Genomic DNA, 72,089 nt, shown 5'->3' on the forward strand with positions numbered 1-72,089 from the left:
GAAGGGGAGAGGAGAGAGAACAGTTTTCATTTAAATACTATAGACTCTCACTTTTCTTACTGAATTTTTGTAGATTTTTCTTGAACAGGTGTTCGTTCTTTTACAGTATACTCTTAGAAATTACTCATGTAGTAAGTTCCAGATAATTTAAATGGTTATCTTTTAAAATTAAAAAAAACTAGAAGTTTTTACCACTGGCTTTGAGACAGCTCTTTAAATTGTCATACAAAAAGTTGATCTCATCCTTAATTATTTTTCAATAATTTTTTAACATCCATTTATAATACTAACCTGTGTCATTATTTTTCTATTCCTGGTTAAAATTATCAGTTTCTTATACTATCAATTTACTAGTTTACTTTCTTTGATAAAACAGAACTTTTTTTGCCTTGATTTTGTGTGTCTGATTGACACTATGGACTAAAAAGTTATTTTATTACTCATTGTCATTTAATCTATTATGACCTTTCTTGTTTGTAATAAATTTGTCCCAGATTGGTTAATATAAGACTCCCCAAGCTAGTAAATCTCTCCTTTGAGTTGTTATATTTTTTTGGGGGGTGGCATGTTGTACAGGGGATTAAACACAGGAGCACTCAGTCACTGAACCACATCCCCAGCCCTATTTTGTATTTTATTTAGAGAGGGGCTCACTGAGTTGCTTAGCACCTCGCTTTTGCTGAGGCTGGCTTCGAACTCATGATTCTTCTATCTCAGCCTCCCTAGCCACTGGGATTACAGGTGTGCACCACGGTGCCCAGCTGAGTTGTTCTCTTTAATTTAATACATGATAAACTGCTGCATTTTGCCTAGATGTACAAAGTTTCACCTATACTTCCACTACTGCGTATCTGGAGTCAGTTACCTTTTCACTGAACTTTTCTTTCAGTGGAACATGGCTTTTAGAAGCCATAGTGTGCATTCTAGGTATGTCCATTGACATTGAAAAAATTATTTGTTGTTAGGTTGCATTAGAAAAGTTTCAGTGAGAAGAAGGCTCTAAGGTTGTATTTGCCAAAATATCAATGAGAAATTTGAGTAAGCACCTATGAGGAAAACTGAAGTGGGAGCATTGGAGAAATATCATACTCATGATACAGCTCCATTAGTATGGAGAGAGTTAAGAAAAGTTGGGCAAAAGGGAATAATAGATTTTAAAGCAGTCCCAAGAAAGTTGGTGAAATATAGAATCTGGGCAAATTCATCCATCTGAGAAGTCTTACCTCATATCATCAAGGAATAAAATGTCTTGTATTTTTTTCCATGGGCAGAAGGTCTGGAGAACAAATATGGTGAAGGAATTAAGAATCTAGCAATTGAGGTCTCTGGGAAATCATATTCCCTACAGTTGAAGATCGGAATGACATATTTTAATGTTTACCACATGGGTCCTGGATAAATTCATAAATTTTAAATCACTCTTAATTGAGATTTTGTTACTTGAAGCCAAATACATTCATAATGGTTTTATCACTCTAAAGTGATTCATGTCATTTTATAGTCTTACTAGCAATGAATAAGTATTCCTGTTTTTCAATCCCTTGACAATTAGGGATGATCAGAACTGTTAAGTCAAAGGAAATTTATGGGTGTGTGATTAAGTATCAAATTATTAACGTTATTTTAAAAATAGAATTATTTCATAATAATTTTACATTTAAAGAAAAGGTATAAAAATAGTAGAGGGAGTTCCTGAATACCTCTCATGTAGCATATTCGTCAAGTTTCTGCAGAAGAACAGAAATAATAAAGTGTGTGTGTATTCTGTATACACATGTATGTGTACATAATAAAATACTGCATGTTCCTCTTTTACAAAAATCTAGTTTATAATTTCTAAATTATTTTGGTATCTCTTATTTTGTAATAAGAATGCCACAGCATGAATTGATGCATAATTATATCTTGAAATTATACATTAATTGTGATTATTATTTGTCACTATAACCTCATTCTACTTCATAATATCTATATGGATCTTGTTCTAGATGTGTTATAATGATAATTATGCTGTTTTTTAAATATTACTATAAGGGTCATCTTATCTTTTTAGCACTAAATGAATGTTAGACAGCCATTTTTAGACTTAAAACTTATCTATCATTTTTCTGTTAACCCTAGTTTTTGCCTTCGGGAAAGAGACATGAAATTTTCCTAAGTACTTCTTTGGCATATCTTCAGTGGGAAAGCAACTTTCATCTAATTCCATTCATCTGATAAAGATCCTTATTCAAATTTACCCCAAACATAGGGACATTACTGTATTAGCAAAACAAAACAAAATAATAATTTTTGATTGTTTTCTTAAACAAGAAAAGCATATGAACTGAAGCAGTAGGCTGTCTTTTTATTTCTTTATTTTTTCCCAAAGGATGGGTGGCGTCAGAACCTTGTTTCATACTGAAAAGTTGTTATAAATAGAAGATATAATTGTGTCCAAATTGGAAGCACAGTGATATTATTTCCAATTAGAGGTTTAATCAATAATTTTCATCTTTACTTTCCATTGTTGTTTTACTTCTTTTGTGATGTGTAGGCTCTTTGATTTTGCATTTCCTTTCACATCACATTTGTTTACTAGATTTTAAAAAGAACATTCCACCCACATTCTGTCTTTTTCAGTCACCATTTCATGTCATTTTTTTCTACTCATATTTCTTGGACAATAGTGGATATTATTACTATTGTAGGTGAAAATTGATATTCCTTCCTGACCCAATACTTTTTAACAAATGAAAGTACTCTAACTTACATACTCTTTCAAATGTGATTTCTTCTTCAATTATTAACACCAAATGGATTCTTTTTATTTATATTGCTCTCATAGCTACACAGCTATCCAGGAAGGAACCATTCTTCTTTTAACAGTCTGACTTTGACTGAAGCACTACAAAATGGTTCTTGGATGGGTTCTTTTCAGAATTTTACTGATCAGACTCTGTAATTCATCCTGAAAAGTAAAGCCTATTTCTGATTCTTAGGTTAGTTCCCTAAGGCTAAGTTATATTGATTTAGAGTTTGGAGATCTTTGCCTTTGAGGAAAGTGGCAATTGGGAGTGATATATTATACATCATATCTCTTATTGAAAAAAAAAATAGAAACAGTAAAAATATATTTTGATATAAAATTTCACTTGATAGTTTCAGTTGTATACATTTATACACACAATTATATGTGCAAGAAGCAAACTTGTTCAGATCAATAATGCCTTCTCCATTCCCCTGAGTAATCTGATTTTATCTCTTGTGCAACTTTCTCTAAAAGAGTGTGCTAATTTAAGGCTTTTTAGATTCTTTACACATAAGACTCATCAGTTTAAGAAAATAATTTTTGAGTAACTATATATGTAAGAATAATTGTTCTTTTATATCCATTGAATAAGATATAAATATTGTAACTATAGTAATATTATATACATGGCATATAGTTTATTAATCAATAGGACACCTAAGCATATTTTAAAATTATAGAATATATATATATATAAAATATCTCTGTTCTATATACAATACTTTGCACACTATAATGGTTTGTAAAACGCCCTTCAATAATACCAGAACCTTTCAGGAATCTGGTATAAAGAGACTACTAATAGAAAAAACAGTTAACTAGCAGTTATTATTAAATAGCTAATAAATCTGTGCCAAGATTTATTTTCTGTGTAATGGGACAACTTGTATCTATTCTATCAATTTCATAAAATAATGTAAGCCTCACATAAAATTATATCTGTATAAATCTATCTTTGTAATAACTTAGAAAACTTTAAAAAAATTCCTTGAAAATTCAAGCAAATATTTACACAGTTTGGATCCATCTTATAAAATATTATGCACAGTGTTATTAGAATTGTTTGATGTTGATAATAAAATATACTATCTGGAAGCATTGTGTGTGGAGTATTATCCTTTTAGAGATATTCAGAAGTGGCAAGGTTCTGTTTAATATCTTGTTTTATTGTTGTATCTGAGCCAAATGCAAAGATCCTTGTGTAAGTCAATGTGAGTTCTGAATGTAAGCCAGAGCAAGTTGAGAAAAATGAAACACAATAAAGAACTGGCCTGAAGTCAACTGTTTAAAAATGAAAGTAGAACTTTCTGACATATTCCATTAATGGTAGGTAATTATATATTATATGTTTTCAAAGTGCCTTAGTATTCATCAGTCAGGATAATTCTAACCTTTGAATGAGATTAGAATACGGAAGGACTCATATTTCATGTTCAGCTAACCTTCATGTGGATAATACAGGTACTACTGAAAGAGTTCATCCACTACTTTTATAGAATCTACATGAAAGGAAAGAGGAGCATTAATAAAAGAAAAGTATGTTCCACATTTCATTTTTTTCTTACTATTCCAAAATATGTTTTCTGATAGATATTATGGGAAAATTATCTTTTTCTTACTTTCCATTTTCCATCCTTGTGTTTGCTTCTGAAAACTTGAACATCTCATGTGAAGTTAAACACCAAAAAAGGAACTAAATTATCAAACTTTAATTATTCAACAATATTTTGTGTGTGTATTTGACACAGATAATCACCTTATTAGTAGCACAGAGCTTTTTAAAACTATTTCAAGTTTGTTATGCTTACATTTGAGGAGGCATCATATATATTAAAATTATTTTATTTTCTAATGTGTTTTCATGATGAGAGTCAAGACACTGCAAATATGCTTGGTATCCAGATTCTAAGAATATGTACAATATCAGCTCTTCTTCTTGGCTAGCACTCAGAAAGAACAGTACATATTGCTGAAGAAGCACGATACACTCTAAGAGAAAAATCTAGATCAATTAAGTGAATTACAAGAAATATTAAAGGAGAGATGAACGTATTAATATAGTACAGAAGAAGGAAGAAAAAAGAAACAATCGTAAAAGTTAGCTTTTTAATGTAATGTCAGATAGAGATTTTTATATCTGAGATTTTTATATCTGGAAAGATGGAAGATGGTAGAGTAGAGGAAAATTATTTTCCGGGCTGTCTGACTCACTACCAAAGCAGTGGCAGTGGATGGGCTGCTACTCAGCAAGGTAGCAAGGTGGGTAAAAGAGGAATTTTACTAAAATTCAATGTAGGGCATTTGAATTGGCTTGAGAACTAAGAAATTTGCATATAATAAACAATCAAGAATACATGGGAGCTGACCCAGCTGCCAGACTGGCACCTTTGGTACTGATTCACCACAGAGAGAGGAAGGGAGAACATACATTTGGTAGGGAAAAGTCTGAAATAAAATATTCTGCCTAATGATAATCATACAAAGGCTGAACTGTGCACTGGTGCTTTAAAAGCTGTGCAGAGCCGAGGCTTAGTTGTCTTGGGTTGACCGAAATGTAGCAGCAGCTCTCGGAGATGGGAGATTGGGAAACAAAACAAAACAACAAACAAAACAGCCACAATATCCCAGCAGAGGCCTATCATGTGACATAGGGTGTGCCTGGCAGAATGTGAGTGAAACAGGCCCTGAGTAAACTGTACACAAGGGAATTTGAGATGGAAGGGCAAAGTGGACGCTGACTCACTCTCCTTTGAGTCTGGTGGTTCACATTACCAGCTCCAGTGGGCTGGCAGTCTGAGAAGGTGGAGGTGAGTACACTCAGAGACTAAGTAGGCCTGGGAAGGCTGTGCTCATGGGCAGCAGTGAGTGGAGGACTGACCCATGATTGGATTTGGGAGAGTCCTGAGAACCAGATCCAAATCAAAGATCGGCTACTGTGAAGCCCTAGAGGTAGACAGATCTAACCTCTCCAAAGCAGACACCATTTAACAAAGCCCCTGGGTCTGATTAAACCTTAGGCCCACCTGCTGGAACTCTCCTCAAATCTAATTAAGTTTTACACTGGGAGTGCATCAAACTGTGTTCTAAATGGACCGAACTTCACCGACAGTACTTCCTAACCCATCCTACCTCATACTGGTGAGAAGGGAAGATGAGTCTTACTTATATCAAACAGCTTCAATCTTAGGCCACTCCAACTGGCAGCTCAGAGAGCAACACAAAACCAGGAAAGTGTTAACAACCCCCACCTCTTGCTCTTTCTCTATCACTATGTAACTCAAGAAAAATTGGAAAGAAAGACTATTGGAGGGGCTTGGGTTGTGGCTTTTTGAAATTGTAAACTCTTCTAAGATCCTAACACATTTTCTTTTCTCCTAGCTAACTGTATTTTTACCATCTTTTGGAACTATTTTTGCATAACTTGTGCCCCCACCATTAATGCTGCTGCAATAATTATTGCTGTGGAAGATATAGTTGACATCTGCTGTTTGTTGTAAAGCCAGATCTCATTCATAATCATTGTTTTTACTGTTGACAAACACTGAATCCACCATTCCTGTTTTTGCTGGTAATTAATGTTGAGAGCAATATAGTAAGAATGCTGTGTACTCTTTGTAATGGTTGCTTTGTTTATTGATTTCTCCACATTTTGTGAAGTGCTGGAAACCTACAGGGACACTAAAAGTTCACAGGTTGGAGATTCTGCTGCTGAACTAAAACCAACCCAAAGACAGCTCACTTTGCTCTACACATAAATGAATGACAACCAGTCTTCAGCTGTACTTTAATACAAAAAAGAGAAGAGAGAAAAACCCCCAAATCATGATTATGCTATGTAATTCCCATCCCATTCAAATTGGGATGATTATATAATTAATATACTAGACAACATAGTAGATACCTGCTATCAAATTCCTGATTCAGTTTGTGGGTTTTATTGTTAGTAACGTTGTTAAATGCTGACCCCCACCATTCCTATATATCTAGCAAATAGTATTCAAATGTCAAAGTAGACAGGGGACCTTTAATATAAAGTTATACATTTGTTGCTGTCAAAAGTGCCACTCCTGGCTCTCTTTCCCTCCAAGAGTGGTTAGAAAGAGATTGGGATACTTCAAGATCAGAGTAGAAAACTTGCAGCTGAGCAATACATCTTAACTAAGCAACTGTGAAGCTCACTGCACACACGTCTACTTTACCTCAGCCTTGACATTACTCCACCTCAACTCCCCCCCAAAAAAAAGGAGGAGGAAAAAAATCTTCAAACAAAGAACAAAGACCCATGGAGGAGTAACCTCAGGTCCCACCCCTTGGACATCTACTCAGACATCACAAACTGAGAGAAGTCCCAGAAGAAATAAGATAATTACACGTAAAAGGACATGCATATGAGAAAATGAGAATATGAAAAAGCAGGCAAACAAATCTCCCCCGAAAAATCCAAAATCCTCCAACAAAAATCCCACTGATAATGAGGTGTATGAAATCCTAGAGAAAGATTATAAAAACTAATTATTCACTTGATAGAGAACAAGGATTTGGGGTTATTTCACCCAACTTTGCCCTCTTTCAACAGGAAACATCTTGAAGATATTGTTGCCCCTTTTTCCATAGAAATGGAATGTAGAAATTGACAGTGGTAAAATGTTAAGAGTGGTCCAATTTATGCTCTGAGTATAACTCTTGCTGCTTTGTCACTGCAACTTATTTTTTAAAATGGACATGTTTCTTTCTCTTTCTCCCTGCTCCTCCCCAATTTCTTCCCCTCCCTAAACTCAAGGGAAACAGAATTACCCTTTTCCCCATACTAGAAGATTTTTCTGTCATGAGTACACACCCAGCATAGGAATAAAGTACTTTGGGGATGGCACCAGAAGACCTCATAAATGACTATTTTACAAATTAACAAGTGACTTACAACTCCAACAGAGAACATGTGGAACATAGCCTTTGAATCATCTCTTTAAAAGCATTATGAGTCTGCTGATGGGCAAAATAACAGCTTCTGGGAAAGAAGTCCCCTGCATTTCTCCTTTACTAGAAGGCAATAAAATGCCTTTTTCATTAAAATAAATAAATAAATGATTCAAATGTTCGATGAACTAAAAGAAGATCTAAGGAAGAAATTAAGAAAGCAAATGCACAAGATAAGACCACTTTAATAAAGAAATAGAAATAGTGAAAAGAAACCAAGCAGAACTCCTAGAAATGAAAGACAAAATTGAATTAAAAACTCATTGAAGGCATCACTAATAGATTAGAATGCATTGAAAATGGAATCTCAGTCCTTGAAGACAGAACTTCAGGCCTTGAAGAAAGAGTACATGATCTTGAGTATACGCAATGTAATAAAGGGAAAATTTAATAGAACATGACCAGAGTATACAAGGACTATGGGACAACACAGGATAACATAAAGTTAAAGGAAGATTAGTAATGTAGAAAAATGATACCAAGAGGGAGAGTGGAGGAAAGAAAATGTAGCATAAATTCTTAGACAATCATATTATGTGCATATATAAATATTTGAAAGGAAAATTCAGCTTTATACATATGTACAGAGAATCAATCAAATGTAAATTAACAGATGATCAAAGAAAACAGAGTAGAGATAGGAAAATGGAACAGGAGAGGGAGGAAAGGAGGAAAAAAGGAAGGAAAAAGGGATCATGAACTAAAATTGAATGACATCTATATTTGAATTTATTGGAATGAACCCAACTATTATATATAACTATAAATTTTAATAAAAGAAAAAGAAAAAAATAATATAAAATATAAAATGTTTTTCTTCATCTTAGAATGGATGGAAGATGCAGATAATATAATTGAATGAGAAATTCAAGGCAAAACTTGAATTTTAAATTCAAATAAACCAATCTTGAGTTTTTGAACCATTATCAGTAAAGTAAGGATAAAGTGTCACTTCTACTGTGAAGTGTCTGTTCAGCTCCTTAGCCCATTTATTGATTGGGTTATTTATTTATTTTTTTTATTTGATGTTAAGTTTTTTGAGTTCCCTTAAGAAGTATGAAATGTCCTTCTTTGTCTCTTCTAATTAACTTTGGCTTGGAGTCTTCTTTTTCTGTGATGAGGATGCAAACCCCTGCTTGTTTATGCAATCCATATGTGTGGTGTGATCCTTTAACCTTCAGCCTGTGGACCTCTTTGCCCATGAGGTGAGTCTCTTGAAGACAGCATATTGTTGGGTCTGGATGTCAACAAATATATGAAAAAGTGTTCGACATGTCTAGCAATTAGAGAAATGCAAATCAAAAATACATTAGGATTTTATCTCACTCCTCTCAGAATGACGATCATCAATAATACAGGCAACAATAATTGTTGGCAAGGATGTGGGGGAAAAGGAACACTCATATATTGCTGGTGAGACTGCAAATTGGTACAACCAATATGAAAGCAGTATGGAGATTCTTCAGAAAACTTGGAATGGAACCACTATTTGACTCAGCTATCCTACTCCTTGGTTTATAGTCAAAGGACTTAAAATCAGCATACTACAGTAATGCAGCCATGAGAATGTTTATAGCAGCTCAATTTACAATAGCTAAACTATGGAGCCAACCTGGTGTCTTTCAAAATAGATGAACAGATAAAGAAAATGAGAAAATGTGATATATATATATACACACACACACACACACACTCAATGAAATATTACTCAGCTTTAAAGAAGAATGAAAATGGCATTTTCTAGGAAATGGAAGGAGTTGGAGAATACTAAGTGAAATAAGCCAATCCCCAAAAAACCAAAGGCTGAATATTTTCTCTAATATAAGGATGCTAATTAGAGAAAAATAGAATTACCTTAGATTAGGTAGAGGGAAGTCAAAGGAAGGGAGGGGAGGGGATGTGGGGATAGAAAGGGTAGTAGAACCAAACAGATACTATTAGTTTATATATTTATGTGACTGCATGACCAATGTGATTCTACAACATGTATTTTCAGAAAAATTATATCCCATCTTTGTATGATATATCAAAGTACATAAATGCATTCTACTATCATGGGTAACTAATTAAAAAGAAATAGAAAAAGTGAAAAATAGATTAACTTTTATATTCACTACTAGTAAATCAAATAAGCAAAATTAACTGAGAAAGATAATTCTAAATTTTCTTATTAAAATAGCACATATTAAAAATTTTAAATGATATGGATATGATTAAAAAATAATTATCAACAATTACCATAACCACAGAAGATCATTGTTAACAATTTAGTGTATTTCCTTTTAATATTTCTGAACATGTACTTTACACCATTAACTGTGTATTATACATATACATTTCTTTTGGCTTTATATAGCTTTTAATTGTATGTGTAATTAATGGTTTTTTGAGACATTTTCATTGCTATAAAAAAAAATTTATAACCTGAGCACTTATATTACAGAATATTTCAAATTTAAAATAATTTTGATTTTGATCTAATATAGTAAAACAATAAACCTTAGAAAAAGAGATAAGGCAGGAACTCTTACCTTCCTTACTTTTCAGAGCTGATGGAATTTGCTAGCCTCGTGGTTGGATCTACATCTCCTCAATTTTTGTTGTGTGACTTTTCCTAAACTATACAACATACTTCCTCAGACCTTGACTAATTATTCAAGTTATCTGGATGTAATCCAGATGGAATATATCTCCTGTCTAAAAAATATAATGCCAGAAGTTTAAATATAAATTCTATTTTTGAATAGGAACAATATTAAAGAGTAAAAGATTTTGGCTTCCAATATGAACATTTGTTTTTAATGTCCATACATTCTGAGTATATTTTGTTTGTTTTAGAACACCGATCAAATACTAATAAAATATTTTGAACAATAGCAGCCAAGAAAGTTATTGACAGTTTTTTTTAATCTTGACATCTTTCCAAGCAATCTATTCTCTGTGGCAAAATACAGGGTGCAGTTCTACTCTTTGATGAATAATTAATATTTTAAACATACATCTCAAACTTTTCCTTACCCCAAATGAAAAAGGAAATAACTCCAATTTTGCAAAAGGGACAGAGTACTGAAGAGCTAACTAAACTTGGTATAAAAAACACATAAAACTTGTTTCAAAGAGAATAAGCAGGTTATCCACATTGAGCAAACATTTTAACATTAAAAGAAAAATCTTTAAGGGAACTTTTCATCTGTCAAGATGCCACAGATATAGATGATATGTACTTCAAATGCTACAAATAACTGAATTTTATGCAAATATTTTGTATTATTAAAAATAATTAGTTCAAAGTACAATTGCAGTGTGTTATAATTATCTGTATTCCCTATTTTTTTTAAATAATGATTTTTTTTAGATAATTAATTACAATGTTAAATTCATTGCTGCATTTTTTTTTACCAATGATAGTATACCTTATCTGTTCTAGATCATGTAAACATGAGAGTGCTGGTATAAAGGTGTGTTGAAAAATAAGAATAGGGCCTGGGGATATAGCTCAATTGTGTTTGCCTTGCATGCACAAGGCCCTGATTTCAATCCCCAGCACCACACACACACACACAAAAATAATAATAATAAAAAAATTAATTAAATGAATAAAATAAAATAAAATAAAAAATTAGAATAATTACTGGAGAACAAAGAGATCAATTAGTATTAGGAAAGCAGTGGGGCAGGGTGATATGCAATTTTTAATGTTTAGGTAGTTACACAGGATTGTGCTTTGTTTTAGAAAGATGTCCCAATATCTAGAATGCATTTTATTTGATAAAGATTCAATAAATATTTGTTGTTTAAATGAATGTTGATGCATTAGTTAGTACTCTAAGTTGTAGTGTTTGATAGTCTTTTGGATTTTTTCCAGGCATTTGTTTTATTTGATATTCAAGGAAAATGCATTGATATTAAAGAATATTCTGAATTAAGCAAACCAACCTAAATGAATCAGGAGAAACTCTTTTGGCAAGGAAATTAAATGAGAGGTTGGAGTATGAAAATTATGTAATAAATGTGTTTGCAATAGGGGAATGGTTATTTTTAGCATGTGGACCCAAGTTGCTGAATGAATCCATTACCTGTGTTTACATTTTTCTTTTTTTCAATATGAGTGTGGATTACCAAAACTTATCTATATGCCTAGATAGTGGAAAATTTACACTACTATTTTTTTCTTAAAAAACGCAAAGCAAAACACCTAAAATTCCAAATATAATGTCAAGAGTAAATAAGTGGGATGGCATCAAATTAAAAATCTTATACACAGCAAAGGAAACAATTAAGAATGAGAAGACAGAACCCATAGAATGGGAGAAAAATCTTTGCTACCTACATTTCTCACAGAGAATTAATATCTAAAATAGGTAAGAAACTCAAGAAACTTTACACCAAAAACCAAATAACCCAATTAATAAATGGACAAATGACTAAAACAGATACGTCTAAAGAAGAAATAGAATTGGCCAAAAATCATATGAAAAAATGTGAAACATCATTAGCAATTAGGTAAATAAAAATTAAAACTCCACTGAGATTTCATCTCACATAGGTCAGAATTGCAGTCATATACAATTAATGATAAATGCTGGAAAGGATGTGAAAAAAAAAGTAACATTTTAATGCTGTTGGTAGGATTGTAAATTGATAAAACCACTATGGAAATAAGTATGGAGGTTCCTCAAAAACTAGGCATGGAACCACCATATGACCCAGCTGTACCACTATTTAGTATTTCTTCTGGAGAATTAAAGTCACCATACAACAGTGACCCTACATGCCCATGTTTATAGTAGAACAAGGCATAATAGCCAAACTATGAAACCAGCCTAGATGCCCATTAATGTATGAATGGATAAAGAAAATGTGGTACATACACACAATGGAGTTTTATTCAGCTACAAAGAAAACTAAAGGGCTCGGATTGTAGCTCAGTTGTAGAGTGTTCGCCTCACATGCATGAGGCGCTGGGTATGATCCACATAAAAATAAATAAATAAATAAAATAAAGATATTGTCTCCATCTACAACTAAAAAAATTTTTAAAAAAGAAAGGAAAATATAATTATGTTCTTTGCAGTAAAATGGATGGAACTAGAGACAAGAATGTTAAGAGAAATAAACCAAACCCAGAAGGCCAAGGGTCATATATTTTCTCTCATTTGCAGAAGCTAGTGAGTCAAAGGAAAAGACAGAGAAAGACAGATCTCATGCAATAAAAGGGAAATTGGTAGAGGAACAGAACCAAATTGTGGGAGGTGGGAAGAGAGGGTGGAAGTGCTGGGAGTGATATTGGCCAAATTATGCTATCTTATTGTGTTCGTATATAAATATGTAACAATAAATCCCATCATAATGTACAAGTATAATGCACCAATAAAAATGTGAGAAAAATGTTCAAAAACTATGCTGTCATTTTTCTAGTATGGATTTTTGTATCCAAATAGAATATATAGAGTATTGAGTGCCAGTGATTTTCTTTCAATTCTGCTCAAAATATGGGTACAAAGAATAGTGTCTAGAGAAAAAAAAAAACACAAAAAATATTGCTCATTCTTTGCTGTAAGCAAAGAAAAAGGAGACAGAAGTAAGGTGCAGAGGCAAAGTAAAAGCTGCTCACCCAAGCTGCCAGATTTATTTATATCAATAGGCTATATTAGGTCACTGACATCATTAGTACTTATTGCTCATTGTATAAAGTTACTGTTACATGGGCAGGTTTAGGAGCAGTGACACATTGATGTTGTCTAAGATAGTTCCTTTATCCCAGAAGCTGAATGTCTGAGATCAATGTTCAGGCTGATAAGACTCTAGCCTAGCACAGAGCCTCCTCACAAAGGACATTACCATAGCATCTAGGCATTGAGCATGTATTAGTCTACTTACTAGTTCCTGAGAGAAACTACAGAATATTCTGACCATGGGAAACAGTTGGAATTCCCCCAGGAGTTTACTCACCAGAGAAACACTGCCTTGTACATTTCAACAGCCAGAATCCTTACAGTTTGCCTTCCAGCAGATCCTGTGATTCTTTTGGTAGTGATACATTTACAGTTCCAAACAAGCAAACAAAAAATAGTGGGGAAAAAATTCAACCCTCTTGTCCATAATATATGTTAACAGAGTATTACTAGAAAAAAATCTTTGATGCATGTATGAATCACTTTTTTTCTTTTCTATATTTTACTAGCTTTACCAGTAATGTTTCCAAAAATGGTTATACATTTAGCAGTTTATGCTCAGTCAAGGAAGCTTATAATAATGAGAAATTGAAAAATGAGGCTACAACATATGATTCAATATATCTATAAAATAAATTATCTTCTTTACTGGAACATAACATCTACTAGATAGTTCTATTTCCCTGTTAAAAACCAATGTAAGTGTCATTCATATTATTCAAAGATTTGATATTTATTATGAAACATATATTATGATTACTTTGTAAAATTTTAAATAAGTCTTGGCTGTGATTTTGAGATAATCCAAGAGTAACCTATTGCCTCATTTTACACTTGACTTGTCTGTAAATAAATTTCATCATTATGTATTCAAAAAATAAAATGTGAGATATGGGTTTGGGAGAAGAGTGAAGAGCTGCATAGAAAAAAAATGTGGTAATGTCTTTCCAAAAATGGAGTCTGTAATTATCACAGAAACTAAGATCACTGCTTTTATTTTGTATTCTGGATACAATTTTGAAGTATCCATGAAAGTGTAAAGTGCTCTAAGGTAGACATAGGCCTTTCAAGGAAAATAAGAAATCTATTCAAACTCCAGGTTCACTACTAACTTGTTGTGGGACAATTGACAAGCTATTTAATTACTTTGTACCTTAGTTGCACTTGTATAAAATGAGAAAAAATTCACTGTCTCTTTGAGATTTTATGAATGTTAAATGAAGTAATTCCAATGAAGGAATTGATAGGATATCTGGTCCAGAGCATGAGATGAATTAATATATACTATTAGCCATTATTATGAAAGGGAGGGAATCCTCCCTTTAGAATTCTTCTAGGCACTAGGACAATATCTCTTCTCAAGAAAAATTGGAACCAAATAAGGGAAGTTGACAAAACTTTCTGAAGTACATTTCTTTTTGGAGGATATTTGATATAGAACATCAAGGGTGCCCTAACTAAAGAACAGAGTTCTTAGGGTTATATTTCTGCAAAATCAATGATACATGGTACACAATAAAAACAGCAACCAATGTCAAAAAAGTGAATCATCAGTTATTTTCTCTTTTTACTCAAGAAATTTGAATCAAAGGCCATATTTCTACACTCTATATGAATTTATCTGGGTGTCATCCCCATTAGTGGTTATAGAATATTTACAAGTAGCCTAATGTAATTCTAAAAGACACATTATTTTTACTCCTGCTGGGATTTGGGAGAGTGATATATTCAGAGAAATAAGTATTATTTTAACCTTTACATTCTTGTCTTTTGCTGACAGAAAAGACATAAACTACAACCATTATTTCATTGTAACTCAGTAGTCTGAGTAAGCAAAAGTCAACACTGTTTCTGTGGCTTTGGAATCCTTCTAGGCACTGGAACAATATCTCTCTTTTCAAGGAAAACTCGAATCAAATGAGGGAAGTTGACAAACACATTGTGAAATTTTAATTTGTTTTAATTTTAGTTAGATTAAAAAGAATAATTATTTATTTAAAAATCTCAGTGTTTTATTAGACAGCCTAGGAAGTACCTTGATTAAAAGGGTGTTTATTCCTCTAATTATCAAAAGGAATGGCTGGTAATTTAACAAATACCAAGTATCTTCTATGTTGAAAGCACTATACACAATCCTTTCCTTTCAGAAGTTCAGAGTTTATTGAGGAAATAGATAAAAACAACACATATTTTCTGTTTATTTTTTTAAAAAATCATTTTAATGGCTATAATGAAAAATAATATTGTTTATAACAGTGGGAAGAAGAAGGAGACTTGTTTTTTAAGGTAGGTTGGATTTTCCTTCTAGAATGGTGAAATTATTAACTACACCTTCAGGGAAGAGTAGAAGTTCAAGCACAGATCAGATGGAAGAAAGGGGGTTTATAATAAACAGAAAAGTGCAGGAATAAATGGACAGAGGTGTGAGAATACAAGGTAGAATTTAAAAAAAAATTAAAATTAGAGCATCATGCCGCTTAGCACCTACTTCAATGACTACAATTAAAAAAAGACCATCTAATAAGCATATTAACTTTGAGGATTAATTTTAAGGTAAATGAATAGCATTTCAATACTGCTATATAAATAAGAGAATAGAGATTGCTGTAGTATGTGAAAATTGTAGATATTAAAAATGGGGTGCTATGTCTGAGAGTTAATTATTTGACTGCTTAAAAATCACCAGATGCAGCTGTGTCACGCATGCACTAAAGCTTACTCCCATTGGTAATCTTATACATAAACTATATTATTATTATTCCCCAAAAGATGGCTTGAGTACCTTGATAATAGTGAGGACACCAAGATCTGAACTTCCAGTCTTAAGCTGAACCACAGTGTCTGTTGATATTGTAAGAGTTGCAGTATATGAAGAATGGCTTGATGAGGGTATTCAGATGATTTTAAAGAAGGGGAGATTAGAGGCCAGGTAGGCAGTACAATAGTTCAAATGGAAAGATATGAGCTGACCCATGACAATTGTAGAAAAATTCTGTCCAAATAGTTAAATTGGAACCAATCTTCAGTGAAGCTAAAAGCACTTATCTGAAACAGAAATACTATTTTTAAACCAAATTTGACTTGAAAGGTAAAAATAAGTTCAGAGTAACCTAGATGGCTAAATTTGTTTGTTTCATAAAAAAAGAAAGTTTCTAGAGACCAAATTTCCAAGGCATGATTAACTTAGAAAAACTGACTACTGATGGCTATTACAAAAAAGGTATTTTAGCATTAAATATTCACACCTAAAAGAGTGATCCTGTTTAGAATGCTGAACTATTGTAATGCTCCTAGTAATTACAGATTCACCTATTTTGGTTCTATACTATCCTCTGTGGGTTGTTTTAAATGCTTTTCTTAGTTGAGTGGAAAACTCATAAGCTTTAAACTATGGCTTTGTAATGACACAAATGTTTTCTCAATCTTTAAAGCACTTTGGGGAGCTCTTAAAATTGCATCACTAGCTGTTTGAAAAACCAACCTGGTACTAATTGTTAATGTGCTATTTCACACTGTAGCTTAGTGTGTTATTTCCATTAAATAAACACCCTTAGAAAAAACAAATCAAGTTAGATTGTAGTAAGGCAGTAACTTTTTTTTTTTTTTTTTTGTAACATAGGACATAAAATACTAGACAGATTACTAATGGTTAAGGCATGTCCCTGTTTTTAAGCTGATCCTTAACAACAACAAAAACAACAATAAAATAAGCAGAATCATTACAAAAATAAATCACAGGTTTTGGAAGCTCTGTTAATCAGGTAAAGAACAGTAAGTCATAACAGCTAGTAGATTTTTAATCTTAGTTGCAGGTTTTAGTTATGACCAAATAGTAAGCATGAGAATTGTGTATGGTGCTTCTACATTGTCACTACATATAGTACTTGGAATAAATGGGACAGCTCTGTTTCTGCAATTCTATTGTACCCAAGTAAAATCAGTCTTAGAAGATGACTGAGATGTTTTCCTACTAACAGTGTTCTGGAAGTTCGCATTATAACAAGGCGTTCGAGTGCTTGAGATAGGTGTTGTGATGAATACTGGTCATACAGGGTTTAAATGTGTAGACTCTGTTTTCTTGTTGCTGAAGGAGACAGTTGAGTCAGTAAATATTTTCATTATTGCATGATAAAAACAATGATGAAGATTTTATGCATTTGTGTGAATACATTGGAAAAGCATTTAACTCTGAGGAATGAGTTGAGCTTAAAAGATCAAAGGCTTTCAGGATATAATGACATCAAACTAAGTGTTCAAAGTTATCCAGTAGTTAATCAGGTTGCATGAGAAAGAATAAAGGGAGGATCTATGTCTAGAAAACAGTCTTATTTATGAAGAAATAAAAAGAAGATGGGAGTTTGAATCTTAGGAAAGGTTTGTATAACATAATGAAGTAGATTTATAAGTCATTCATGTGTTGATTCCAAATCAGATATGCAAGATATAGAAATATGTGATATTTTAAAAGATAAAAATGGTTTTGAATTTTTCAACTACTGGTGATTTTGATGTTTTGTTATTTTCAAAACCAATCCTTAGAATCATTATAGTTGACACTTTATGCAAACCTTGACTGGTAGTCATAATTTTAGAAGACAATATATATGAATACTCACATTTGATAGGGAAGGAATATTTTTTGAGATAAAATTTTTACATAATTTGATTCCATTTCATTTCATTTTGACACTTTGAGGTATTTAAACATGAGTTTTGAGACACTCTCCTTCTTGAGACTGTTAGTATCTTCCTGCAGGAATCAGGCATGTGGGTTTCAGAACCAGATCCTCTATTTCAACTTTCATTACAGCAGGAAAATTACTTTTTCCACTGAAAGGGTTTAAGAAACTCCCTTCATCAAGCAAGCTCAAAAATGCTGACAGACCACAGAGAAAGTAGAATGTCTGATACCGAATACTTGAATCAGAGGAAAATAAACTCTGGATTAGCAAAGCATATGCAAAGATGGAGACATATTCATACAAATTCAAAAACAAGAGTTAGTTAGAATATTATCAGAGACCAGGCTTCCAGAGCAGCATCACTGAACCCCAGCTACGGTCTTATCCATTATTATCACCAGTACTTTACAATAATATACTGACTCTCTGTTTTACATTTTTGTTTAGTTGTGGTACTTACAAAGCTATCCATGAATATATAATTTTACTAAAATAAATCTTCATTGTCAGTTTTTCTCTTTACTGACAAAATCCAAAGCAGACTAATAAATGAAAATCTTTAATATTTATATATGGAAGAAGACACATTTTGTTAAAAATAAATAGTGTTGTCATTCTACTCTTTTCTCTGTTTTAACCATTATATTAGCATCATTTTGTCAATGAGAACATGAGGAAATAAAGAATCCCTTTATAATATGTATGAAATAATCTGACTTTGTAATTACCTACTCACTTGAGATTTAAAAATGATTATAAACAATAGTAACTTATAATCAAATTGGTAAATATAAGATATATTCTTTATAATGAAAATCTGATTAATAGACAGATGATCTTTGGTCATTTGGTTTTTATTTGTTGCTATATTGCTATTATTCTTTTTTTTTTAATTCTCAGAATGTTCACCAAGGCAATCTTTCTCTTTTTTCATTACAGACAGATTTATATATCTGCAGGGCTATCTCATAAAAATTCATCCTATTAATGTGTTAGAATTTTGTATCTTGGATTTGTAGCTGAAAATAAACAAAACATGAGAGAAAGTTGTGGAGGAAACAAGAAAAAATGCCTCTATTATTTTTGCCCTTGGATTTTCTTGTTTCTGAATATATGAGTGAGGCTCAACTGGAAGAAATCGTCAAGTCTAGTGATCAAAGATGAAGACGATGGAAATTCAAAGACTGGAACTGAATCCAGATTTTATCAATTTTGACCACCTCCAAGTAAGAAAACAATCCTCAAGTGTTTGTTTAAAAATGAATGATTCATATCATTTTATAACAGACCAAATTTTCTTTTTTTATAGCCAAATGGAATCTTTACTTTGAATGGCACTGACTGCTTAGGCTAAAACCTCTTCAAAATCTAAAACTTGTGTTGATTTTAAAAACTTTGGATTTTTAGTGTGTCTTTCATTAAGGGGAAAAAAAAATAACACTTGAAGTTTATATACGACATCCACATCCACATATTTGGGAATCTAACAGTTATTTTTGTTATTTTTGTCCTATAGGGTATTATAAATATCACCAAATCGCAATGATAATAAAGGATTTCAGACTATATCTCTTTTCCTTTAAACCTAACCAGATTATTGAGCTAATATTTGATGTAGAGTAGATCTTCTGAGAGAATAAAAACATCTTCTCTTTCAGTACATTAAAGTTCTTACTATTTTCTTTCTTGATTTGATATCCCATTTCCAATATACGAGTCCAAAGTGCCTGCTTAGCATAAACAAAGTATGACACTGACTGTTCCTTTACCGAAATTAGAATTAAAATTAGAATTTTAGGAAGTAAAATAAAGGATTAAATTGTTTTCTGGGACAATTACTTGTTTGTTTCAGGTCATGTGTATTAACAACCTCCCCCCCCCCCAGCCTACACACACATACACTAATGTGACTGCATGATCTGGGGCATGGCTGAATGACTCATCAAAAGATAAATAATAAATTCATCAGGAAGTCAAGACCCAGTAACAAGACTGAGGCATAAATAAAAGGAACAAATAAAAGAGGGATAACTAAAATGGATAAATCATAAAAATGATAAGATGGCAAAATATATTAGTCTCCTTATGTTTCCTTGCTCATCAAACATTGCTGTTGTCTAGGTAGTTTTATATTCATATTTAGGAACTAGATTATTTTCTATTGAAAAATAGTGATAAATTCTGTTCTAATTCTACCATTGTATTTGCTCCTTTCAAGTTAGTACTATCAATGTCAAATTTACTCCTGCTGAGACTCTTAATCTAATTATGTTGTGGAAAGTTGCGAATGGAGGGACCTCAAATCAGAAAAGGAATGCAACACTACAAAGTTGCTGATATTCTCGAAATCAGGATGACTTGCTAATTACATTTTTGTGTATTTATGTGTTGGCTAATATTTTTAATTATTTTTGCTTACTGAAATTTAAGAAAATATAATTAACTACAAGTGGTATAACTATACTGTCAATGACTAAAATAAGAATATTGAGACAAATTAGAAATGAGATGTTAATTCAAAGTAGCATTAGATAAATTTCTCTTTCATGTTTAAAATCACAGGTAAAATAATTGCAATATTGTGAAGTCCTCAAAATTTTTCTCTTTATTGGATGAAAATCCTTAAAGCAAAATTGATTTATTAGTTCATTCTGGCAAAGTTAGAAAAATTCACTTTTCATGATAGGCATATTATAAAAAAAATTATGTTTTGGGGAATTATTCTTCAATTTCTATTTTAGAGAAAATTATTCTTTAATTGTGTGTGTTTTAATCAAATTATTTAACTCTCAATTATTTTTTGACACTCTCCGTAGCACTCTGTGCAATTCATAAACTTTCATCCAGTCACTTAACCTCTTAAAGCTTAATTTTCTTTATCTGAGTAGTGTTGAAATCTTGCAAGTTTGTTGTAAAGTAGTGTTGAAATCTTGCAAGTTTGTTGTAAAGATAATGTATGTACAACATCTACCTTAGTTCATATCATGTTCTATTTGATGCAATAAGTATATAAGTAATATATATATATATATATATATATATATATATTTGACTTTGGGCTTGGTTTAGCTTCCTTTTTATTATTTATTGTGCTTCTTTTAATTTTAATTTTTTTTCTCCTAAGATGAATGACATTGTCTACCCTTAGTAACTTATTTGATTGACAGTATTTCTAAGATAACAGATACAAGTGAGATCTATGCATGTTAGCCATTAAAAGTAGCTAAAATAAAACATAAGGACAGGTAAAATATGGGCCTTTAGAACATTGTTGTAAGCAGTAGAAGTTCACTGACATGAAACATGACTAAGTTTATTAGTTGTCCTTCAATTTAGCAAGATAATTTTATAAGAAAACATTGCTGTGTTTCAGATTTTGTTGTGTTTTACAGACTTCCTTGAGCACATTCAAAAACATTCAGAAGGAATGATGTTGTGGTTTGGCAAAGAGTATCATTTTCGCAGGAAAGCCTATATGTAGCACACTTAAATATGGCACATTTTAAGGATCTGACAGAAAAATCCAAAATAAATACAGTTTCTGTAGCAGTGAAACCTTTAGGAAACATAACAAAAAGTAATAGCAGTATTTCCCACTTTACAGGAACACAACATCCATCACTAGGAAAGGGAACAAACACTGAGTCATTTATAATGAACTGTTTCAGGATAAAAAAAATGTCATCCATAGTTATGTAGAAAAATAGGAAAAAAAAACTACAAAAAACATTCTGGTATTTTTCTATGCTCACATCACAAAATAATGTCACAAAGATATAGCTATGAGACTCTTTAACTGATGTTGCTTCATAACCATAAAAACTGAATTTGGGAACACAGAAAAAACATATCCAAGCGCTGAGAGAGTTCTACAATGATGTTTTTAAAAAGTGTTTACATAGTAGCAGTGAAGGAATAAAACAAAAATTTTAAAATAAGCAAATCAAATGCAGTGAAAGCATATTTTAAAAGAATAATATGTCCAAAAAATGAAACAATTGACTTTGGGCCTGGTTTAGCTTCCTTTTTACTATTTATTGTGTTTCTTATTTTAATTTTAATTTTTTTCTCCTAACATGAATGTCATGTCTATCCTTATTCAGTAACTAAGATTGTGTTCATACAAAATGTATCTTTAACATTATTTATATCTCTAGGAAACAGATGAATTATGGATATAAAAAATAGTTTGCCAATCAAAATAAATTTTGAAAGAGTTAATTATTAAGGGAAAAATTAAGAAAAACAATATTAAGTAGTATGACCAATTTGCATAGTTTCTTGTATAGAATTATGGATAATGCTATTAACAAATATTGACAGTTCGATGGTGCACTCAGTGGATTCTAAGAAGCATCAGGGAATTATAAAAATATAGCACTTCTTTCTGTTTTGTCTTTTTTTTGGATATTGCAAATACTATGCTTTGTTGTTTGCAAATATTTTCTCATTAGATTGGACTTCCAGGTTTCATATAAGCAGTTGTTACAGGGCACTGGCCTGTAACAAAACACAATCAGCCACGGGAATCTCCTCTTCAAACCTTGATTCTTAAAATCACATCAGAAAGATTTCAGACATGTCACTCAGAGTAACAAGCATGACTTTATTAGAAGGAATAGGGAAAGGGAGAACTGAACCTTCTCAAGTGAGAGAGTAGGTCATCTCAGAGAGTAGAAGGATTGCATGCCCCTCCTGACCTCCAGTTTTACCAGCATTCCCATGAAGGTTCTAGAGAATCCTCTCCAGGTTCACTTTTGGCTGAAAGCAGGATGACATCAGACTTTCAAGTCCCCACTATGCAGGACAACTCCAGATCATGTTGATCCATGCTAACCAGTTCTAATCAGAACATATTGTTACAAATTTTATGACTGCAGGAATTGCACTTACCTCCTTGAATTCTGGGATCTGATGTGTATAAAGGTCCCAAAAGTACCCCCTCATACACTTCAGGGTAACTTGTGTTCATTTTATCAGCATTTTGTTCTGCACTTCTCTTTCAGATAACAGGTGCTTTTCTGAGGAATGCAATATATTCTGTTGATTTAAGCCAGGCAGGGCTGCAGGCTAATTGCTTCTTTAAAAAAAGAAAGCATGTGGTGATCATCGTATTGGGTTCAGTTCATAGAATTATTCCCTTAATCTCATGTTCCCATCTCTTACAGCTTTATGTTTCCTATCATAATGATGTCTGCTTGCTTGCTATATATATGCTAAAATATTCTTATTCATGTGTGTGTGTGTGTGTGTGTGTATAATACAGAGTATCCTCAGTTTTCAATTTCAGTTGTATCTTTTCAGTTTCAGTATTTATTATTAAGGATAATAATTTTTTTTTACAATTGGCTAAATCAAGTATAAATCAATTTTTAATGAGTCTCAACTAAATTATGTTCATATGAAATGTATCTCTAACACCATTTGTATCTTTAGGAAACAGATGAATTGTGAATATAAAGAAAATAGTTTGCCAATCAAAATGGATTTTGAAATATTTAATTGTTAGTGGGAAAACTGTGAAGCAGGAAGTACCAGAAGTCTTTCTGCCTCAACCAAATTGTGCAGACAGAATCTATCCAATTTTGAAACTTTTGAGGATTCTAAAGCCTTGCAACATCTAGAGAAAACATAAATTGTGGTTAGTTTTAGTCAATGACAGCTGTTAGTACAGGAGCTGTTACCTAGCCCCTGCCTTTCACCACACTTATTCACCTAATAATCTAATTTTGATGCTAAAAAAAGCATTTGATAAAATTAAATACCTTTTCATGATGAAAAATATTCAATAAACAAGATATAGAAAGCCCAGCGGTGGTGCAGGCCTGTAATCCCAGTGGCTCTTGAGGCTGAGACAGGAGGATCTCAAGTTCAAAGCCAGCCTCAGCAAAAGTGCTAAGCAATTCACTGAGGTGCTGTCTCTAAATAAAATACAAAATGTGGCTCAGTGGTCAAGTGCCCCTGAGTTCAGCCAGTACTATATATATATATATATATATATATATATATATATATATATANGATTGATTGTATATCCTCTTCTGAGAAATGTCTGTTCAGGTCCTTGGCCCATTTATTGATTGGATTATTATTATTATTATTATTATTATTATTATTATTATTATTATTATTATTTTGTGCTTATCTTGTTGAGCTCTTTGTAGACCCTAGAGATTAGAGCTCTATCTGATGTGTGAGGGGTAAAAATTTGTTCCCAGGATATAGGCTCCCTATTCACCTCACATATTATTTCTTTTGCTAAGAAAAAACTTTTTAGTTTGAATCCATTCCATTTGTTGATTCTTGGTTTTAGGGAAGAGGGGTGGGAGGGAAAAGGAGGGAGAAGAGGAATAGCTTGGATGGTGGAAGGAGACTCTCATCATTCTACAAAATACATGTATGAAGATGTGAATTTGGTGTCAACATACCTTATATACAGAGATATGATAAATTGTGGTATACCACAAGGTGTATTAAGAATTGTAATGCAAAAAAAATAATAAGAGAGCTCATGTATAATGGCATAATTTGATGTGAATATACTTTATATACAGAATTATGAAAAATTATGCTGTGAATGGATAATTATTATTGTAATGTGCTCCACTATAGTCATGTAGGTAAGAAATAATAAAAAAAAGAAGAAGAACTTATAGAGTGAAACTGTATTGAGTAATTTGAGTGAATAAAGCATTGAAACGGGCAAAAAAAAATGTCTTGGAAACTGAAATCATATTTATGAGAGATTTGGGGAGACAAAAACAGAGAGTTATGATTTAATGGGTAAGAGTTTCCATTCCATAGCAAGAAAAGAGTTTATGGAAATGAACGGTTATAGTGGTTGTCTAATATTGGCGATATATACAATACCTCTAAACTATAGGCTTAAAAATATTTAAGATGGTAAATTTTATGTTATTTGTATTTTACTACAATAAAAAGTGAAAAAAAAAGTATGCTGCATGATGGGTCTTCCAGAGAGTACTAAAATTACAAACATTTTTAATGTTGGTTTTATTAAAAACAAAATACCTCAAGAATTTGTTATCTAGATATTTGACATATCATGAGAGATTAATAGCATAGTTCAGTTTTAAATTAAAATATTTTAAGCTAAATAGTGTCTATTATATTAACAAAAAATTATTAGAATATTGAAGTTATTGTTATAATTTAATATTAACTATTAAAGTAATCAATGTTCTATACAATCTTCACAGTGATTCTGATTTCAGTTAAATATTAGAAAAGTATGTGTTTTAGTCACTGTGACCAAAACGCCTGACAAGAACAAGTTATAGGAGGACAAGTTCCTTTGTGGCTCATGGTTCAGAGATCTCAATCTGTAGACGGGTGGCTCCATTGCTCTGGGCCTAACATGAGGCAGTATACCATGGGGGATGGGTTCAGTGGAGAAAAGCTGCCCCAGTTCATGGTGGGGTTAGGAACCAAACGGAGTGAAAGGGTAAGGGGAGGGTCTACAAAAAAATCGCCTCATCTCATCTAGGACATGTCTCCAGTGATCTACCTCCTCCAGCCATGCTTTACCTGCCTACAGTCACAACCCAGTCATTCAGACTAGGATGGACTGATGAGGTATGGCTCTCATGATTCAATCATCCCATCTCTGAACATTCCTGGATTAACAGGAGCTTTTTAGAGACACTTCATATTCAAACCATAACAGTCTGTGTGTTTTTAGGAGTGTGTATGTGTGTGTGTGTGTGTGTGTGTGTGTAAACCCAGAAAATTACTAATTTTCTCTTAAATTCATAAACATGATATGAATTTTTATACGTGGAAATTATATTACTATATTAGTCTATTCACATTCTACATGTCACAAAAGCAGAGAGATATTGCCAGTTTTTCTGCCCATACTATTTTTTAAGTATGTTTCTACAACAAAAGTCCTTGGGAGATAAAGAATGTATCATCCCCTGCATTAGAGGGTATGTTAACTTATTGTGCAGTATAATAAAAATAATATTTGCTTCCTGTCAAATTATCAGACATGCTTCCTTATAGCCCATTACATTATAAAAAGCCACAATTAGTACCTTGTATGATCAATATTTGGGACCTAAACCAGTAGTAAATTAAATACTGAATTTTTAACATTAATAATTTCATTTAAAACAAAAATTATATTAAATCTCTAAACTATTGCTATTTTTCGAAAATAGCTTTCATGTATAAAGAATGTAAAAAAAAATGCCATTGTAGTTCTGAAGTGTTAACACCTAATCAGGATTTTAAGACAACAGATCTAATTTACCCTTTCATGATTAAGAAAAAGAAAACTTATACCAAAACAGAGAACAGAAAGGAATGTCATTGACAGCAGTAGGAAACTGAATAAACTTATAATAATAACTCCTAGCATACTGTGAATTTCAGTTTGCATTCAAAAATTATGATTCTCTTCCACGGACTATTAAGAGTTATGATTTTGCTATTACTGCTCACTTCTTAGTGTGAAACTAAGTGAGACTTATGTGTCTATTAGTCAGTATATTAAGACTTGGAGAAAAAAAAATACTAGCTTCACCTGCTCAGTTATTTGAATGTTTCCCCCCAGAAATCATGTATTAGAAACTTATGCCCCAACACAACAGTAGTATAAGTGGCACAGTTAAGAGATGATTAGAGCTCTGTCCCCAAAAGTCATTATCACATGTGTGGGTTTGTTAACAGGCTAAATTCGCAACCTCCTTTTCCTTCTGTTCATCATTCCTTGTTGACACCTTGATCTTGGATTTCCCAACCTCTAGGATCATGAAAATAAGGCTATACATCTGTTGACATCTTGATCTTGAACTTCCCAACCTCTAGGATTATGAAAAATAAATTTATATTTATTACAAATTATCCAGTCTGTGGCACTTTTTTATAGCAGCATAAAACAGAGTAGGATAGTCTGCCATAACAAAATTCTCCACACTGAGTATCTTAAAAAAGAAATTAATTTTTTTCCATGATTCTGGAAGACAAGTCTCAGATCAAGAGCCTAGTTCATTTTGTACTGGATAAGTGCTCTCTCTTCCTTGCCTTGTCATTATGTCTTCATAAGAACTTTTTTTCTATGAGAGAAAGAGAAAGCAGGGAGGGAGAAGATGAGGTATATCTCATTTCCTTAGAATTAGAGTTCAACACTTTTGACCTCATTTAATTTCAGTTGCTTCTATCCCAATTAACCACCTTATCTTAAAGTACAATTACATTGGGGTTTAGTTTTTTAATTGATGAATTTGGGGGAAGACACAATTTAATCCATAACAGATACAATCACCACATGTTCATTTTGTTCATTCATGCAGTGAAGTAATGATTGATTTATTGTTTATTTCATTCAGCAAATACTACTATCGTAGATTTTCATTTCCTACGTTTCTGGATGATTTCAACATTACTTGCCTTAGCATCTGCTTCACTGTAATTTCAGTAATTCAGCATATGTGAAAAAAGAGACAATTTTTACTCAGTGTTATGTATGTAATGTAACTGATTTTGTTCTGCAAAGAGGAGTCTATGCTGGAGTAGCAGGAACATGGGCTGTCTCTGGAATTTTTTGGCCAATGAAATCAATCTCTTTGATATTCGACTCTCCAACCTCTGAAACTACAAAAAGTGAAATTTCTGTTCATTATAAATTAATGTCTTCATCTTAGTTGATTTATTATGCAGAAATATTCCTTAAATTCAACATTTATGCTTATGGTATAGTACCGTCATAGTGTCTTATGTTTTACAATGTTCCATCCTCCCAGTGAAAAGGTATTGATAGCACTGGTGAAATTTCTTGTTCATCTTAATGTCATATCCGTATTTTTCATGAAAGTACCCAGAGAAGAATTGAAAGTCAGTGAACTTTTTTGCAGTTGTCCAGAGACACCAACTTGAGTATAATTTGTTCAGCCTGACAGAAAAGATTGAAAGCATGAGAATAACACTGAATTTATTAATTGTTCTCTATTTTCCTTTGTAAGTCTAATATGCAATTTTGGATGAAATATATTAAAATTACCATGATGTAAGCCTAAAGACTTTATTTGATTTAAAATTATGTAAATATTTTCCCCACATGTATAGAAACAAGTTCTTATGTGAAAATGGAAGTGTCCAAGGGATTTTCCAAAATATCATGCAGGAAAGGCAGCGGAGCACAACAGACACTAGGATGGCAATTTGTAAATCAATGGATGTGTAACTGATGTGATTCTGCAATCTGTGTATGGGGTGAAGGTGGGAGTTCATAACCCACTTGAATCAAAGTGTCAAATATGATATGCCAAGAAATTTGTAACGTTTTGAACAACCCACAATAAAAAATTAAAAAAAAAAAAAACAAAAAAAAAAACAAAATATCATGCAGACTTTTGGATTGCAACAGAGAGTGGTAAGATTGGGAAGGGAATAAGTCAGTCTTACCCAGATTCTGAGTGTCTGGGAGGTCCCTACATGACACTTTGAATATGCTTTCATATAACTGACTACTTGGTATTTTCCACTTATTGGATAATAGAATTATACAGTGCTTTGTAATATTTTAAGGCATGTTTTATTAAAAACAAGGAAATACCATGTTTCATATGTTCTACTGAATTTACACAAAACAAAACAAAAATTTCTATTTTACATGTAAGCTTCCTTTATAATTGGAAGGGTCTTTCATTACAATTCAACTGACTAAAGTGAGGTGTCAATTTATCTTATTGTATTCTCAATTTATAAAATATATCCAAAAATCTTCCTTTAGATTTCTTATACCATGTGTGCTGATGATTAATTATTTCAGTTTTTTATTCTCTTGAAATGACTTTATATTTTATTTTATTATTTTTAAAAGCTTTATTTTTAGAGAAGTTTCACATTCATAGTAAAATTAAAAGGAAGGTACAGAGATTTGCCATATGTACCTTGGTCCTACACATGCATAGTCTCCCTCATTATGAATAGTCTCCACTAAATTGATATATTTGTTACAGTTATTGGACTTAGATTGACACATCATATTCACCTAAAGTCCACAGTTCACATTAGAATTATTTTCTGAGGTTGTCATGCTATTAGTTTGATTGGACAAATGTATAATGACACGTGTGTCCATCATTATAGTATCATAATATAGAACAACAGTGCCTAAGTACATGCCTAAAATCCACTGTGCTGCATCTATTCTTCCCCTTTTCCAAAATACTGACAAACACTTATCTTTGTACTGTCTCCAAAAATTTCTTAGCAAAGTGGCATGCAGTCCAAAGTATATAGCATATAGTTTTTTTTTTACACTGGCTTTCTGTACTTAGCAACATGCATTTAATTTTTCCATGATTTTTATGGCTTGATACTACATTTCTTTTTTCTTTCCTTTTTTTTTTTTTTGGTACCAGGGATTTAACCCAGGGGTTCTTAACCACTGAGTCACATCCCCAGTCCTTTTTTATATCTTATTTAGAGACAAAGTATTGCTAAGTGTCTCAGTAATCTGCTCAGGCTGGCTTTGAACCTGACATCCTTCTGTTTCAGCCTCCCAACTTGATGGGATTATGGGCATGCGCCACTTCACCTGGCTAATAGTTTATTTCTTTTAAGTGTTTATTGATTTTTTTTTTAAGGAGAATTTTATTTTCTCAATCCTCAGGAATTTTTACTTGGAACAGATTCCTCTAACAACATGGGTTAATAAGAGAAAAACAAAAGTTTATTAACACATGTATTTCATACGTAAATGGGAGATACTCAGGGAATGGAAAATTCTGAGATTTGGTTTTATAATTTATATAATATTTCAACAAAGAACATTTTTGGCCCAGGGAGAAGCAATGTCATGGACATCATTATCCAAAGTACATGTAAGAAGACATGAATTGGTGTGAATATGCTTTGTATACAACCAGAGATATAAAAATATCTGTGCTCTATATGTGCAATATAAATTGTAATGCATTCCACTGTCATATATAAATAAAAAATAAAAAAAACTCTAAGTCTCTAGGAGGGCTAACTTGAAGGCAAATAAAAGGTAGTTAGAAAAAACTTATTAATGTAAATTCCTCTATTGTCATCTGTAGACTGTTAAAGATCTAAAGTTGTCCTTCAGGGATTAACTTTCGTTTCCCATGATAACAGGGAGGTAGGTTCCTTTTGCCTTCATAAATCTTCATCCTGCATTTAGAATAATAGAAAGGGTGGGGTGCAGAGTGCTTTCTAGTATCTACTTTTCAATTGCCTTCACCCTAAATACAATTATCTTAAAAAGGCATATTTTGGGGTCATATTCTTATCTCTCACCTATTCCATTATTTGGACATATTGAAGAACATCCCTATTGTTTTCCAAGATTTGGCATTTATGACTAAAATTGATATAAACTCCCCTGTGTAGATTTTTATGTGAACATAAATGTGATCTGGGCAAACACTAAGAAGACTGATAGATTTCCATGGTAAGAGCATCTTTAGTTTTGAAATAAATTGCCAAAATGTCTCTGAAAATGGTTATTCTATTTGGTTTTCTCATAAACAGTGAATGAATGTTCTTGTTGCTCTGTATCTTTACTGGATCTAGTGATGTCAATGTTCTAGATTTGGGCCATACTAATAGTTATGTAGTGATAGTTCATTGTTGTTTTAATTTGAACTTTCCTGAGAAAATGATGTGAAGCCTCTTTTCAAATATTTATAAATTGTAAAAATTTGATGAGGTGTCATCTTTAGATAATTTTAAATTCACATGGCTTTTTAAAAAAATTGTTGCTTTTTAAGAATTCTTTATATATTTTGGAAAACAGTTCTTTATCAAATATATCTTTTGCAAACAGTTTCTCCTAGTCTACAGTTTGTCTTCTCATTCCTTTACCTCTCTTTAACAGAACAGAAGTTTCTCATTTTAAAAGCCCATTTTAGTGATTATTACTTTCACAGATTATGCCTTGGATGCTACATCTGAAAGGTCATCTAGGTTTATCCATGTGTTTCTTCTAGGAGTTGTACATTTTCCCCACCTTTTACATTTAGCTTAATGATCCATTTGCTATCAACGTTATTTTAAAGCATGAAGTCTATGTCTAGATTGGTTATTCTGAATTTTTTGGCCTCACCATATAAACTTTAGAATGAATTTGTCAACATCCATAAACTAACTTGCTGGGATTTGTATTGAGAGTACATTAGATCTATGGATCAAGTTGCAAAGCACTGACATCTTGATGGTATTGGGTCTTTTTATCAATGAAGTGAAATATATCTCCATTTTTTAAGTTTCCCTTTGGTATATTTATACTAAGTTTTATAGTTTTTCTCATATAAGCCCCATACATGTTTTGTAGAATTATACCTATGTATTTCATTTTGGGGGGCATTAATGTAAAGGTTAATATGTTTTTAATTTTAAAGTCCATTTATTCATTGGTAGCATATAGGAAAAGCAGTAGTTTTTGTGTTTTTCTTTTTTTTTTTGGCACTGCTGGGAATGGATCTCAGGGGCACTCTAGCACTGAGATATATCCCCAATCCTTTTCACTTTTTTTGTTTTGAGACACTGTTCACTACATTGCTGAGGCTAGACTTTAATTTTTAATCCTCTCCCTCAGCCTCTCAAATTGCTGGGATTACAGGCCCGTGCCACCATTTTTGGTGAAGAACAGCAACCTGCTTGGAAGGTTTTTGTTGTTGTTGCTTTGTTTTATTTGGAAGTGTTGGGGATTGAACTCAGGCCCTTATATGTACTAGGCAAGTACTGAACTACTAAGCTTCACTCCCAGCCTGGGAGTTATTTTTGGATATATCAACCTTACATTCTGAAACCTGGCTACAATTTCGTATAAATTTATGGTGATTTTTCCCCCCCAATTCTTCTGGATCTCTGCACAGAAGGTCATGTCATCTATGCACAAAGATAGTTTCATCTCTTTCTTCCCAACATGTATGCCTTCTATTTCCATTTACTATCTTACTGAATTACTTAGTACTTCTATGATAATGTTGAAATGAAGTGATAAGAGGGGATATTCTTGTTTTGTTCCTGATTTTAGCGGGGAAGTTTATATCTTATTGCCATTAAATATAAAAATAGCTTTGGTTGTGTGTGTGTGAGCACATGCACATATGTTTTTGTATTCTTTGTCAAGTTGAGAAAGTTTCAATCTATTTCTACTTTAATTAGAAGAATAGGAGTGGATAATGGATTTTGTCAAATGTTTTTCATCCTTTTTCCCCCCTTTATAAAGAAAAAAATGTTTACTTAGCTCACAATTAAAAAAATTATTTTATCTTTTTAGCTACACTTGACAGTAGAACGTATTTTGACATATCATACATACATGGAGTATAATTTTGATATAATGTGTGATAGAAAATGATAAAGTTTGTGAGTTTAGACACATTGTACCTTAAAGGTGTATGTCTATTTGATCTAGGTTATCACATTCCTTGGCACATGACCTGCATGGCTGTTAATTCAAAAACCAGTGAGAGGTGTTGGGGGATTAGAAAAGATAAACAAACAGAGATAGAGAAAGCTGGGACCAGGTGGGTCATTATCCTCTGATGGAGAAACAATGACCCAGAGCTAGCTCAGCATGTTTATTATATAAGTTTTATCATCAAAAGGGTTTTCTGTGAGAAAGTTTCATCAAAGCAGGCAGGCTGAAGGATGAAGTACTGACAACCAATTATAATTATCTTTTTGTGCTCCTAATTCCCTACCTCTAGCAGCTGGTGTCTAAACTCAGGGACAAGACTGACAGTCCCATGCTTTGTACAGAACCTCTTTATGCAAGGTGTCGCTAAAACAACTGGGCAATCTTGACCTGCACCTTTGCAGAGGAACTTCCCAGCAGAGTCACAGCCAGAGATCCTGAGGCAACTCACCACTCCCCAAAGGCACAGAGTTCAGTATGGGCAGCGGTGATTTTAATTATGGTCTCTGATTGTCCTACAGTAGGAGCTGTGTGCCTGCGCTGGGTAGAGAATTATGAGTGGGGAAAAAAAAGATAATTATAACTGGGCTTTGTCCTGCCTGCTTTGAAGAAACTTTCTCACAGAAAACCTTTTTGATGATAAAACCTATAGGTTTTATATTATATATAACAAACGCGATGAGCTAGCTCTGTGTCATTTATTTTCCCTCAGAGAGTGAATTCCCACCTGGCCCCAGCTTCTTCATCTCTCTCTTTCTCTGTGTGTCTGTTTGTCTTTTCTTAAGCCCTCGCCCCCACCATTGCCCCTCACAGATTTTCTGAATTACTGGCCTCACGAGGCGTGGCATCACAGCATTTCTATTTCTGTGGTGGTCTCACTCTTCATATTCCCTTCAAGAGCGAATAAGTTTTCCTTTCTCCACATTTTTACCAAATTATTGTCTTTTGTTCTTTTGATAATTGATACAAGTTTTTGTTTGAATTTCCTAGATGAATACTGATAAGGATCACTTTCATATTTCTTTTTTTTTATTTATTCTTTTTAGGTATACATGACAGTAGCAAGGATTGAATTAGAATAAGTTATACTCCATGTATGCATAATTTGTCAAAATACATTCTACTTTCATATTTCTTGACCATTTCTATATGCTCTTTTTAGAATCATCTGTTCAGTTTTTACCAAATTTTAGATCAATTTCTTTTTTTCTTGTCATTGAATGTATCCAGTTCCTTCTATATTTTGAATATTAATCACATAGCAGGTATATGGTTTGCAAATATTTTCTTTCCTTCTTTAGATTTTTGCTTTTGTTGCTTCTTTTGCTGAGTAAAATCTTTTTCATTTTGCCAGACTTGAATTCGTAATCCTCTCCCTCAGCCTCTCAAATTGCTGGGATTACAGGTCCGTGCCATCATTTTTGGTGAAGAATGGCAAGCTGCTTGAAAGGTTTTTGTTGTTGTTGCTTTGTTTGTTTGGAAGTGTTGGAAATTGAACTCAGGGCCTTATATGTACTAGGCAAGTATAGAACTACTAAGCTTCACTCCCAGCGTGGGAGCTAGCTCTGTGTCATTCATTTTCCCTCAGAAAAAGCCAACATTTTTTCCCAAAGAAAAAAATCTTTGCTCAGAAAAATATCAAGATTTCTCTACTTTTTCCTCTAGTTTTTTTTTTATTTTCTGCTCCTATATTTAAGTATTAAATCCATTTTGATTCAATTATGTGATATGACATAGGATTTATTTTCATTCTTCTGCATTTTATATCTAATTTTCCTATTGCCACTTACTAAAGAGATGGTGCTTTCTCATTTTGTGTTCTTTAAACCCTTTTTAATAATCAGTTGACTCTAAATGCATGGATTTGTTTCTGTATCTGTATTCTGTTCCACTGGTCTATATGTTTTAATGCTAGTACAATCTAATGTTTTGATTTATAGTAACTTTGTAATATATTTTGAAATCAAGTTTACACTGCTTTTAGCTTCATCAGATTATTTTGCTTCAAATGCTTTGCTATCCAAGGTCATTTGTAGTCCCTTTTGAATTTTAGTATTATTTTCCTATTTCTGTGAAAAATAATGAAATTTTGATAGGGATTCCATTGGATCTATAGATATCTTGAAACAATATGAAAAACTACTAGAGAAAAAAATGTGTGAATCTTAATATATTTCTGGGCAAAGATTTTTTTTAATACTATTTTAAGTGTTATTTATCCCAATTCAATAATGCAGTGTATCTTTCCATTAATTTATTTACTTTTTACACATATTTATACTTTTCATTGTGCAAAATTCTTGCCCATCTTTAGTTTAATTTATTCTATTTTTTTATGCTATTATACCTATTTTTGTTTGAATTTCCTATTTAGAGAGTTTGTTAACACTGTAAAGAAATTATACTAATTTTTTTTGTTAATTTTGTTTCCTGCAATTTTTCTGAGCTCATTTATTAGTTCTAACAGTTCTTTTTTTTCTTTTTTGTTGTTGTTATTTTTAGTCTTTAGAATTTTATCTATACAGATCATGTTAGCAATTGACCCAGATAATCTTATCCCTTCCTTTCAAATTTGGGTTATCTATTTATCTTGCCTAAGTGCTCTGGCTACAATTTTAGTATTATATTAAACAATATTGGAAAGAGTGAATATTTTTACCTTATTCTTTAATTCAGAGGATAAATCTTTCACTGTTGAGTATCATGCTATCTGTGGGCTTATGATACATGGCTTTTATTATATTAAGGTACATTCCTTCTATGCTAAATTTGTAAAGGTTTTTATTATGAAAGGATGTTGAATTTCATCCAATGGTTTTTCTATATATATCAGATTTTCATATGATTTATCTTTCATTCTGTTTAATGTGGTATGTTACATTTATTTGCATATGTTAAACTGTATTTGCATCTCAGAAATAAGTCCTATTTGATTATAGTATAAGATTTTTATAATGTGTGATTAAATGGTTTGCTCATAATATTTTGTTGAGGATTTTTGCTTATTTGTTCACTGGGGATATTTTATTTTGTATTAATTTTTTTCTTAAAGTATCCATGTCTGTCTTTAGTGTTTGAATAATGCTGGTGTGTTAAAATGAATTTTGAGATATAACCTGCTATTTTTTTGAAGAATGTTTAGCATTGGAATAAGTTGTTTAATTATTTAGAATTCATTCATAAATATATTAGCATATGGGTAATATCCTTGATGAAATCATTAATTCAAAAATTTTCCTTACTTGTTATTGGTTCAATCTCCTTAGTTATTGCTTTTGTTTGGAGGGTGCGTGGAGTACTGAGGATTGAACTCAGGACTTAGACCATTGAGCCACATCTCCAGCCCTATTTTGTATTTTATAGACCCTGTCTCACTGAGTTGCTTAGCACCTCACTTTTGTTTAGGCTGATTTGAACTCATGATCCTCCTGCCTCAGCCTCCCGAGCTGCTGGGATTACAGATGTGCACCATTGCTCTCAGCTTACTTATTACTTTTTCAATATTAAAAAAAGAAAAAAATATGATTTTTGGAAAATTTTTTGTTTACCTGTAGTGATTTTTCAATATTTTGTGTACATTTCTATTAGATTTATCAAATTCACAAAATTACAAACAAAATCAACATAGAACCGTTCTATTACTACAAAATTAAACTGCTTTCAAACATCACTCATGTTATAGAAGTCTAAAATCTGAAATGGTTCTCAGTGGCCTAAATCCAAACATTGGAATGGTTGTGTTCTCTGGTGGGTCGAGGGGAGAATTTGCCTTTCTCAAGGATTAGAGATCCCTGTATTCCTTTGCTTGTGACTCCATTCTCCTACTTTCCAAACTGAGAAATGTGTTCTAAGCACTTTTAGACTGCCAACATTTTATGCCTGATTTTTCTGACTTCCTCTTCCACCTTTTAAGAACCTTGGTGATTTTATCAGGCCTGATTCAGTAATTGAAGATAATTTCTCTATTTTAATATAATCAATTTAACCACATCTGTACCATTTCTTTCACCATGTAAAATAACATATTGTCAATTTTCAGGGACTGGAACATGAACATTTTTGGGTTACCCTATTCTGCCTACCACAGCAAACATTACATGCATTACATGCTCTGGTTTTATGGAAATAGTATTTTTTAATTAATTTTTTGATATTTTCTTTGTTTATAAGAAAGAATGGAAAAAATGCTAAAATCCTTTGGATTTGAGGACTCAAATTGTATGCTTACCTTGTAGGCTTATTATTTTACTTATATGACATTTTTTTGGTGGAAGTAAAATTTAAGGGACATTATTTGACTCAAAGTACACTTCAAAAATATAATAATAAACTCTTCTATAGTGGAATACTAATATGTTTATGAAATTTTTAATTGTGTTTCAGAAAGTCATTTCAGTGGCATAGTAGAAATAATCTGATACCAAGAGTTCAGATAAGCTGTATTTTAGTTACTTCTATTAATGAAGCTAGAATTTCTAATGCTAAACTTTCCTTTAAAAATATCTCAACCTTATTTAATATCAAGATGCTTTTTTTTCACTTTCATTTTGAACAATTCTGTGGCAAACCCAGAGAACCAGAAACCTAGCTCATGTTATTTTAAACAATGTCAAGTTCTATTTCCTGCATTGATATCCACAGAGTTCTATTTATATGGTTGAGTTCAGAAAAGAAATAAGTCTCTGTGATCCCTGAGCAATTTTCATCCAGATGGAAAAAGAATTCTAGAAGTTGTAACCCAGTTACATGACCACTGATAGAATTATATAATTTCATTCAGGTCTTTGCCTCCTAATTTCATGGCCTTTTATTCAAATAATATTGTTGTGGAATAAGAATTATATTTGAAATTATGACTCCTAGCTTATTCAGTGTGATTATTTTCACTATTTGTAAAAATAGTTTTTAAATTATTGTGGCTACCCTACTTGCAGGGCTTCTGAAAACATTACAAATTGGTAAAACTGAGGTCACAACACTGTCATACATTACTCTTTGAAGAAAAAGTGCCAATTTATTTTAGGTTAATAATCAAAGATATAATAGGAGGCATATTCTCACTGACATATTTTTCTCTTATTTTAAAATAAACACACATAACATAGCACCTATTTTAGTGGATGGTGTAAATTATTTATCTGTAGCTGAAAACAAAAAGTAAAAAAAAAAAAAACAATCTTAGGCTAGCAGGACATTCTGAGGGTAAAGCTATTTTGTCCAAATGGGAAATAGTTAACTTAGATCTTTTGTTGAAATGTCTTTCCTTCTATCAGTTTCTCAAGTGTGAGCTTGGTTTAAGATACAAGATAATGTGTATGAAGATTAGTCCTGAGTAGCTGATTTTGCTTAGCATATCTCTGGGATGTTTTAAGATTATAATTTCAAATGAATTTTGCATTGCCTGACAGATCTTGCTGCAAACTTTACTGAAAGAGACTATTGCCTAACTCAAAAAGATAGTTTTTAAATTATTGTGGCTTACTTCAATAAATGGTGCTGCAAAAACTGGAAATCCATATGTAACAAAATGAAATGAAACCCCTCTCTCTCACCCTGTGCAAAACTCAACTCAAAATGGATCAAAGACTTAGGCACTAGAACACAGATCCTCTGCCTAATAGAAGAAAAAACAGGCCCAATTTTCACCATGTCTGCTTAGGATATTACTTCCTTAACGAGATTCCTAAAGCATAGAAGTATAATCAGGAATCAATAAATGGGATGGATTCAAACTAAAAAGCTTCTCAGCAAAAGAAACAATCAATAACACGAAGAGAGAGAGAGTACAGAATGGGAGTAAATCCTTACCACAGGCACTTCAGCTAAAGCACTAATCTCCAGGATATATAAAGAACTCAACAAAATTAATACAAATAAATAAATAAATAACCCAATCAATAAATGGGCTAAGGAACTGAACAGACACTCCACAGAAGAAGAAATACAACCAATCAACAAATATGTTAAAAAAAAAAAGAAGTTCAACATCTCTAGCAATTAGAGAAATGCAAATCAAAACTACTCAAAGATTTCATCTCACTGCAGTCAGAATGGCAATTATTAAGAATACAAGCAACGATAATTGTTGGCAAGGATTTGGGATAATAGGTACTCTATATATTACTGGTGAGACTGCAAATTGATGCAACCAATCTGGAAAGCAGTATGGAGAGTCCTTGAAAACTTGGAATGGAACTACCATTTGGCCCAGCTATTCCACTCCTCAGATTATACCCACAGGAGTTAAAATCAGCATAGAACAATGACATAACCACATCAATGTTTGAATGGCTCAACTTACAATAGCCAAACTATAGAACCAACCTAGGTGCCCTTCAACAGATGAATGAATAAAGAAAATGTGCTATATATACACAATTGATTATTATTCAGCCCTAAGAAAGAATGAAATTATGGCATTTGCAGGTAAATGAGTGGAGCTGGAGAATATCATGCTAAGTGAAGTAAGCCAATCTGTCCAAAACAAAGGACAAATGTTTTCTCTAATATGTGGATGCTAATTCACAATAAGGAGGAGGGCTAGGCAAGAATAGAGGTACTTAGGACTAGACAGAGGAAAGTAAAGGGAAGGGAGGGGAATAGGTTTTAAGAATGATAGTAAGATTAATTGGATATTATTACCATGTATGCATATATGACTATAAGACTGGTGTGTTTCTAGATCATTTACAACCATAAGAATGAGAAGCTATACTCCATTTGTGTATGTTGTGTCAAAATGCATTCTATTGTCATGTATAACTAATTAGAACAAATAAAAGAATTATTATGGCTTATTTTTTCAGAGTTTATTGTTTGAGATCACAACCTTAAGTAATTTAGAACTTAAGTTTAAACTACTCCCTCTGAGGTATTTGGTCATAATAGTTACAATTTTGTGTTTAACCATATTTAATATGTAAAGTGTATTCTTTTAATTCAGAGAAGCTCCACATAATTTCTAATAATATTTGTTTTAAAATAATAATATTTGAACATTGCCTTAATTATAATTAATTATACAGTTTCAGTTATAGGTAATTTATCTACACATAGGAGTGATATGAATTTTCTCTATTTACACAAAATACATTCTGTCAGGCAAGTGGATACCTTATGTATGTTGTAATTCCTTTATGGTTTTGAATACTTAAGTAGCTGGAATGTAACAAAGTAGGATAATTCTTCTTTTCACAAATTAGAACATTAAAATATCACACTATGTCATCATTTAAAAATTTTATTTATAGAAGTAATAAAATCATTCTTCTTTAATTTTTTTAAATTATGTATTTATTTTAACTAGGTAAATACAACAGCAGAATGCATTTTGATTCGTTGTACACAATTGCAGCACAACTTTTCATTTCTCTGATCATATAAGATGTAGCATCACACCATATGTGCAGTCATACATGTACCTAGGGTACTCATATCCATCTCATTCCACAGTCTTTCCTGCCTCCATACTAAAATCATTTTAATCACTTTACTGGATCATAAATAGGGAGACATTTATTTAGTTTACAATGAAAATAAACTTTCTGTCTCCTATGAAGCTCATTGTCATCTAACATTAATATTAATGACATTGTCTGTTTTAGAGTAAAATTACCAAAATATTTTGCTTGTACTCTATAATAGGTTATTATTTGATTTTTTGCCTTACTAACATACAAAGTTTAAAATAATGTTGGAAAAATTGATAATCAAAATACAGAAAATTTTATTATTCATGATAGCCATGTTTTGTAAAGTTCCCATGAACACTGTAGTAGGAAATACTAAAACATTGTTACCAGGAGAAATTTGTAAATCTATCTATCCATCTACCTGTCATCTACCTCATCTTTATAGATGTACATACTTCACATAGATTATAATCTTAAGTCACAAAAACAATTTATCCTAATATTTTTTCTTTTTCTTTTTTTTAAAAAAAAGAGAAAATAAGATTCAGTAGAGTGGAGTGACTTCCCTGAGACTACCCTAGTCACAGATGATGGAGTTGGTATTCAAATGCTCAAAATGGTCTCAGAATAGAAGCTTCTCCTGCCCCCTGTTTTCTTCATCCTCTAGTCTTCTCTACATGGGAACAAAATAAGGAGGCAGATTGTCATCTAATTTAATATCAGATGGGAACAGATAACTTGTTCAATTAAAATTTTACTAGTCTGCTTATGTGAATATTGGGATTCAGAACATAAACCCCCCAAATTATGGGACCCTAGAGATTGAGAACACTAAGAAGAAAATTGGTCACTGTCACCTCCTGACTTTCTTCCCTGAGCATGACTACAAAGGTATTCTCTGACTTATCTTACATGAAAAGGGGTCATCTAAAGGGGTCCTAACTTGTAACCACAGGGACAGAGAAATTTCAACAAACAAGTACCATTAGGACAGATCCACTTTATGTCTAATTATTCACAATATGCTTTCCATTCCTCTTTAATATCAAGCATAAAAATGCAGTTTTCTCTATGTCTTTTGAGCCCTTATTTTGGAAGGCTCTATGTAGGCAAAAACTTTGGTTGAATTAAATTTGTGTGCTTTCATCTTGTTAATCTGTCATTTTGTTATAGAAGTGCCAGCCATGAACCCTGTATGGCTGAAGAAAAGATGTTGCTTTTTCTCCCCTACATCAGCAAATGATCCAAAAGTGCTGAAAGTATTGATTTGAAGGTTACAACTAAATTTCAGCCTCTAGGCAAGTTGACAATACATAGGATCTGCAAATATTGAGGATCAAATGTTTTAGTTTTTTATGGGTTAATTTCTTCTTAGAGATAGGAGACATTTAAACAAAACACAATAAAGAGAAATAATAAAGTTAATTGTCTTAGAATAATATTTATACATGCACAGAATCAAAGCAGTCACTTCACTACAATGATGGCTTTGGAATGGCCCACAAAATTTCTCTGAGAAAAATTTAGGTAAAACAAAAGGATCTGTTTTTATTATTAAAACCTTAGGATAATAGATGTAAAGTATAAAATATCTGAATTGTGAATATTACTGTTTTATTTAATATTTGAGGTAACACTACCAAGTACATGTAGTAATTTTTCGATTAGTAAAACAATTTCTTAGAGGTTAAACAACTTTTCTAAGATATAAAAAATCGCATGTTTCTAAGTGAGAATTCTAATGCAATTATCTGTGACTGCAAAGCTCATGGTCTTCCGGTTATCCCCTACAACCCCTAGAGAAAGCACTTTTTAAAAGATTAGATTTGTAAGCCTGCTGTATGTCTATTTTGCTTTTATAAAATGTGAACATAAATGAGGCTGTTTTGCCCAACATTTTATCTCTGTTCAAGTATGTTGTCTGGCATATCACTAACATGTTGTAAATATTTGTTGATGTTATAAATGGAAATAAATGGATTAATGATATCCTAGTTATAAAGATTAGCTTCCAAAAGCTGTTAGATAACTAAATTATTTCATTTTGATTTTTTTCAGTTAAGCACATTCTGCCAAAATTAAAAAGCTACACTTTATAATTAATAATTACTCAAGTTACTTTCAGGTTTGTAGGATATTTCTGTATGCAGCACAGAGCCCTCTTTTGAACCATTTCCTGCCATTACTATGCACATTGATGACTTTCTTTATTCTACCTTCTAAGTCTACATTGTTGGCAGACCTCAGGCTGAACACTGTGACCATTCTTAAACAGCCATCTGCATGTGCCCAGCAAAAATAGCAAAGAACAGAAAAAACCCTGTCAAGCTCTTATCCTTTGCCAATTTCTTTACTCATCTCTACTGTGTACTATGAGTGCTAATATAAAGTGTGTATTCTGATAGCTTTACTTCTTTTCAATGGTGTGTATTTTAAAGAAGCAGGAAGAACAGAGGCATAGGAAAAAAGGAAACAGATAGATCTGTCATTGCAAAACACCAGATTGATATATATTATTGTATGATGTATGAGAGCAACATTGGCTTGACAGAACATGTTTTAGTACATGTATCTGTAAACATGTATGTGTATATTTGATCTTAAATTTTGTCATGAGGACTTAGAAATATATAGAAATATAATAACAAATAACTATGATAGTCTAAATTCAGCAACTTGACAAATGAAAACTCTAAAACAAGGAAAATTTGTGAAACAGCTTCTCTTGCGTGTTTTATTATAAGACTTCACACAAGCAAAATCATAGAAGTTCAGATAGAAAATAATGTTTTACTTTACTTATGTGCTACTGTCTTCCTAGTAAATAACACTTGACTGCAATTTCTAGGTCTCATGTTTACTAAGATGTTCTTGGAAATATGAAGATTTGTTTGTCATATTTTAAAGAAAGAATGTTTTGAAAGAAGCAATTTTGCTAGCAGTTTTTTTTTCTTTCTTTTTTTTTTTAAGGATTTCTGGTCACATGTGAAGATGCAACTTCTTAGAACTACAAACTTTAATAAGTGGAAGAGTCCTTGTTGCTCATAGGTCCAGTGTTCTTTAAAAATGTCCTTTAGAGATGAGAGTTCTTCAGGAGGAACTTCAGGAAACCTGAAGATGATGAGGGAGAGATCAAGCAGAGAATCTTTTGTCAACTTATACTTTGCGGTTTTCAATAACATTTTATCTGTTCAAAGAAGTCTGTGATAAGAAAAGATTTAAGAACCATTTATCTAGTCCAGCTTTCTCAGAAAAGAATGTTAACACATGGAATACTCAAATACACATTCTGGTAGATTAAAAGGGCTTTTCGGATGGGCACTCTGGTATACTTTTGGAAAGTATCTATATACATTGTGGAGCTCAAAATCTTTGCCTCAGATTCTGAACCATGTCCTCTACTATCTAATTTGATCAATAATAATTATAATTCACACATTGTTGAATCTGTTTGTCTCAGCTTTTTATTCTGTTCCATCAGCACAAAGTCTGGCATATAATAGGACCTAAATGCATGTTTGTCAAAAGAATTAATATTTGTACAAACTGCCTCTTCCTAACAGATTTCCCAGCCCATCTGAACCACCTAGTGGAAGAAAGTTTATACCTTCTTGTTTATTTTCTGTAGAGAGAAGAAAATTCCGTTCTTTTGCTCAATGAGGACTACTGTAATGACGCTTACAGGTTATCCTTCTTACACCTCACTTCTGCCTGCTTAGAGTGTCCAGAGGCTGGACTGCTTCCTGATTTTCATACCACTGGCTCCTCTTTTCAAAGAATGATTACTGTCAATGCATTCTCATTCTCCTGCCCTCCATATTTGAAGCATACTTTCCTCCTGTGATTCTTATCCTCTGACCAAGATCAAGACCAAGTTGGCAGGGAGGTGGGTCCTGAGGAAGTTTGTTATGTCGTTTTCTGGTGTCTACGCAGAGTAAATCAAAGTTATGTGGGCCTAGAGTTTTCAGTTCCAAGGGCATAGAAGATCCTGTCATATCCACTAATCTAGCTCATAAAGTGAGAATTGGTACCATATGTTAATTCTCATTTGAATTTTTATGTCTGTTTTTATTTGATGAGAATTTGAAAAGGTGAAGGGATAATTAATGAACATGTTCAAACTACAAAAATTATTTAATATCTTACATTTATTTAATGTATAATGCATGTCAGATTTCTCAAAGCACTTTCCAGGAATTGATACATTCAGTCTCTGCTATGGCCATTTGAAGTGTGTAGAACTATTTTCTCATTTAACAGATTAGAAAGTGGAGTCACAAAGAGGTTAAATAACTTTCCTAAGGTTATAGAGCTAATAAATTATACAGCAAAGATACAAAGCCAAGTATTTTAGATTCAAAACTAGCTCTCCTAGACATCAATTTGTACTGCCTCTATAACATTATTTGACATTATCTACTCACTTGCACTTAACTAGAACTATATTGGATTTGAAATCTGAAGATCTGGGCTCAGAATTCCCTGAATCTACTATGACCTTGAAGTTTTATTGCTTTTTGCAATACTATACTTTTCTAGAGTTTGAAAAAACTTTCTGGTTTATTGTAAAAGAAATGGAAACTTTGGGTGTGGATATATTTAATGCTATGAGAAATAGAAAGAATTTAGTTAAATGGCAAACTCTTAACTTAAAAACATAGGCTAGAATTCTCTTTAAAATAGATCTTTTGATTCATTTTACTAAAGTTTAAAATAGATAAATCCTTTTACTTCTCAAAATAATTTCACAATTTATATTTTTCACGTTCATTATCACTAACATTTGTTATCTAAAGCCATTATAAGCTGGTAGGTTCTATAATTTTTATATTATATAATTTAGAAACCAGTCTCAAAAAGCCTAAATACTTTTTTCTAAATGCATGTATTAATGCTGATTAACTTTAATTAGCATCAGATAGAGAAAATGATCAATAAAGGTTTAATGATATTATATTCAAAGATTATGTTATTTTATCATTATCAGAATAGGAAAGTGCTTTGATAAAAAAGTGGAATGGAAGTTATATATGAAAGAAGTTTTTATAACCATATCAAATATAGATAAGTATAAATATATACTAGTCTTCTGAAGGCATTCATTCTGATAAGCAGACATTTATTTAAATAATAAATTTAACTTGTTTATTTTCTCATTTATAAAGAAAACATACATTTAAGTTCTCTCTGCATAACAAAACTGTCAGATTCCAGTGGACTCTTGCTGTTTGAACATTGTATCAGTAGTAGTAGCTAAAATTTATTGCAGTTTATCTATGTGGCAACTTTTGTGCTTATTGTTTTACATGAATTGCTGCACTTCATCTCTAGACTAACCTTACAAAATGGTATTCATGTTGGCCAAGTAGACGTAGAACTGCTGAATGGCTGGCTGACAGAGCTGGATGCAAACCACATGGCTCTGATCCACCACCTACTTTTTGGGTGAACTTGGGTAATTTGTTTCATCTCTCTAGCCTGTTTCCTCATCTTTGAAAGGGGAATAATAATTGAACTTAACTCATAAGAGTATTTTGAATATTTGAGTGCCTGCCAAAGAATATTCCCTAGTGACTGTAAGCTGCAATTTTCATTTTAGATATGAAGAAACTGAAATGTAGGAGATATGAATTGCCCAAGGAGATGTAACTAGGTATTATAATTTGTCTGTATTTGAAACACTCCTTACAATAAATGCTGTTATGATTTAGATATGAGGCATCCCCCAAAAACTCATGTGTGTGACAATACAAGAAGGTTTAGAAGTGACTTGATGGGGTTATGAGAACTTTAATCCAATCACTGAATTAATCCCCTAATAGGGATTAATTTAGTGGTAACTGAAGGAGTATAGGGTGTGGTTGGAGTAGGTAGGCCTGATTTTCGGGTATGTAATTTAGATAATTACCTTAGCCTCTGTGCTATAGATTCCCACTGGAACACTTTATTGGTAAGTGAACTTTTGATGGTTTGGTTTCATACAGTTTATATAATGTTGCCATTGAGGTTAAAATAAAGAGCCTGCTATTATTAAGCAAGGAGCATCAGCATTCCTTAGAAGTGATGAAGAACAGAGCATGGTTATGCTAAATCTGCACAATACCAAAATAATAACTTGTAGGAAACATGAAGCCAAGAGATAATACAAACTAAGAGATTTGGAGAAAGGTTAGAAAAATGAATATCTAAAAAGTGTTGTGGATTTTGGTTGGATTTGAAGTTTGATGCCCTATCTGGCAGAATATTTCGTCTACTGAGCATGTATCAGTTTGCAAATTATTAGTTTGCTTTGCTGGTGTTTCCCTTGTAGTTACATTTCTTGGGTTGTTATTTTAAAATATTTTTTAGGGAATCATTGTTTATGAGAACAATATATTGAATTGAAAAAAAACGGGGTTCTCCTCCTTGCTCTGATATTTTTTAACATTTGATCTTAGACAAAGTGTGCTTTCTGCTTCATTAGTATATCATCTTTAAATTAATTTTATTGGAAAAAAATAAAATAACATGTGTAACAATGGAATCAGAAGTGATTACCAAATTATTTAAGTTGTTCTGGTGTACCTGACATTCTATTACTATTAGATTCTATGGAAGAAATGAATTTTCTATGCATATATATAATGGACTCCATTTGTTTTGCCTTCCAGCATTAATCCATTATTTGAAATGTTAATCTTTTCTCTCTGCTTTCACCATACGTTCTGTTACTTTACTTTCAGCAGTTCTTGAGATGTGTTATGACTCACTCTTGGCCCATTTCAGCAATGTATTACTGGACCACAAGGGTTGACTCAGCTCCCATAAGATTTAAATTAATCCATTGTGTTTTAGTTTTCTATATAATGATGCAGGACAGGAAAGGCAGCAGCTATGGCAAAGACTTAGAGATGCTTCTGGCCCTGGCATGGAAAGTGGGATTGATGATCCAATTGACTGAGCATTTTCCCTACATATCAGCCAGATTTACTGCCCAGTATTTTCTGTTCACTCTAGTGGTAGGAAAATTGAAAAGTACAGTAGCTTGATCAAAGCTACTTTACAAATGATGGAAGTGAGAAAATTAAAGTGAAGCAAATAATAAGAGTCATCAGTTATTTAGCACATAGGATATGCCTAGCACTACTTGAACATATTATCTATATTAACTTATCATATTTTAAAATAGCATGGCAATATTGTGGACATAATCCCTCCGTTTATTAACCTTGAGTTTTGGGACAGTGAGAAGAAATAGGTTATAACTAGCTACATATTTGCCCAAATGGAGCGACTTACTGAAGGAAGAGAGCATTATGTTTTGTATTAAAAGTGGATATTCAAGCATTGCTGCCCCATCTCCAGCGGCAGGCACCTCCATCCTGAGACACTGCTACTGAAGCCATTGCCATGTCAAGACATGGCAGCCTCCTTGTTGGGATACCAGCAGGGGCCAGGAGGCCCATTGTCAGGGTGCCTACAGGTATATTTGAACCAGAAGTCTTGCTCTGGGTGTACTGGTATCCACTATCTTGCTGCAGAAGTGGGAGATAGCTGGGCTTTCCCCATCACTGTGAATCCTGAAGGGCACGTGGACTGACAGGGTTGGCTATAGCAGGTCAGAAGGTAAGAAGAGGGTGTGAGGACAACTTACTCTTGGTTTGCTCATCCAACACTAGTCCAGCACTCATTGGATTCCTGGGGTCCATACTGGCTTGCACTCACTGGGCCTGGGCACCAGCCCAGTCCTCAACCCCCTCCCAAGTCCAGCATCCACCAATCCCCTAGTCTTGCCAGTTCTGGCATCAGGCTGGCACCTAACAGCCCCTCGGATTCCCAGTCCCAGGCTCCCAGGCCATTCCCAGCCAACAACACAGCCTGGAGCTCACAGCAAAATGGCTGACTGGCAGCTCTCAGCACCTGGTCCTGATCTGCCTGATACAGAGCAGCTCTCAGTGCCAGGCACACAGATCCTGGTGATTGGCCCTCAGGACTGTCTGGGAGGGAAATGCCTGATGACTTAATAGAAGCCATTTGGCTTAAGACTGAATTTTATTTGCATTAGGTGTTGTTAATATTTGTTTTTCCCTTAAATGTGAAGTACTGGAGACCTCCACGGATACTATAAGTCTACAGGGTAGAAACTGTATTACCTCAGATCCACACTGCTAGATGGGAAGATATATGAACAATATGTGAAACCAATGGAACAAAGTGCCTCAAACAAACCAAGATACTCCAATGATAGAGTCTGACAACACAGTATAAGAGATGTCAGAGAAGGAATTCAGAATGTACATGAAGTGATCCACAACATAAAAGTTGATGTAAGGAGTGAAATCAGAGATAAAATTCAGGAGGTGAAAGATCACTTCAACAAAGAGAGATTATGAAAAGAAATCAAGGTGAAATCCTCTAAATGAAGGAATAAATCAAATTAAAAACTCAGTGGAATGTATTACCAACAGACTAGACTACCTGGAATAGAGAACCTCTGGTAATGAAGAGAAAATATATAATGTTGAAAATAAAATTGACCACATAGAGAAGATGATGTGAAACCATGAACATAACTTCCAAGATTTATGGGAAAACATGAAAAAAAATTCAGACTTAAGATTTAATGTGATAGAGGAAGAAGCAGAGATTCAAACCAAAGGAATATATAATATTTTCAATGAAATAATACCAAAATTTCTCAGACCTGAAGAATGAAATGCAAAATCAAATACAAGAGGCTTACAGGAATCCAAATGTACAAAATTACAAAAGAACCACACCAAGGCACATTAAAATGAAAATGCCTATGATAGGATTTTAAAGGCCACAATAAAAAAAAAAGCATCAGATTATTTAAAGGGGAAAAATCAATTCTGATCTCAGCTGATTTCTCAACCCAGACCCTCAAAACTATGGTGTCCTGGAACAAAATATACCAAGCTCTGAAAGAAAATGGATGCCAACCAAGAATTTTATATTCAGCAAAATTAAGCTTCAGATTTGAAGATGAAGTAAAAATCTTCCATGGAAAACAAAAGTTAAAAGAATTCACAATTAGAAAGCCTTCACTGTTGAACATTCTCAGCAATAATATTCCATAAGGAGGAAATTAAAAAAAAAAAAGTGAAAACCAGAAAAGGGAGGAACTAAACTAAAGGAAAAGACAATCAAGGGAGAAACTAAATACAATTAAAAATCAGAAATAAATCAAAATGGACAGGAATATAAATCATATCTCAATAGTAACCTTGAATATTAATGTCCTAAACTCTTCAACCAAAAGACAGATTGGCAAAGTGGATTAAAAAAAAAGACTTAGGGCTGGGGATGTGGCTCAAGCAGTAGCGCACTCGCCTGGCATGCGCTGGGTTCAATCCTCAGCACCACATACAAATAAACATGTTGTGTCTGCCGAAAACTAAAAAATAAATATTAAAAAATTCTCTCTCTCTCTCTCTAAAAAAAAAAAAAGACTTAAAAATATGCTGTGTCCAAGAGACTCACCTCATATACGCAAAGACATCCGCAGACTGAAGATGAAAGGATGTGAAAAAACATATCACTCACATGAAAGTCATAAAAAAGCAGGGGTTTCCATCCTCATATCAGATAAAGTGGACTTCAAGCCAAAGTTAGTTAAGACAGATAAAGAAGGATATTTCATACTGCTTAAGAAAATCATACATCAACAAGACAGAATAATATTCATGTCCCAAACAATGCAAACAATGGGCCATCTACATACATAAAAAAAACTCTGCTCAATTTCAAGAATCAAATAGATCACTATATAATAATACTGGATGTAACACACCTCTCTCACCACTGGATAAATCTTCCAAACAAAAACTAAACAAAGAAACTTTAGAACTAAATAATATAAACAATAATTTAGACTTAATGGACATATAGAATATTTCATCTATCAACAAGCAAATACAATTTCTTCACAACACCACATGGAAACTTCTCTAAAATAGATCATGTCTTATGCCACAAAGCAACTCTTAGCAAATACAAAAAAATAGACATAATACCCTGCATTTAATCAGATCATTATGGAATTAAATTAGAAATCAAAATAAAATAAAAAAATAGAAGCTATTCTAACACCTGAAGACTAAAGGATAGGTTACTGAATGATTAATGGAGAGCAGAAGAAATCAGGGATGAAATAAAAAACAAATACTTAGAGGTAAATGAGAATACCAATACAATAGATAAAAATCTCTGGGGTACTATGCAAGTAGTGCTAAGAGGACTGTTCATTGCATTGAGCTCATTCATTAAAATAATGAAAAGCCAATGAACAAGTTACCTAACATTACATCTCAAAGCCCTAGAAAAAGAAGAAAAAGTCATCAAGAAAAGCAGAAGAGAGCAAATAAATAAAATCAGAGCTGAAGTCAATGAAATTGAAACAAAAGAAACAATACAAAAAAATGACAAAACAAAAATTGTTTTTTTTAAAAAATAAATAAAATTGATAAACACTTAGCCATGCTAAAGAAGACAAAGAGAGAGAAAACTAAAAATAATAAAATTCATGATGAAAAACAAAACACCAAAATGGACACTACTGAAATACAAAAGATAATTAGAAACTATTTTGAAAATTTCCTGCTACAGTAAAATAGAAAATCTCAAAGACATTGACAAATTTTTAGAGACTTATGACCTACCCAAACTGAATCAAGAAGACGTAAATGATTTAAACAGATCAATTTCAAGCAATTAAATGGAAGATGCCATCAAAAACCTACCAACCAAAAAAAGCCCAGTACAAGAAGGATTCTCAGCCCAGTTCATTCAAAGAACAATTAACACTAATAATCCTCAAATTATTCCATAAAATATAGAAGGAGGGAACTCTTCCAAACTCATTCTATGAAGCTAGTATCACCCTGACACCAAAACCAGACAAAGACATATCAAGAAAAGAAAACTTCAGACCAATATCCCTGATGAACATAGATGCAAAAATTCTTAATAAAATTCTTGCAAACTGAAGACAAAACATATTTAAAAGACAGTGCACCCATGATCAAGTGGGGTTCATCCAGAGATGCAAGGTTGGTCCAACATACAGAAATCAATAGATATAATTCATCACATCAGGAGATTTAAAGAAAAGAATCATATGATCATCTCAATAGATGCAGAAAAAGCATTCAACAAAATACAGCACCCCTTTATGTTTATCACATTAGAAAAACTACGGATAGTAGCAATATTGTAAAAGCTATCTATGCTAAATATGAAAGACATTAAAAGAGTATGAATAAGAAAGAAGAACTTGAATTATCACTATTTGCTGATGATATTATTCTATATTTAGAAGATCCAAAAACTTCCACTAGAAAACTACTAGAAATAATAAATGATTTAAGCAAAGCAGCAGGATAGAAAATCAACACCCATAAATCAAACATGCTCCTATATATCAGTGATGAATCCACTCAAAGAGAAATTGGGAAAAATACCCCATTCATAATAGGGTAAAAAAATATTTGGGAATCAATCTAACAAAAGAGGTAAAAGACCTCTACAATGAAAACTACAGAACATTAAAGAAAGAGATTGAAGAAGACTTTAGAAGAGGGGCTTCTTTAATATCTTTCATCTGTATGATTGCCATGGTTAGAGTTTCTAGGACTATGCTGAGTAGAAGTGGTGACAGAGGAAATCCTTTCTTGTTCCAGTTTTTCTCCCATGCTCTTGCATACTCAGAATTAACATTGTGAAAATGGCCATACTACCAAAAGCTTTATACAGATTCAATGTAATTCCTATTAAAATTCCAATGATGTTCTTCATAGAACTAGAAAAAGTATTCATGAAATTCACATGGAGAAATAAGAGACCCAGAATAGCCAAAGAAATCCTCAGCAAGAAAAATGAAGCAGGAGGTATCAAAATACTAAACTTTAAACTATATAACAGAGCCATATTAATAAAAATGGCATGTTGTTGGCACCAAAACACACATATAGACCAAAGGTACAGAATAGAAGACACAGAGACATACTCACATACATACAGTCATTTCATATAGACCCAGACACTAGTATTGCTGTATGTATAGATGTGGCCGTATAACCAATGTGATCCTGCAACCTGTACACATGGAAAAATGAGAATTCATACCCCATTTGAATCAAATGTATGATATGTCAAGATCATTGTATTGTCATGAGCAACTAATAAAAATTTTTTTCATTGAAAAAAAAATATCCTCTTCACCTAATGGTGCTAGGAAAACTGGAAATCCATTTGTAACAAAATGAAATTAAATCCCTCTATCTCACCCTGCACAAAACTCAACTCAAAGTGGATCAAAAACTTAGCACTAGAACAGAGACCCTCCATCTAATATAAAAATAATAGTAAACCCAAATGTTTACCATGTCTGCTTAGGATCTTATTTCCTTAACAAGACTCCTAAAGCATAAGAAGTATAATCAAGAATTGATAAATGGGATGGATTCAAACTAAAAAGCTTCTCAGCAAAAGAAACAATCAATAATCTGAAGAGAGAGCCTACAGAAGGGAGTAAACCTTTACCACAGGCACCTCAGCTAAAGCATTAATCTCCAGGTTATATAAAGAATTTAACAAACTTAATACAAAACAAACAAATAAACAAAATAACCTAATCAATAAATGGGCTAAGGAACTAAACAGGCACTTCACAGAAGAAATACAATCAATTGATAAATATATGAAAAAATGTTCAACCTCTCTAGCAATTAGAGAAATGCAAATCAAAACTACTCAAAGATTTCATCTCACTCCAGTCAGAATGGCAGTTATCAAGAATACAAGCAACAATAATTGTTGGCGAGGATTTGGGATAATAGGTACTCTCATACATCACTGGTGGGACTGCAAATTGATGCAACCAATCTGGAAAGCAGTATGGAGATTCCTCAGAAAACTTGGAATGGAATCACCATTTGACACAGCTATCCCACTCCTCAGTTTATACTCAAAGGACTTAAAATCAGCATACTACAGTGACACAGCCATATCCGTGTTTATAGCTGCTCAACTCACAATAGCCAAACTGTGGAACCAACCTAGATGCCCTCCAACAGATGAATGGATAAAGAAAATGTACTATGCATACACAATTAATTATTACTCAGCCTTAAGAAATAATGAAATTGTGGCATTTGCCAGTAAATGTATGGAGCTGGAGGATATCATGATAAGTGTGGTAAGCCATTGCCAAAAATCAAAGGCCAAATGTTTTCTCTGATATGCGAATGCTAATTCACAATAATGGAGTGGGGAGTGCTAGTGAAAAATAGAGGTACTTAGGACTAGGCAGAGGGGAGTGAAGGGAGGGAAAGAAGCATGGGTTTAAGAAAACAGTAGAATGAACTGGAAATTATTACCCTATGTACATATATAACTACAAGACTGGTGTGTTTCTAGATCCATGTACAACAAGAAGAATGACAAGTTAGACTCCATATTTGTATGATGTTGTCTAAATGCATTCTACTGCCATGTCTAACTAATTAGAACAAATTAAAAAAAACTATTAGCTTTTACACTTATATTACTTTTATTTCCCAAACTGTTAAAAAATAAACAATTTGGCATTCAATAGTAAATTAAAAAAGAATGGATATTGAGATATATTCAAAGGAAACATAACAAGAAAAAAAATAACCTGACTTCATAATAAGAAAATCTATTCTCCCAAGTTAATGAGTTTAGATTTCATTGAGTAAGTATGAAAAAAAATAAGTTTCAATAAGTTCCTAACTGTGTAAGATATTTTGGAATATTGAGTTGGGAGGACTTAATGTGAGAAGACTATATAGGAGGAGATGGGACTAGATATTTCAGATTTCCTTCTGTAAAATGTAATTAATAGCTTTTTCTGTTTTACTTTTTCTTTTAGAAGTTAAGTAAGAGAAAAGTTTAAATCCATACAGGGCTATAGAACATGAATTATTGATATGTTTTTTAAATGAAGGCTTGAGAAAGCATGAGACCTACATCAGCCTTGTGTTTGTTCAGTGTTACTGAAGTAAACTCTACTCATAATTGAAAAATACTATTATAAATTTAAAACTGCTATCTTCAATAAACCACAGGGAGAGAAATTAAACAAAAATTTTTGAAAAGGTACAGTTTATAGGTAATAATTTTATACTCTATTAAGAAAGAAAAACAATGCTAGCAGAAGCAGTGTTACAAACCCTGTTAAGAGATTAGTAGGTTCAAGACATAGTCATTGATAAGATAAATAACTAGGACAGTTATCAATATATTAGTTCTAAGCTGTGAGGGTCTTTTTGGCCAGTGGAACTAATGTTCAGCTTCGCCAATAGAGTGTACTACAGAGATGCTGGAGGAAGAAGACGCTTTGTTCTCTTGATCTAACAGCTTCTGCAGTTCCTGGCTGTGCACTCATGGAAAGCAACAGATCCCAACAGTCAGTGACTTCTTCTAATGTATTAGTCATCTTTGTATTACTTTCAGTTGATATCTGAGTTAAATAACTTATACAAAAATTTTTATTTAGTTCATAGTTTTAGATGTTGCAGTCTATGAATAATTAAGTCCCATTCCTTTGAGCCTCTGTTGATGTACCATAAGTACCATATAAGAATGGAAGGAACATGTGGCCACCAAGAAGCAAAAGAAACAGGGAGAGGCTGGGGTCAAGTTCTCACAATTCCCAGTAGGCCCTGATAACATAAGGACTTCTTACTAGGTCCCACCTCCCAAAGGTTCTACCACTTCCCACAACAGTATCCTGTGGACCAAGCATTCCATGCATGGATCTTTAGAGGATACTTATTCAAATTATAGCATCTGGCATCTCTCTGTTTTGATTCACAGCAAATTCTGAGGAGAAGCATCTCAGAATACAGGTTTCTGATAATTTCCAGAGGGATGATTTCCAGTGAGTTCTAAAAGCACAGCATTCCACCTGTGCTAGGAACTTGTATAGAAATCTGCCATTCAATATATTGATCATGTCCTTTCCAAGGAGGTCTGGACCTCAACCCTAGGTGGGAATAAGCAGAGAGAGAATGTTACCTCGGATGCTCTAACTCAGCTATCAGGGTAGTGACTAGTATATAGTACATAATTGACTTGCTATAATTTTCAGTATATCTGCAATCCCTATATGTACAATTCTCCATATTTCTTCCTAGTCAGTCCTTTTTCACTCCATTCCCCTCTACAATTAATCTTTCATTGTATTAACATTTTATGTTTAAATTACTGTATTTTTGCCTCTTCTCCTGACTCTAATTGGTATAGAGATTAAATGAATGAAAAGGTTTTGTTTTTACTAGAGAAAAACTTTATATAGCTCTTTGCAGTTTCTGAAAAATGTAAGAGTGCAAAGTTAATTTTTCTCTAATGATTTATTTGGGAATCCTGATTTTTTTAAAGAGGTCAAGTTCAGATTTAAAATATGTTGCTTTGTACTTATATGTTCTATATCTTTAATTTATATTACAAACATCTATGTTGTAACTAATTTCTATTACTATCAAGGATGTAAATTAAGAATAACTAACCAATAGTACCCATACCCATATAATATTATACTTAATAATACCATTACATATACAAATAGCACTGCTCTGAATTGTGCTGATGGATATTTTGTTCCCTCTGTACTGACATAAAATTAACAAATAAATAAAAATAAAATAAAAAGTATTAAATGTATTTTAAAATAAAAATGTATTTAAGTTACCATATATTGTGTTTCAATATATATAGGTACATTGTGAAATACTTAACCACAATCAAGCTAAATAACATGTTCATCAGTTCACATAGTTACCTCTGCATGTGTGTATGGTGAAAATGCTCAACATCTACTGGCTTAGCACATTTCCAGCATACAATGTATTATTTTTAATTACAGACTTAATGTTGTTAATTAACTTCTTCCAAACTTACCGATCTTGAATAAATGAAAATTCACAACTCTTGACCAACATCTTCCCATTTCTCTCACTCCCTAGCCTCTAGCAACTACCATTGCACACTGTTTTTCAGCATTTGTAGATTCTGCATAGTAGAGGGAACATGCAGTATTTGTCTTTCTGTGTCTGGTTTAGTATAATGTTCTCTAGGTTCATGAATGTTGTTGCAAATGGCAGGATTTCTTCTTTTTAAAAGATAAATGACATTTCACAGTGAGTATATATTCATATGTATATTTATTTCCTATTCTTTCATCCATAGATGAATGTTTAAGTTGTTTCTGTATATTAGCTATTGTGAATAATGCTGCAATAACTTTGTTTTTAATTTTAGATGCTGATGCTGATTTTATTTCCTTTGGATATATGGCCTGAAATAAAATAGCTCTATTTTTAATTTTTGACAAATTCCATACTGTTTTCCTTAATGGCTGTACCAATTTACATTCCCATTTATGGTGTATTAGAGTTCCCTTTTCTTCACATCCTTACCATCACATTTTGTCTATTATATTTGTAATTTTAGTTTTTTTTCTTTTCTTGTTTTATTTCATTTTAATTTTTTGTGGTGCTGGGGACTGAATGTAGGGCCTTGTGCATGCAGGCAAGCACTATACTAACTGTGCTATATCCCCAGCCCAGATTATAGTCATTTTTAAAAATATGAGATATCTTTTTTGGGATTTAACTTGCATATTTTTCTGATCATTAATGATATGGAATATCATTTCATATATCTCCTAACCATCATTTGTATGTCTTCTTTTGTCTCTTCTTCTTCTTCTTTTTTTATTTCTAATGGTCATATTTTATTTTATTTATTTAGTTATTTTTTATTGGTTGTTCAAAACATTACAATGCTCTTGACATATCACATTTCATACATTTGATTCAAGTGGGTTATGAACTCCCATTTTTACCACGTATACAGATTGCCGATTCACATTGATTACACATCCACATTTGTCTCTTCTTTTCTTCTTCCCCTTCCTCCTCTTTTTCTCCTTCTCCTTCTCCTTTCTGCTTTTAGTCACCACATATGTTTATTTGACAAACATCTCTTGGCTACTGTGTGCCAGTGTGTCCAGTGTACCAGTCAGTGTACTAGGTGCTTAGGTTTGTGAAACAGATATGGTTCCTAGTCTTTTGGGCTCCCCTCCACCACACAACTTCTGTAACATCAGATAATGTAATAGAGATAAGGGAAACAAAAAATAAACATATAGCCTGCGGATGCTTAATATTTCAGATTTCACACGAATATTTACACTATTTGTAGCTTGAAAAGCACACCGTCCAGATCAGTAGTGAAATCATCCATTTATCCAATTTTTAACTGTTCTTTTTCTTTGCTATTGAATTACTTGTATTCCTCTTTTGCATATTAGCCACTTAACAGATGCAAGGTTTGAAAATTATTTCTCCCATTAAATAGGTAGTCTCTCTATTGTTTCCCTTAGTAGGAGGGGCTTTTAGATTAACAAAATCCAACTTGTCTATTATTACTTTTGTTGTTTTTGCTTTGGAGGTCATATTTTAAAAGCTCATTATGCTGACTCATGTCAAATTGCTTTTTCCCCTATGTTTTCTTCCATTAGTTTTATACTTTCAGGTCTTATATTTAAATCTTTCACAATTTTGAGTTAATTTTTGTACATGGTGTAACATAAAGATACATTTCATTCTGCATGTGGATATCCAATTTTCCCCACATTATGTGTTGAGTGACTGCTCTGATTTCATTGGATGCTGTTGACAATTTTTGGTAAAAATCAATTGACTTGAAACCATGGATTTATCTCTGGGCTTTCTGTTCTGTTCATTTAGTCTGTATGTCTGTATGCCAGTTAAAAACTGTGTTCATTATTATAGCATTTTAATATATTTTGAAATCAGAAAGTGTGGTGTCTCAAGCTTTGTTCTTTTTGCCCAAGCTCGGTCTCACTATTTGGGGTCTTTTGTTCTTCCATATGAATTTCAGGATTATTTTTCCACATCTCTAAAACCAGTTATTGGAATTTTGATAATGATTGCAATGAATCTACAGAACTTTTGGGGTTGTATTGAAATCTTAACAGTATTCTTCAAATACATGAACTAGAATTTCTATCTTCTCATTTATTTATATTTTCTTCAATTTCTTTCATCCTTGTATTATACTTTTCAGTGAATAGATGTTTCATCTACATGGTTAAATTTATCTAAGTATTTTATTCTTTTTGATGCTCTTGTGAATGGGGTATTCTCTTTATTTCTTTTTTCGGATGGTTTCCTGTTATATACACGCAATTTGGCTTTTGTACAATGATTTTATATTCTTTAATTTTGCTGAAAGCACTTATTAGTTACAAGCCCATTTTTTTTTCTTTTTGGTAGAATCTTTAGGGTTTTTTTTTCTATATCACTTTCCCTGAGACAATTTTGCCTCTTTCTTTCCAATTTGCATGTCTTCTTCACTATTTTCTTGCCTAATATCTCTGGCTAGTATTCTCAATAATATCTTGAGCAGAAATGGTGAGAGTAAGCATACTTGTCTTCCTGATCTTGTAGGAAAAGCCATCAGTTTTTTGCAGTTTATATGATGTTAGCTGTGTGGTTTACAGGTGTGGACATTATTGTGTCCTTTTCTACCTAATTTTTTTGAGAGTTTTTATAATGTTCAGTGCTGTCAAATGCTTTATCTGCACCAATTGAAATGATCCCATGATTCGGGTCCTTTATTTTGTGTTGTGGTGTATCTTATTAATTAATTAATTTGTGAATATTTACATATTTTTAAATTATGTATAAATCCCTCTTGATTATGATTGTCAATTGACCTTTAAATGCATGATTAAAAATAAATTGATCAAATATTGTTTCCATATACATTCATCAGTAATTCAGTTTATCTAAATGTTTCTCTATTTTTGCCATTCTAAAAATATTGATTTCTCAATAGGCATTTTGATAAATTTGCTTTTTCATTTAATGCTGCCTTTTTAAATTTTAATTGTTTATTAATATTTTGGTATGATAAATGATAGGAATAAAGCCAAAATAGAGTTTTTCTTCAATTACCAAAAAAAAAAAAAAAATTAATATAGCCATCCTATAAATTTGGGGGAAAAGGGAAGGAAGATAAGGAATATTGATTCCAAAATGCAACATTTTATGGTTAACTTAACCATGGTGAAAATTTTAGAAATCTGTTACTTGAAAATGCTGAAATAATATGAAAATGAAACTTTGAGAGCAACAATTTGGTGTATCTTAACATTTATAAATGAACTATTAGAGATTGTGTAGAAAATTCCTATGCAAAAACAACAACAACAACTGGAATCGATAATTGTGTTCTTTCTATAGTAGAAAAAAATAACCCAGGCTATAATCTTTTTATGTTTATCATTTATACTGTTATTATTTTTTATTTTTAGCAAGAGTTTGAAAATGTTATAAACTTGCACATAAAACTACATATAAATATAAAGTTTTTCTCATATGTAATTAAAGCTTAAAGCCATTGAATATCTTCACGACCATCAGTATGGATCCTTTAAACACATCTGCTATTTATTAAATATAAGTATTAGTACTTTCTGTTTAGAATAAATTTTAAAAACTATGACTTTAAGAGGAATTATCTATACTGATGTAGTTATCAAAAAATCAAAAGAACATGTGCACATATTAATATATAATGGAAGAAAAAATTAGTTCTTAATTCATTATTGTATGCTAACCAAAATTATTCACACTTAATCTAATACAAAGAAAGAAAAAATATAATATTTTTCATTGTCAGTATTTAAGGTTTAGCAATATGCCTGAAGAAAAACATCTAATTGTAGATTTTCTATTTACTGTGCAGTTTAAAAAATAATATTTGCACATGCAGTTATTTTTTGGCTCCAATTGAAATACTATAAAATGTTTTAATAAGCCACCATTTAAAAGTATTTCCTTATTGAGTAATTGCAATATAATGACCTGTAATTGCATTAAGCATTAGAATGAATAGGAAAGAATTGAATGGAAACTAAATGAATCCATTAAATCTGTGTTGAATAGAGACAGGTCAATAGAAAAAGCCCTAACTCAAAACATTTATTTAAATTGTTATAACTGTTCAAAATACTCATTTCTAAATTTTCTTAATAAAGCTAAATGTGAAGCTAACTATATGCAGTCTAAAAGATCATCTTCAGATTTTGTGGGGTGCTGCTTGTTCCATGTTTCCTAGAGGAAGTATATAACATCCACACCTAAGTAATACTGCTAGCAAAACATGATGGAAGGAGATTGAGGATGAAGTCACGGGGGCACTTGGATATCCAGAAAATGAGGAAACCACCAGAAATCAAGTTCAAACCACCCTCAGTCAGGTACAGGTTAGTTCATTCAGATAAAATGGGAAAGATTCTAGGGAAGTTTTAACTTAGGTCTTAGAGAAAGAACAAGGGAGAAATATTGTAAGTTCTAGGGTTTTTATACAATATCACTACTTGTGATATTATATTATTATAAAATGTGGTTGATATTTTAGTTTCAATGATGATAAAATTTATTCATTTAATTTTTTTCATTTCCTCAGCCCAACATTTTACTTGTACATTAGACATTTTGGTTTGATTGTAATTACAAAGGAGTTCTGGGGCCTTTTATAAATATTTTAACATTTGAACGACCCTTGATTTTTACACTAAAACAAAATTATTTACTACCCTACATGGAGAGACCTAACAACAAATTTCAGCATATGTCATTGCTCACTCCCAAATTATTTAGAAACCTTGATAATAGTAACTATCTGCAATAGAAGACAAAGTGTCTAATATATATTAAAAGTTTGGGCTGAAATAATGTTGAGCATTAAAAACACAAACTGAAAAATGGGATAACAACCCTATTTTACAATATTATAAAGAAAGTAGTTTTCTTCCATCTTAACTATTAAAATCTACAGTGGGGGTCGGGGGGGTAGCTTAGTAATAGAGCACTTTCCTAGCACATGTAAGGCACTGGGTTTGATCCTCTGCACCACATAAAAAATAAATAAATAAAACAAAGGTATAGTGTTCATTTGCAACTAAAAACATTAAAAAATATAATATTTTTAACTGTCCATTTTAAGCTTTAGCAATATGCCTGGAGAAATGAGATATTTGTTAAAAAAAAAAAAAAACACCTACAGTGATCAATTTGGTGATCAATTTATATAGGTATGTATTTAGTGATATATAAATATTTTAAAAGATCATTAATCATATCCAAGTTGTTTACCTTGCAAAAAAACAATATTGTTCTTTTGTATTCTATTTTTTGGAGTCACACAAGTATTACAGTACCTAGCAAGTATACAGTTATTACTTTTCTTCATAAGTAAAACTGGAAAAATAATATTTATCATTAGATGAAACTTTTCTTTTTTAGACTTATTCAGAGAAAATACATTACTGAGTTCTCTTGGTCATTCAAATTATTCAGATTATAATGTATATTTTGTATTAGTTTTTAAATTTCATTGGACATTTTTCAAAGTCCTCTTGTGTTTTCAAATACCTACATACAATTTTAAATTCTAGAAATATTTATTGGTGACCACAGTATGTTATGTTTTATAAGGCTATAATGGTGGATAAGATAAAAGATTCATCCTTATAAGACATGGATATAAAAGTAAGTATATTTTGACCTTCTTCATTTTGCCCAATATTATTCAAAAGACAATTACTTGCAGAAATGAATCTTATAAACTTATGAAAGAGTAAAACATTTTAAACTCCAAGTTGTGGGCATTCTAAAAAATACATTTTCCTTTCTCTGACTAGTCATATGGCATTTTTCTCATCCAGATGGTAATATTCAAGTTATTTTTAGTGTAAATTACCATACTTTTATTTTTCAGATGTGCCTTGCTTAGTTAGATTTCAAATCTACCAAAATATTCAGTAGAATACACAGGGATTAGTGCTTTTCTTAGCTCTTCCAAATTCTTTAGTTATTACATGCATAGTAATAACCACCTTGAAGTGGCTCATTCAGTGGAGCCAGCTGCTAGGGTCATGTCCTAAATACAGCTTAAACAGCAGGCTCCAATCTGATGAAACCTGACCGGAAATCGTGAAGCAAACAGAAGCTCGGCAGTCATTCATATTTAAGATTCAGCAGGCACACAAAGCTGAAAGCACCTCTTCTGCTTTGACATTATCTATAGGTTCAATCCTCAATATGCTGATTCTATCATAATACAGAAAATTGGCTAATTCCCTCTGGAAATTAGCAATGAAAAAGTCTCTCCTTGAATTGCTCTTGCTACTTCTTTTGATTGGTTGATGCTATCTTTCCTTTACCTGAGGATAAAACGAAACATTTTATACCAAAGTGTGTTCATTTATAAAACATCTGTGCATTTTCTGTATGTTTTCAAAGTAAAGCATGAGAACTAATGTGTGCAAATAAAGTGAGCTAGGTTTCTCCATATATAATTTCATGACAATTTTCAGTTAATTCTTCTAGACATTTGCTTTTTTAATGATATGAGGAATTTGACATCTTGACTCAGACTTATGCATATTCTGGGCAATTATCACCTTCTCAGATATGTTGACGTGGCCCTCTCTACAGTCATACAATCATACACATTTTCTCCTACACAGACTTAGTCCATTGCTGTAACAGAATATCATAAACTAGGTAGTTTATACTGAACAGAAAATTATTGGCTCATGGTCCGGGATGCAGGGAAGTCGAAGGTCGAGGGACTGGCATTGTGTGAGGGACTTCTTGTTTTGTCATCCAATGACAGAAGGAAATGAGGGGCAAGAGAGCCCAAGAGATTAAATGTGCAGACTCAAACCCTGTTATAATCAACATCAATTCGTTTGTAAAAGTGGAGTGGAGTCTTCATGAACTAAATACCCGCCAGGCTCCACATCCCAACACTGTTAGATTCAGGGTTAAGTTCTAAACACATGGTTTATGGGGGTGGTGGTGGGGACACATTCAAATCACAGCATGAACACATGCATATGCTGTATAATTTTGATTGTGTCACACATTGGCTAAATTGGCAGTCACTCACACAAACACACACATTATGTACGAAGATATATAGAACAATCTTTCTACCTGACAACCTGATGGTGACGATTTTGAAATTCCTTGGTCCTGAGTGAATTCTTCACTGGTGACTTCCTCTGGCTATTTCACATACTGAGATGATACTTGTTAAATGTGCTACAATACATGTAATTACTTGACCTTTAAAATTGTGATTAAATCAACCTTCCTGAGATGAAAGTGAATTAATGATTCTGTCTATCTAAAGGAACAATGCCTTGTATGTGGAATCCCTTGTATGTGGAATCATTTTGGAATAAGAGGACACTCATAGTTTTTCCCAACATAACACAGACACTTTTCTTGTTAATCTGTTTGATTAATGCTGTTGTGTTTGTCTCTTATGCCAGATTTATAGTTTTGATTCCCCCCCAAAGTGTAAAGCTCTGTACATTTTAAGCTGCTTTGTTCACAATACCCAATACAGCATTACTACCGGCTAACTTAGATGTGAGTTTAATGAATGCTTTTGATTAAGATAATGACACTTATCTAGTTACTATTCACAGACCATTTAGCAACAGTGATCACTTTTCAATTCTTTAGCATACCTTGTGGCTTGCATGTAAATTTGGAGGAGATAATACAATTTTTAAAAACAGTTTTGATCCTAACTTTTAAACTTTGGCTGCCCTTTCACTGCCTCTGAAAGCCATTTCCCAGCTTGGGTGTCACCTAAAGTTTATATTAGATGTGTTTACACAGTTTAGGATTCAATTTACTTCTTACTGAACAATTTCTCCCACTTTGTTCTCACTGGTTTTCAATTAGAAACTTATAACCACAGGGTAGAAGAAATAGAAGTTTCATTAAGTGGCTTGAAAGTAAACTTCAGCTGTTGCCACCATTGCAAGGAGTTGTAGTTAGCCAACTACACAGTGTTCTCTGAGTTTAGTTTTACCTTTCTCTTTTTAATATTGAGTTCCTAATGAATCTGTTACAATGGTTCAGTAACACTTTAATTCTTTGCCTCCACTGATCACATTTCTATATCTCATTCTCCCTTTATCATAATTGAGGTGTAAAGTGGAGTCCAGAAAGAGCCATAGGTCATCATACAGTTAGGGTGAAGATAAATTTTAAAGGAAGTAAAATAGTTCTATTACTGCATCGACTACCATTACTATTGCTATCACAGTTGTGGGTATATGCATTTAAATATTTACTCCCAAACTTATCTGTATTAATTCAACTAAGGCAAACCTTTTACTTATCCATGAGATAGGCATATTTTTGTCTTAATTCTTACAGATGAGAAAATTGAATTTTAAAATTTTGAGTAACTTGGCATATGTCACTGAGATAGAAAATGACAGGGCTAGCAGTCATATTAAGGTATATAGAAATCTCGATATAATTATCTTAGCCCCTATATGTTATCTGTGTTTGAACGTGGACAAAAGTTTGGCCAGATAAATTTCACATATTGAGTAGTTGAGTTGCAGCATGCATTTCTGAGAGCCCTCATTATCGAATAGTATTCTTTTAGACTGGCTATAGCTTGAGGGTGACTACAGGCAACTGAGATTTTGGAAAAAAAAATTGTCCACACATTTCTTAAACTCAACTAAGTAAGGATTCGTTGTCAGAAACAGTAATTTCTGGCTATCTAGTCTGAATTATTTAAATAACTGATACAGATTTAGGATTATAGAGAAAGGAGTTTTAGAACATGAAAAATTTCCATTCCATTTTATATGGCATTACCTTAAGCAATGTATGTTTCCATCTAATAACCTAAAATTAATAAGGGTTTCTAACTAAAGTCTGAAAAATTAAACAGTTATGCCTGACAGCTTAGGATGTAATTAAAATCTTTTCAACATCAGAATCAATTCCATACTAACACACTCAAATTCTGGTCAACAACTTTTTTGTGAATGTTCCCATTTACATTATCTAAACAGTGTGAGAGCCAGCTTCTGTTTCCGCTAAAAACTATTATTCATAAGCAAATATGAATAATTCAAAATTTGTAGCTTTTTTATAAAAATAAGATAATTATATCTTTCCACATGTAAACTTTCCTACTAAAACTTCCGTCTAACATGTATGAAATTATTTTTGAAAAAGAAAAATAATGCCAGCAAATCTCAAGCTTCACATTTCATCCATGAAATTCCATAACTAATTCCACTACAGCTTTTCCAGAGACATTAACCTATTCCTTTCCCTTTGCTTAGTGTAAACATTTGTTCTCATTATTCCTATATGAGCTTTGTCAAGAAGACACAATTTTTAAAGCAGGCAAATAAATAAAAACCTAATGTATGTAAGACAAATAAAAATAACAATACTGATCTTTTTTTTTCAAACTAACATAAACTTCCTAAATAAACAAGGTCAGTTTATAAAATTTTTAAAATATAACAATTATTAGTATCAGAATCACCCTTAAATATAGAAAATGAATAATGGGTTGTCAATTTTGTTGATCCTACAAACAATTTTTAAAACTTATAGTTTTTAAAAAATATTTTTATTACTTTTCTAGTTTCTATATTGTTTGTCTCTGCTTCAATTTTCATGATTTCCTTCCTTCTGCTGCCTTTGATTTTATTTTTTTCTTCTTTTTCTAGATTATCAGTGTAAAATTAGGTTTTCATTTGAGATTTTTTTCTTCCTTTTTAATGTACATATTTATAGTTGTAAGCTTCTATCTTAGCATTTCTTTTGTTATCTCTAATAAGTTTTGATATGCTGTGTTTTTGTCTTTACTTGTCTCAAGATATTTTCTTATTTCTCTTGCCTAGTCCATCCTTTGTTTCCATTCTGAGGGAGGAATCCCAGAATAGGAGGTTTCCTCTCAGCTGTAGGTACAATGTCATGTAGGGGTCAAGTGTGCAAAACACCCCCCATTTTTTTCTCTTTTCTTGGAATACCGTCTTGGTGTTATAGTTGATCTTGGTACAGTAGATTCCAAACTGATCTCTAGAGTTTTCACAAAGGTATTTCATCAGGATATTGTTGTTAACTCAGTTTTTCTGTCAGGGAAGAGTGGGTTGGAGCCTACTGTCTGCCATCTTGATGGCATTACTCATTTAATGATATTTTTTAATGAAGTGTTTCTATGAAAAATATTAACATTTGTATGAATATTTATTGAAAGTTTTGGTCAATGTTGCTCTTTGCTTTTAGGTTTTGTTTGGTATTTTTTGTGGCATTTGTATTTTATTATATCCACATGCATTAGTAATTTCGATTATATTAGATTAAATAAATCTCCTTTCTCATTCCAATGATTATTTTATATAATCATTACTTATTGTCTCTATCTCCTTTTTTTCTATATCTTTCCTTCCATTATCACATTTGTGATATTGTATAACATATAATTTGAACAAAGGAAGAGACAAGTTTTGTTCAAATATAAATTGATTCAATATCATGTATGATATTCTTTTTTGTCATAAATTAAATATTAATACTTTCAGAATCAATTATCACCAAGATTGTATTTGATTCATCATTCCTAATACTGTGTACTTTTCTTATCATTAATTTTTTTTCTGTTTTCTTTTTTTTGGTGTGTGGGGGGGTGTAGTAGGGATTAAACCCAGGGACCCTTAACCACTGAGCCACATCCCAGTATTTTTCATTTTTTATTTTGAGACAGGTCTCACTAGGTTGCTTAGGATCCACTTAGTGATTGAGGCTGATCTCAAGCTTGTGATTCTCCTGCCTCAGCTTCCTGAGTTGTTGAAATTACAGACATAAGCCACCAGGCCTGGTTTAGTCAGATATTTTGCTGCTGTGACTAAAGGATCTGACCAGAACAACCATAGAGGAGAAAAAGTTTATTTGAGGGCTCACAGTTTCAAGAGGTCTTAGTCCTTAGAAGGCTGGCTCCATTCCTCAGGGCTCAAGGTGAGGCTAGACATCATGGCAGGAGAGTGTGGCAGAGGGAAGCAGTTCATAACATGGTGTTGAGGAAGCAGAGAGAGAGAGTTCTACACTTGCCAGATACAAATATATATCCCAAAGTAATGACCCATTCCCATGTCATCCAGCCATACCTACCACTTCAGTTACCACTCAGTTAATCCCTATCAGGGGATTAAATTACTGATTGTGTTAAGACTCTTACAACCCAGTCATTTGTCCTCTGAACCTTCTTGCATTGTCTCACACATGAACTTTTGGGGGAAACCTCACATCCAAACCATAACAATGCCCAATTTTATTATTGCTTGTTTATATGTTTAAATATCTATTGATAAAAAGTTCTCCCTGGAGTCTGCTTTTTAAATTTTTCTTAGCCATTCTTAAATAGAATTCTACATCATAGAGAAAGAATGAGTTAAAATCTGTCAATTCTGGATCTCTGAGAAAAGGACACCAAGATGGAATTATATGTACAAGAAAATAATATTTGAGGGAATTCCTGTGGATGATAAAGACAAAGGAAGCAAGAGTACATGGAAAAAGTCTTTAGAGAGTGATAGAGGTGTGTATCTTGTGAAAATAGGGAGAGATAGAGAAAGGATTGGGTAGGAAGATTCTCAGTATGCAATACAACTCTGAAAAAATGATGACCAAACTAATGGAGTCATTCAAACTGAGATTACCCATTAGAAGAGGCCTGTGTTGAGTTTCAATAACTTTGATATTCCCTCTGTATTCAATCTTTGGCTGGCAGCAGTCCAGGAATTGCGTGAGTTCAGATTAGAAACAGAGGTAGATTCTGAAGGAGTCACGGCTGGGGGCTGTCAGTTTAACCACATTCCTTGCAGCAGTGTCAATATTGAAGAAATATAGGAAGGGGCGTATTCTCTTGGCTGAAATCTCATTCTTTTGAAATTTCTTCATCTTTTACCATTACCTTTGATAAATGACTGCAGTAGTAGTAATTTTCCTGTTTCTTTCTTCTAATATTCCAAGAAATATTCTTACCTTATAATGCCAATTAAAATTTGTCTTCTGTATATTAATACTTTTTTGTATTTTGTGCATTACCTGCATGACTAGAGATACTATCACATTTTTCTCTAAATCATTAATATCTCTCCTTATACCCACTTTTCCCCATAAGCATATTAATGTTCTATGGCTGAAAATGAAAGAAATAAGGTAAAGTGACAATAAAATAAAACCCCATTCCCTTTCACAGTAATACTCTATTATTTTTCACACTGTTCTTCCATTCAATTTGTTTATAGCCAAAATTTCTTGCAAGGTACACTACATTCATTCTTTCCTCTGTCTCTGTTTTGTATTTTTGTTTGTACATTTTTCTTCCTGCCCCTGCTATTCCCTGAAAACTTGCACTTCCAAAATCACCCAAGTCATTGAACTGCTTTACCATACTTCTTATATTTGTTTCTTGATTGCTCAAATTTGATCCTTTGTTCTTTCTAAATATCTGCTGAATAAATCCATATATATGCATACATGTACCTGTATGCATGTATGTGTATATATATGTGTGTGTATGTATACACACACACACACACGGGAATTCACTAGCACACACAGGCATATATTCTTCTCTCCAATCTCACTACTCTTACCTTTTTTTTTCAAATTGTTTTTACTTCCTACTTGGATTACTCCAAAGAAACTAACAGAAGACTTTAGAAAAGAACTAAATTTCTTGACCGATATAGTTAAGGTAATAGTTGGGTAAACAAAAATAAGATGGTTTAATATATGATAAAATGGTTCTGAAATTGAAGGAATTATGAACTTGAGAGGCAAGATTAGCTTCACATAAAGGTAATTTTGTATTGGAAATATTAAAGTATACCATTTTGATGGCTTTGATCTTCACTGTTAATTTGGAACAATGTTTTAGGGTGCTTTATCTGGTTTCATATTGCTGCTGTGAAATGTGTAAGAGAGAGTCCCTATGGGATTGGGGACATGAAGCTTGTTCATATGTTCTCAGTAGTAAGCCTGACTTTTTCTAAGACAATTGCATTTGTTAGTGCTGATAAGAACAAAATAAATGATTTTTTCACTTCATTCTTGGGAAAACATTTTTCATCTGTGGATTATGTAAATAATCCTCTGACCTGTCTGTCTTCTCTAACCATCTACTTTTTACAGGTGACATAGCAAACAGAGCTTCAAGGTCTTCTACACTACCCTATAGAAGAGATCATGTTACTCTTAAAAAAAAAATCTTCACACTGCCTTCTGTTTTCTATAAAATTACCAGACTCTTTAACAAGGCTTGCAAGACTCTACCTGAGCCTGTATCTGGTACCTTTCAAATATTGTATCCACTATTGTCCTTTCTTCCATAAGAAACCAACACTTCCCTTCACTCTCTTCCTTTCCAAAGTCTCCAAGTGCATGGCTCCCTCAGGCTTTTCCATTCAAACATCATCTGTCTGCAAGGCTGGCCCTTACTTTGTGTGATCTTCTGTTTTATTATTTTACAGAATAAATAATCATACTATATATTTTTAAGTTCTTACCTCCTTCACTATATTTCAGAAAAACAAGGCTTGTTTATCACCTTTCTCCCAACTCAGAATCAAAGAAGATATTCTATGTCTTTGGAATGAATGATTACAATGTTGTTAGTATATCAAGAAGCATCTCTGCAAATAAGAAAAGATTGACTACAAACATACTTTTTAATCAGCATCTTCATATTTAGTTATTTTATTGATTTTTCTTTCTTTTTTGGTGCTGGGGATTGAACACAGGGCTGCTTTGCCACTGAGCAGGCTCTCATTAAGTTGCTTTCAGCCTTGTTGAGTTGCTGCGGCTGGTCTTGAACTCACGATATTTGTGCCTCAGCCTCCCAAGGTGCTGCAATTACATTTTCCTTCACTTTTTAAATCAGGAAGATGACATTCAGAGTAATTTTTTTCTACACCCCAACCCATGGTACTGTGGATCCCACCCTGGGCTTTGTGTATGCTAGGCTCTACCACTGGGTTACAAACCTAGCCTAAAAGGTTAAGTTCTCATTTACCACACAGATAGATGGTCAGTGCAAAGATACAACCCCAAATCTTCTAACCACAAAGTCAACATTTTGAGTCATAATGATTTGAATCCCATGTACCCCTGCTGTTACTAAATGAGAAAAAAAAAACAGAAAAGGAGAGGTTCATATTTGAGCTGTTAATGACCACCAGATATTATTCTGATTGTTCCAAGGGATGCAAAAAGATGAAATCTGGGTTTTATTGTTTACCCATCTACTTATTACACCTGTGTATTGAAAATGGTAATCAGATGTAAACCTTATATTTGATTGATCATAATTTCTATAAGAAGTAAGAATTTGAAAGATTGCTTCAACCAATAATTTTGTTCATTTTCAAACACTTTATTGTGTTTTTTATAATGCTTATTCCAAATATCCTCTGAAGCAACTATTTTGCACGTACACATGCAGCACATGTGCACACAGACACACTCAGTCTAAGTTTCTTCATTTAAAGCAAAAGAATGTTTTTAATTCTAATTTCTGGAGAATGGAAGATTTATCATTCACAGACATACAAATATATAAATAATGGATTGTTTCTGCTATAATTTTGAACACATGGCATGCATTCATCCTATAGCCTTTGTGTTCTGTTCATAATTAGCATTATACACCATCATTAAGATTTCTTGCTAGATAAACAGTGCAGATAAATTATAAGTAACTTTAAAGAGGGTTCTTTGTAGTGAGCAATGAAAGCCTCATGAAGACAATTCAGGTATGTGCCTGCTGTATAAACACTTAGGGTTGGTATAAACTTTCATCACAATGTAATGGTCTGTTAATGTGTAAGTCTACAATTAAGATGATGTTATTGGCCAATAAGGATAAATAGTTGTTGTCTTAGGTCTTGTTGATTTATAGGCTGTAATTTCTGTAATTAAAGTTTTCCTTTATTTTTTGGATCTATATCTCTAATTAGTCATAAAAAGTATCAGTTAAACAACATATTTTAATTTTTGTAATCTAAATTCTTAATATCAAAATATATCTTATCCCATTATGAATGTGTTCACATTAGGAAAATTTTCATTGCTCCTCTTTCCCAATAACTCTCATGTACACACATGCAGATGCAAAATGTACTTTTGCAGAGATAAAATCATGATGCATATAAATTTTGTAATTAAAAGCACAAGGAGCAAATATTAATTTCGAAAGAAAGTAGAAATGCTCATGTAACCCAAGACAGAAATTATATTGAAATTTGATGATGAACTGGAATTACATACTAGAAAATCAGCAGATCTGTCTCCCTGAATTTCAGTTTTTCTACTTTGTGCATATTTGCTCAATTTTCTTTCTCTGAAAATCAGTACTTTCTACTTGGTCCAAAACGGTGGAAACCAGCCGAGTAAAGTCTTCCAAGTTTATATAGCTTTGCTTAGTCAGTACATGGTGTGCTTGCTACTTTTTAACTTGAATTTCCAATAAATAGAATCACAATGCCTCAGTGTAGGATATATTTCCACCTGTATTCAATCATGTGCAGCCAGGGGAATAAAATCACAGAGGAGAAACATCAATGTTACAAGGAACCCTACCTGTATGTGTGACAAGCAGTTGCCAGGAAAGAGGGTCTGTGATGACATTCGTTTTAGTTAGTTAGTTAGGGTTAGCTAATAAGTTTAGAGTCAACTTGAGTATCATCTCAAGCTGCTGTGCATGAAAACCAAAGTAGTGTTCCAAGAAATATTCAGTGCTACTGAATACTGGTACATAATGTGTAAATGTCACATTCCGTTCATGACAATTAATTTCATATGGTTATATGTTAAGTGAAAAACTCAGTGGAGACAAAAAGTACCAAACTTAATAACTATTTTATCACAGTTTAACATGCATAAAGAAATGTAAACAAATCCTAAGTGTAAAACTTCATGAGTTACCACAAGGGAAAATATCTCTTTAATTTATATAAAACAATCTTAGGCACTCTCCACAGTTTCCTTACAGTCTCCTTTTCAAAGGTAAACACTATTCTACTTCTCAAAATATAGGTTAATTTTGCCTCTTTGGCATTTTCCTTAAATGGAATGAAAATATCCATATCTTTTATGACTTCCCTTTTTAACGTCCTATTAATGAGATGCAAACAATTCATTCATATTCAGGCATGTGTTCCTTAAC

The sequence above is a fragment of the Marmota marmota genome, unplaced genomic scaffold (assembly GCF_001458135.2).
Source record: "Marmota marmota marmota unplaced genomic scaffold, marMar, whole genome shotgun sequence".
NCBI classification, from domain to species: Eukaryota; Metazoa; Chordata; class Mammalia; order Rodentia; family Sciuridae; genus Marmota; species Marmota marmota.